Genomic DNA, 72,089 nt, shown 5'->3' on the forward strand with positions numbered 1-72,089 from the left:
GCCTCTTCGCCTTGCGCTTCTTCATAGGGACCGTCATAGTACTCAAGACTGCAGGATAGTCTAACAACATTGTACAATAAAGGAATGAGTTTCAAAGAAACTCGGTAAAGCGATTAAAAATCCATAATAACATAAATGGCAGGATTCCAGAACAAACATAAATGCAATATGATATGAGACAAACAATGAATGGATGAATCTAACTCTATGTATGCTGGTCTCTATTGGTAGACATGCTTTAAGTCATAACACCGTACTTCTTTAGGAAAGTCCACTCACATCCTCAACCATTTAAGATATCTTGGATTCTCTCACGGATCATTTCACCGGTCTCGAGCAGCCGATTGGTAATGGGTCCTTCATCCCTCGGGACAAACCTTGGCGGGGGGTTAAGTCAAAACACTCTCTCACAACCATTTGGTATAAGTCTTGGCGCATGTCGGGGTAAAACCTAGCCAAATGCAAGTCTTCTACTTAGTTACATCAAGTCGGATCCAGATACTTCCATTCCTCGTCCCCGACGATCCTTTCCGGTATCCTTCACACTAGAGTCCTCATAGTCCCTGACTACGGACTCACCAACCCTATTGATCATCCACATATGGTAAACGGGAAGCTCTCACGTCCTCTCACGGGTTGGTTACCGGTCTTAAGCGCCCGTGAGCCCAAGTCTAATCATATGCAACCCTATCAATAAATGGCCCCCACAATGTGATTCCTGTCCTCTCACGGGTTGGTTACCGGTCTTGAGCGCCCATGAATCCCCATTGCTACCACGGGTCGTTCGGTCTCAATACCCCCTCCGATTAGGGTCGACATAACAGGACATCCTAGCCAAACACTACTAGACAAATCCTAGATATGTCATCCAACGATTTAGGAAGGTGTCCAGAGGGCATCTCCGGGAACATCCCATAATATTCCCGTAGTAGTCCAAGGACAGAAGTGTCGAAAGGACACCTCTCCTTTCCAAACCATACTTAAGCATACACATGCATCAATTCATATCATCACATATATGGTAACTTCATATATGGAAAGAAATCAATAAGTACAATCACATGTATATAATTGGTAAGTAAATCATACATGAATCAATTCAACATAAATAAATAATGCTACTGTAATCAAAGTTATGCAACAGTAGTATATCATTGTAAGAATCTAATTTAGGAATCATATCAATGATATTCAAATATAGAAACTAGATTCATGCTATCTATGTAATTAAGGAAATAACCATCCTTACCTTTTATAACTCGCAAAGGAATCCTAAGAAATCAAGTAAGATCTTGGCAAACTTGAGAAGAAGGTCCTAAACAAGTATATACAACATATTAGGAAAGATCCCTAACAGAAAAGATATCAAAACATCCGAAACAGACCAAATCTGGAGTTGCTGTACTCATTGGTCGAGTGGATTGGTCGAGTGGTCCAGTCGACCAATCAGTCGACCAATGCAGACAAGAGCCTAAAAAACAGAGTTTTAAGATATGAAATCCGAATTTGGTGGTTCAAAAGGGTACTAATCAAGGGGTGGACTACATCAGTAGTATTCTAACAACTAGGGGACCTCAAAACACTAATCAAATCAAGGTATCAAGATCCAAATTAGGAAACAAAAAGTTACCATAATTAACTCAATCATGGATCTTGATAAATTTGAAATAGAAAACAAAGACAAGAACAATAGGAGGATGGATCATTGCTTTCGGTAATGAAAACATGAAAACATACATAGATCTTCATGGAATAAGGCTTAGAAGCATAAATCTAAATAAGGAAATAAAACCTACCATATATGTAACTACCATGCATCATGAAGAACACATAGTATGGTAGAAGAGAACAACTAGAGATTTATAGATTATGGATCATGGAAAGAAAACACAGTAATTAACTACTAACATGATCAACATAGAAGATCCAAAGAGATTAGAATTCAGATTAGAAGTTTAACAGAGATTAGATCATGGTTTGATCATGATTCCTTCAAAAGCTTGCAATGATCATGGTTAAGATCATTGTTCTAGCCTCAAATCCTTAGGATGATCATGAGAACATGTTCGAGAGATGTTTGCAACAGAGAATGCAGCATCTCTTCTACTGTCTCAACTCAAAAAGGAAAGAAAAACAAAGATGGAGGAGAAGAAGAGAGAGTAGACATACCTTTTGATGCAAAAAGAAGAGTTTCGACGAAGATCCGTCAAGAAAACACCAAGGATGCAAGAGAGATGACTTGCAGAGGTCTTTGGTTCGTTCCAGAGAGTTTGGAGGCAGCAAATACGAAGTGGACTCGAGATTGGACTTAAATAGAGCAAGAACAACCTAATTGCCAAAGACAGCACTCATTGGTCGAGTGGATTGGTCGACTGGCCCGATCGACCAATCGGTCGACCAATCATGACAAAGAAGACCAAAACAGGGAATTGAAGGCCCAGATCAAATCCAATCCTAAAGGGGTTTTGCACACAAGTCAAGTGACTTACCTAATAGGTAGAAATGCCTTCAAACCAAGATAGAGAGCACTCCAAGTCCATCAACTAATTAGATCTTCATCAGGATTCAGTTTCCATAAATAGAACCTCATCATCAACTTTCATGGATTCAAAGCCAGACACCAAGTCCTCTACTGGGATGGCCCAAAGCTGACTTCTTACTTTACTTCGGGTCATCGGACCTACAAAAACAAGGTTTCCGGGTCAAGGTTAGGGCTGGGTTTTACAGGAGAGGTCTAATGTCTCTTCCTCCGCCCGAACCAAGAGGAGGCATGACACAATTGATGCTCCCTCCAATAAAAAATCCAAAGCTTCAACGGATGGTGAGGAGGTCTTCACCCCCCAGTGGACCCTGAAGCTGACCGACAGGGTGACTCGGGATCCCGAGAAAGCTGCAGAATGGAGCTCCCTCAGTCTTGCTCTTTCTGATCGCCAGGAATTTGAAGCCCTGGATGACACCTCCCTTGTTAGTCAATCTACAAGGTACCGGTCTTCTTGCATAGTTATTTTTTCATAATTTCTTATGACTTCTTCTGATATTTTCCGCCTTCCCAGGAATGCTGTGTTGAGCTTTTATCAACACATGGAAGCATTGAGCCGGGTTGGTCGCACCAGCTCCTTGCTGCAAACCTTTGAAGACAATTTGGCGAAAGCCAATTCTAAAATAGACCAGCTGACTGCAGCTGCCGTGGAGCTGCAGAAAGAGCATGAGGAAGAAGTGATCTCCCACAAGGAGGCCCTCGAAGCGTTGAAGATTCGTGCCGCTGCTGCCGAGCGCGAGGCCAGGAAGCAAAAAGCAGCTGCCACGTTGTTTGGTGACAGGCTTGAATTCAAAAGTAGGGAGCTCGAAGAACATCTGAAGTAGGCGATCCCTAGCAAGCCCGAGCATATAAAGCCAGAGCTTCGGAAGGAGTGTGTTCGGAAATACCTGAACAGCGTACCTTTCTCCGAGCTGCTAGGTATCTACAACCTTCAAGCTTATCGTTTGGGGCAGAATGACGTTTGGGAGCGAATCCTCGGATCAATCCCTGCCTTTGACACTGCTCCCTTTCCTGAGGTGTGCCACAAAGAGGTCTTCGGGAAAGTTGGTATGGATCTCCCAGACTGGGCTCAAGAAGAAGATGATCCTTTTCCAGCTGACCCTCAATATGAGGCATACCTGGCTGACGAGCCGGCACTTCCAGAGGAGAAATCACAAGCCGAGTCTCAAGTTGCTGCTGTAGAGGACTTAGCCGATGCCATTCTTGAGGAAGGCTCTTCTCATGATCCTGAGAAAAGTCCTCCCGACCAGGGTCCCTCAGGCAACAATGAAGAAAAGGCTTAGGGAGTTATCTTTTTGTACAGATTTACCCTCTATTTAATGAATAGACATTTCTTTCTCATGTTGGCCTTTATATTTCCCCGTCTCCTGCCGAAATCTTGCCTTGAATATCAAAGTATTAATGATAAAACTCATCACTTAACTTTACATTCCTCGCCGAATAATAATCTTGTAGAAATATTGTGAAGATGCGTTTCGGGAAGATGCATTAATCTTCTCCACTACTTCATTTATTGCAAAGTCCGCACGTTTCCCTTCTGCGAAGTTCAAACGTTTTATTGCCTTTGTATACCATTCACTGTTTCCAATGAATCGGAAATACATCCATTATTTTAATGGCGGTGCGATGATTGGAGGTATCTCTGCATCAGGTGCTCGCTTCCACATGTTTCCATGTGGCATGCCTCCGACCGTTGATCTTGCTTTCTGTGGATTTCGAAGCGTCATTTCGATCTAGGTCGTCGGTTGTCCTTAGCCTTCAACCGTCGTCTTAATACCTGAGGCTATTTAAAGCCTTCGTGGGTACTCTCCATCTATCCCGCCTTCGCAAGTTAGATTTGCTAAAGTGTTAAAGCGACCTTTCGTCCTTCGGCTCCTTCCGTATTCCTCGTACTCCAACAATAGCTCTATCAACTTCGAACAAGTGAGTTTCTTGATTACTCATCTCTTTCCCCACTTCCCCCCCTGAGTAAACTGTACAGTAGTTATACTTGGGGTTTAGTTATTTGGTTTTGTTGGAAGTGATAAAAAAACTAGGGTTTTCCCTCTTGTTGTTGTCGTTTATTTCTGTACTGATACGGCTTGTTTGTTTGCATAGTGGCTCCCAAGATCAACCCGAACTTTATCAGAGCAAAATCTTGCAAGAAAATCGTTCCGTCGGTGGTGGTTGGGGCCAGTGCGGTGGTTTCAGCTAGTGAATCCTCCAAGCGTAAGGCGGCTCGCTGCCGGTGAATCTTCAAGTCAGATTCCCACAATTTCTATTGATGCCGTCCCTGCGCCTCCTTTGCCCGAAGTGATTGCTCGTCTTGCCTAGGAAGATCTTGATCACTCCATTGCCGATGGTGCTGCCGACGCCCTCTTTGGTGAGATGTTGGTGCACCCCCGAAAGAGACTCTTCGGGCATCTGAGGCAACTATGTTGGCGTCTAATGAAGGTGTGGTCCCAGCAGGTGCTGCTCCTATTTCCAACTCCAGTGCTTGTTTGGCATCCTCCTCCTCTCCTTCCGAGTTGGAGGATTTTGCCACTAGGAAGCGCCGTCGGGTGACAAGTGATGCAGCTCATCCTTCTCTTGGTGTAGCTCATCCTTCGCCTGAATTAGTGTCAAACGAGTTTGACAGAGCGTTGGAATGGTGTCTTGCTGCTCGAATGACTTCCGAGAGCGCAGTTCTTTCCAAACTTCCGGATGAAGTCTTTACGAAGTCACTTGGTGATGTAAGTCTTTCTTCATTATCCTTTGATTCTGAAAAATTACTTTTTCTCGCTCCTCGTTAACTCGGAAGTTGTTTGCGGGAGTCTTCTTTGGTAACTTCCACAACCAAGTGGAAGCGGTTACTAGGCTCGATAGATTGAGCAATGAAGTTTCTAGGCTTCGGGAAATCTCCGAAGCTAAAGATGTTGAGATTGCTCGCCTTCGAATCTAGCTTGGGAGGTGGCGGGGAGAAAAAAATTCGATGATTGGTCGTCTTCGGTCGGACTTGGATGATGCCGGGGAGAAGATTCGGCGGCTGGAGCGAACAGTTGGAAAGTCGGGAGCCAAAGGATTCGAAACGTTACTGAAAGGCAAGCTGTCGTTCCTTTGCCTGAATCCCTTCCAACCGATGTTCGCAGAGGCTGCGTCTTCAAGTATTTACACGGTAAGCCTTTTGTTGATATGCTGAATGCTTATAACTTGCAGGCGTACCGGGATGGTGAGAACGAAGTATGGGGATCAATATTAAGGAAGGATCCTCATTTTGATACGACTCCCTACAGTGTTGTTTGCCATCCTCAAGTATTTACTGACCTGGGTATTCCTCCTCCCGACTGGACCAAGGATAAGATTGATCCTCCACCTTCCGATCCAGATATTATGCATTATCTGGAAGATTCTCCTGTTTATTCTCCCCTGGAAGAAGTCAATTATGACGAGCTTGTCCTGAATGCGAGTTTGGTCGAGGACCATGCTTCTCCTGGACAAGTTGGACAAAGAGTATGAAATTGAGGAGGATTTTATGCATACCGAAATATTTTTGTAATCCTCATTTCTTCTCTTCTTTTCCTTGAATCCCCACCAATGGTTGACTCATATGTTTGTTCTAGCAAAGTCGCGTCGATCTTGTATAACTTCTTAACAGTCACCTATGATGACTTTCTTTTTTGACCGAAGATTGTATCCAGCTCTTGTAATTGTTTTGATACTGGCCTCTTTGGATCTTTTGAAGAAATAAGAAATTAACTTTATCTTGAACTTTGCTAGCCACTTGAATCGCTGTTGCATTAGGTCTTAGTTGTTTGAAACAATGCCTTTACTTAAGGATTTCCGGAGAAATACAATAAGTCTGAGAAGCAACTCACTCGGGTTTTAAACCGATGCCTTTACTTAAGGATTTCCGGAGAAATACAATAAGTCTGAGAAGGAACTCACTCGGGTTTTAAACCGATGCCTTTACTTAAGGATAATTCAAAAATTCAATAAGTCTTGAAGGAACTTACTCGGGTTTTAAACCGACGCCTTGCAAAAGGAACTCACTCGGATTTTCATCCGATGCCTCGACTTAAGAAAGTCCAAAAATTTCCATAAGTGTTGAAGGACCCACACGAATTTTCATCCGATGCCTTATAGTTGGATCTTATTCTTGAATGTGGTGTATGATGCACCTCAATCAAAAGATAGTTTGTTGAAAGCCAAAAATTGCATTGATTGAGTTGAAGATGATTACATCGCGAACAAAATTGAAATCATCCTCAAGGATAAAACTTTTTGAGATGCCTGGCATTCCACGAACGATCCAACTCTTTCAAGGGTGTTGATGTTCTTCAGCCTGTAAGCTCCTGAACCGACCGGTTTCACAACCATATAAGGTCCTTCCCAGGAAGGGTCCAATTTTCTTTGGTGACGCAGGTAGGAAGCTAGGGTGTTTCTCAACACCAAATCTCCGGCTAAGTACCGACAATTCTTCACTCGAGTATTATAATGAGACGCTATCCTTCTTTGATAATGTTGAGTTCGTGCTATTGCCTTTACCCGAACTTCGTCCAACAAATCAAGACTATCAAGCAGCCCTTGTTCATTTGCTTTTTCCTCGAACTCACGATCCCGTAATGTCCCCGCCATTATCTCCACTGGTGCCAATGCTTCGGATCCATATGCCAACCTGAATGGAGTTTCTCCTGTGGGTGTTCGAACCGTAGTTCTATAAGCCCACAGTACATTATGAAGTTCTTCAACCCAAGAAGCTTTGTCAGCTTCGAGTCTTCTCTTTATTCCTTCCAGTAGCGTTCGGTTAGTAACCTCTACTGTCCATTGCTTTGGGGGTATGCCACTGAGGACATACGATGCTCGATCATATATGTTCCACAGAATTGCTCAAATTGTGGACAGTCGAACTGAGTACCATGGTCAGTGACAATAATCTTTGGAATCCCAAAGCGATATATGATTGATTCAAGCACAAATTTCTCCACTTTTTTCTCAGTAATTGCCGCCAGTGCACTAGCTTCTACCCATTTTGTGAAGTAATCAATTGCTACTATCAGATATTCCCGTCCGTCTGACACCTTGGTGAATTTGCCCATGATATCAATTCCCCACATCGCAAAGGGAATGGGATTTAGAATTGAAGTCATAGTTTCCGCCGGGCGCTTCGATACTGTAGCATGAATTTGATAGTTACCACATCGACGAACGTATTCCATAGCAGCCTCTTGGACCTTAGGCCAATATAACCCAAGTCTTAGAATTTTGTGAGCCAGGGCTCGTCCACCCATGTGAGCTCCACAAATTCCTTCATGAACCTCAGCCAAAGCTGATTTTGCTCCTTCGGGGCCTATACATCTCATAAGGGGTCCAGCATAAGATCTTTTGTATAGTCTCTCATTCTGAATGACAAATCTAGCTGATCGAATCTTGATCAACCTTGCCTCTACTGGATCTTCAGGTAATTTGTCATCCCTTAGATACTCGATTATTGGATCCATCCAGCAACGTTCTGCTTCAATATAACAAATTTCTTTCTCGTGATAACTTGGAAATGTTATCTCTTCAATGTAGACCGAAGGGTCTAGATTCTTTTCCTTGGCAATGGCTAGTCGGGATAGCTCATCTGCCACTGAATTTTCATTCCTCGAAATCGAGATATCTTCAAATTCCGAAATTGGTTTTGAAATGCCTGCACTATCTCTTGATATTTACGCAAGCGTGGTTCTTTAATACCATACTCCCCCTGGACTTGGTTGACTATAAGTTGAGAGTCACTATAAATGGTAACATCTGCAATAGATAATGCTTTTGACAACCGAAGTCCTGCTATCAGAGCCTCATATTCTGCTTCGTTTTTACTTGCGTAAATGCGAATCTCAAAGCATATCGAATAATAAATCCTGCTGGACTTTTTAATAGAATTCCAGCTCCTGCTCCATCTTTATTACTCGAACCATCCACATATACCTCCCAAGTGGTTGGTATAATGGGATCCTCAATGGTGGGTTCCTTTGGTGCGGTAGTTTCTACTACAAAGTCGGCTAATGCCTTAGCCTTGATTGCGGTTACGGGCTTAAAGCTCACTTGGAACTCGCTGAGTTCAACCAACCAGGACACCATCCTTCCGGACAAATCAGGTTTGTTAAGAACTTTACTAAGAGGAAAAGTTGTAAATACCTCAATTGGATGAGCACGAAAATATGGCCTTAGCTTCTTGGCGGCCATCATGAGAGCCGAGCACTGCTTCTCAATCTGTGAATATCTTGTCTCCGCATCTAGCAACACGTGGCTTACATAGTAAATCGGCCACTGTTTTTTATCTTTTCCCAAACAAGTACTGCCCTGACCGCCGAAAGGGACGTCGCTAGATATAGCTGTAATATTTCCCCCTTCTCACAGTGCAGGACGGGATCGGTGGTTGTCCAAGTGCTTTTTTTAATTCCTCGAAAGCTTTACGGCACTCTTCAGTCCACTTTGCTTCCTTACTGCCCTTCAGGTCTTTAAGTGCCTTGAAGAAAGACAAACATTTTTCTCCAGACTTGGAGATGAATCGATTTAAAGCAGCAACTCTCCTTGTTAAAACTGCACATCCTGAACAGCTTTGGGAGCCTCCATATCAATCGAGCTTGTATTTTGGCGGGATTAGCCTCAATTCCCCTCTCGTGATACCATGAAGCCCAAAAATTTGCCCGAGGAGACTCCAAAGGCACATTTTTCCGGGTTTAGCTTCATTTGATGTTTCCCGCAGATCTTGAGAATACCTCGGTCAAATCTGCAATATGATTTGCTTTTGTAAAGCTTTTCACTAGCATGTCGTTAACATAAGCTTCAACATTCTTTCCTATCAGCTCTTTGAAAATCTTGTTGACGGCCCTCTGATATGTTGCTCCTGCATTCTTCAGGCCAAAAGGCATGACCTTGTAATAATAGCTCTCACGATCAGTCATAGGCATCCATGAAACTTAAAGTTTCATATTCTGCAGTCGCATCTATCAAGAGGTCAATCCGAGGCAACGGGTAGCAATCTTTTGGGCAAGCTTTGTTAAGATCTGTGTAGTCTGTACACATCCTCCACTTCCCATTCGCCTTTTTTACCATTACCACGTTGGCCAACCAAGTTGGGCACTCAATTGGTTCTATGAAACCAGAATTCTTAAGTTTTTCAACTTCGCTCGAACGGCTTCATACTTTTCAATGGAGAAATTTCTTCTTTTCTCGTATCACTGGTTTCGCCTTAGGGTCTATCCAGAGTTTGTGCTCTGCAATGGCCCGATCGATTCCGGGCATGTCCTCAGCAGACCATGCAAATACATCTTTATTCTGCTGAAGAAATAACTTCAACTCATCTTTAAATTCTTCCAGCTGTTCAGACCCGATATAAGTAATCTTTTTCTCATCCTCGGTACACAGCTGGATTTGTTCCAGCTTCTCCACTGGTTCGGGTCTTTGCATCTCTGACTCTTCCCGATCATCTCGAACTTCTATGGGGAGGGCAGTTACCTTCCTCGGGCCCTTCTTGTCTTTTAAATAGGCAACATAACACTGCCGAGAGATCTTCTGGTCAGAGGAGACTTGACCAATTCCATATCAGTCGGGAATTTTATCTTCAGGTGCTTTGTCAAAACAATAGCACCTATCTTGGATAAAGATGGTCGCCCAAGGATCATATTATAAGCTGGCAGTTCCCGAACCACCAAATTGATTCGAACAGTTGTTTCCTTAGGAAAACTTCCAATGGATAAATCCAACTGGACCGATCCTTCCGCCACTGCAGATGACCCTGCAAAACCATATAGATGTGTGGATGAAGGTTTCATCAAGTCCTGATCCACCTTCAATTTTTGATACACTTCGTAGGAAATTAGGTCAGCTGCAGACCCTGTATCAATCAAAACTCTATGCACTTCCCGTCGTGCAATCTCTACCTTGATGACTATAGCATCATCATGAGGTAAACAAACATCTCTTTCGTCTTCCTTGCTAAAGGTGATAGAATCTTCACCATTCAGCTTCTTCCGCTTCTGCGTCTCTCCGGTTCCAACAAATTTGGATTTTGTTTTCAGACTCCGGAGTGATTCGGGCTCTGGTCCCCCGAAGATGGTAAGGATTGGTGACCGAGTAGCTTCAATCACCTCCTTGCCCTTCTTAGATTTCGGGGCCTCCCTTGATCGTTCCGAACTAACCGAACGATCCCTTTTCGGAGCAGCCGCACGTGGCTCACGTGGCTCCTCCCTTCTTCTGCTAGCGAAACTGGACAGATGTCCCTGAGATATTAATCTCTCAATATCTGCCTTCAGATGACGACAGTCATTAGTATAATGACCATAGTCCTTGTGGAATCGGCAATACTTTTCTCGATCCTGCTGCTCTCCGGGTTTCAAAAGAATTTAGGCGGCCACTTTAAAATATTTTTTCTTTTGAGGATATTTAAAATATCAGCCCCAGGAGCATTCAATGGAGTGTACTCACTTTTACCGGGGGACCTTTGGTGCCAAGGCTGAGATTTTCCAACCCGATCACGAACATTTTTCTTTGGCTTCTGCTTCTGCTCAGGAGCCTTCTGTTCCTTATTGGAGACTTTATTATCTCCTTGGCACGCATCTAGAATCTCCATGACTTCAGCCTGCTTCTGGCATCTCTGTACCAACTCAGCATAAGTCGCGGGCATATCCCCGTAGTAATAACTCCAGGAGTTTCCGATTAGTGAGTCCCGTGAATAGAGCAGTTTTGGCTACTTATTCATCCAAATTTTCTATTTCCATCGTCACTTTGTTGAATCTTTTCAGAAACTCTCTGATTGATTCGCTCTTTCCTTGTTTGATAGTAAACAAGGTTTCTTCCGTTTTCTTGACCTGTATTCCACTCTGGAATCGCCCTATGAATTGGCGCGCCAATTCGTCAAAGTTTACGATCCTTCCAGAGGGGAGGTTCGAAAACCACTTTTGTGCTGCTCCAGTAAGTGATGAACCAAAAACCCTGCATAAAATTTCATCAGAATTACCTGAAACTGCCATGGTCTGTTGGTAATAGCCGATGTGAACTGTTGGATCTCCGGAGCCATCGAATGTTGAAAAGGTAGGCAAACAGAAGTTACAGGGAAACTGATATCCCGCAATTGGCTCGGCAAAGGGAGTCTTCCGAATGACTGAATAAATATCCTCAGTTATTCTTCCCTTAGCCAACTGCCCTAATTTCTCATTGATGTTGCCCAATTCCTGACCAATCTGGGTCGGGTGATCTTCAGCAATATGATCACGACCTCAAGTAACACGATCATCCCGTGCTACTCGATCATCACGAACAGCCCGTCCTTCCTGAGCATTCCGCTCGTCGCGAACTGCTCGATCATCACGAACGGTTCTTCTGACAGTGGGTGAGTGAGTTCTTACCCCTGTATCTAACCTTGTGTTTGAATCAGTTGTACTCTCTTGCGGTCTGTCGAACCGATCGTCTCTCCTCGGTTGATCATCGATCCTCCTAAGTCCTCGGTCTCCTTCACGGAAATTCTGATCGATATTCCGGTCTTCAGCCAATCTCTGGTCACGTGGCAATGCACATCTCCCTGAATCGCGCTGATCAAACTCTTGTGGTAAAACCACTCGTCTGGTGAGCATGCGGAGTGCTTGGCTCACCTCCAAGAGTTGAATCTTTACCTGATCCAATTGATCTTGGATTGTATCAGGAGGAGGATTACGTCCTCCCTGGCCACCATCTACCTCGATAGGATTTTGGCTTTCCTGGGGAATATCTGGATTATTCACTCCAGGGATCTGAACATTGGAATTGCGTTGTGCAGCGGCTGCTGTGGCTGCTGATCTAGTCACCATGGCTTTTCAAGTTGTTTCCCACAGACGGCGCCAATTGATGCATCCAAAATCTGCTCAACCCTTAGATCTACTCGTGATGTCCTGCAAAACGAAAGCGTCAGATGTGGCCCGACCGCTGGGGTCGGGAGTCCACCTCCGAAGGCTAAGTCAGTTGATGAACTTAATCACAAACGGCTCTCGCTAGAAGCGCAAAGCTAAGGAATGAAGAACTGGGAAAGGTGATCTAGATAGCAGATCGCTGATAGTTTAGGTCTATCAGTATGTATCTGAACTTGAGTCTCAGATAGTATTCTTTTTCGATCCCCTCACCTTGTATGGTAGTGAGGTTTATATAGAGTGTACCTTCGAATCTCCTTCGTTGGATGCACTTGAGCCTTCTTCGGGTAGTCGTTGGATCTTAACAGTTAGATCCGTTGAGCAATAGACTTCTACTAGTTTGGACTAGTAGAGGACTCCTGAGATAACCTTTAGGTTATGTGATGATTATCCCTTCGATAATGATTATCCACAGCCGTCAATTCGAGTCTGCCATTATTAGGGTGATTACCCTAATCCATAAGTAAGATTAGGGCGCGCTTGTAGCCAAATAAGCTTTCTTCTTCAGCAAGCCATCTTCCGGATCCGGTTCGCTCGGGAGCGAGTCGGATCTCTCCGTCTCGACCGGGGTCGAGTCGGATCTCTCCGTCTCGACCAGGGTCGAGGGTCGGACCAAGTATGAACCCGGTCTGATCATAATCTCTCCATCCAATCTTAACGATTAGATCCGTTGATAATAGATCTGTTCGTTGATGGGATAATGGATAACTTCTTTGTTAGCATGATCATAACGTGGCAATTATCCAAGTAAGCACGATCATTTGCTCCTATAAGTGTCGTTAACCGTCTCCTTGACGATTCGTCCACTCCGATAATTACGGATTCGGGTGTGTTTGTTGACTGAGTCAAGTTTCTTCCTCAACAAGCTATCTTTAAACCCGACCCACTCGGATGCGAGTCGGTCCATTTCTTCCCGACCGGAGTCGAGGGTCGAACCAAGGGCGGACTCGGTTCGATAATTATTTTTCCCATATCAGGTACTCTTTCTTTTTTTAATTTATTTATCGTTTCTCTTTTTCTCCTTTTTTGGTTATTCTCTTTATTTGATTTTATATTCTATGTTTCTTTATTTCTTCCGCAGTTTTTGTTATTTGATTTTGTATAGTGAATAAAATTTCTATAGTTAGTAAGTAACTAATTGCCATTCGTTTGCATTTCTTACCTAAAAAAAATTGATTTACATCTCCTACCAAAGAAATTTTGGCTTGCATCTAATTTTTTAGGGTTGAAGTCATGTGTACATATTTTTTTTTTATATTGTTGCTTTAATTTTACCTATGTTTTGTTGAAAAAAATATCATTATCAATAATTTACCTTTTTTTCGAATATGTGTGGGCCCCACAAAATATATGTGGGTCTATTCTTTAATATAATAAAATAATTTAGAGGTGGGACCTCAAATGAGTCTTATAAGGGCCCAATATAATATGTGTGACAAAAAAACATTAGTGCTATGCCAATGATAGGTTAGTCAAGCGATTAAAGACCCACCCTCTTACGGGGAGGTCTTGGGTTCGCACCCACTCGGCGGCATATATTAGTAATTTAATTCCCACCCAATAGTAACAAGCTACCTTTCCCAAAAAAAAAAAAAACATTAGTGCTTTCTTAACGGAAAGGTTATCTGACTTTCATTCTTCGACCCCCCCCCCAATATTGCATTCTAAGTCCGCCCCAGGTTATCTGCCTTTCATTCTTCGACCCCCCCCCCCCCCCAATATTGCATTCTAAGTCCGCCCCTGCATGTTTGACCAAAAAGAAATATGTCTCTTAGTTTCGAATCTAGATCAAATTGGCATTGAGAGGTGATACTCGTTTGCTTTTATACCTTGTAGGTCAAATAGAGTTATGAACATCTTCGCGGGTTACCTTCCTTTGGTCATCACTAAATCAATCACTAAGACTATTACTGAAACCTCCTTGATCTTACTGTCTTTATATGAAAGACTGCCACTCCTTTGTTAAAAGCACATTCACAATTGAATGTTTATTATTTCATTTGAACGATAGTATCAAGCTTAAAATATACTCCGATCAACACTTCATTTGTCGACACATTCAACTTGTAACACCAAAATGAAGAAAGCAAAGCAAATTCTATATTAACATTGCTTGTACTACGATGAAAAGGGTATGAATAAAGATCAATTGAGTTTCTACCATGAATCCAACTATTACTCTAATTCCATCATTCTCATTGATGCTTACATAGCCATTAATCCCTGTGTAAGCTTCCCTACATATTTTTCGTTCAAATCATTTTTTTTCCAGGTGTTTATGTGCCCAACAAGCACTGTGGGGTCTTGGATTCAAAAAAAAAATTGAGTGGGTTCTTAGATTCAAAAAAAATTGTCTTACAAATAATAGTCGTAATTTGATCGTAAATGGATTATGAGTTGAAGCAAATGAATCATACCTACTCATAATGGAAATCAGCGATACCCGTCACTTGTATTTCACTTGAACGCAATCTATAACCGTTTGACTTAAAAAAACAGAGAAAATAACAAACAGTTGTTATGTCAGATAAAATTTACTTCATGAAATTGAAATTTATGTTTCAAAAATAAACAACACTCCATGTTTACTTCTTTTGTTAGGTCTTAGCGGAGGTCTCGACTTCGCCGCTATGATCTTTCCAGTAGTTCATATAGAAGCTCATTTCATTCATATCCGTTGTTATGATGTTCCATATTCAAATAGTGTTTATCAAACGGTTTTTGACAACAATTGTGTTTTTCAGAACAGAAAACACTAATTAACAGCTTCTGAATGGGTTATCAGACAGGTTCCAAGTCTTTTTGTTACACCTGACTATCACTAAACCACAAATTTTCTTCAACTTATTTTCGTTTTTTAACCATATACACAAACTGATCCCCTTTTTCTTTTATTCACTTGCTAATTTTCTCACCCGGAAGTCAGTGTCCCTTCTTTAGTACCCTGCAGTATATGACTATATGCAATGAAAGGCAACTTCTCTAGACTATCAAATGTTTCATTTTTCTAGACGATGACCCCCTCCTCAGTTGTTGGCAACTCCATGGATGAATCACAAGAAGATGTCGTTGAAGAAGGTTCTGTGTACCACTGGTTCTCTCCCCGGGTAAGAAAGCATGCCTCTGCAGTAGAAGCCATGAAGATAAAGAATTATGCTAGAGGGGATTATTCTGAGGAAATAGAATACTATAAAGCTCAAACAAATCAGTCAAGCAGTTGTTCCAGGCATGAATATCAATGGGATAGAATATGTTCTTTTTTAGATTTATTCTAAATACTGGTATCGTAAGTTGCAGAATGCTGAGAACCTGAAAATTGGGTTACCCCAATCTAAGGATTGCAATGTGGAGGTTTCACACATACCAGAGCTAGCTGCACCATAAACCTGCACTAAGAAGTATGCATGGGGCCAGTTATTTCACCAGGCAATAGAAGCTGGACCCTCGGTGGTGAGGTCAGATGGGGGATGATGGCAGCCAGAATTTTTCCAGTTTTAAATGCCATACACCCCCAACCCGTTTCTCTTTATAAAAAGAGGGTCATACAATATAGGAACACCTACAACCTGCCTCATTACCATCCCTATGGACCCTATCCCATTGATTTCTATGAACTTCTAACCGATGGTCCCCCAAGGAAACTCCAAAGGCATTCCTCTTCCTAACCTTACAACATGTTGTGAGGCACCAATGGTTGAAGAGCTTCAGGCAGAATGAATGTGAATAGAAAGTCATGTTGGGGCCTTTTCTGTAGGATAAAATTAGGAGAAAGTAAAAAAGTAATAGCATTGGTTCCCTTCTGAAAAAATACCTCTCCCATAACACACCTAAATTTAAACCCAAAATCCCCATGTCAAGAGATGCCAGATGTAAGTATGAAGAAGCCTCATAATTCTACAGATTACATGAATCAACTTTTTTATTCTCATAGATGCTAACGTAACTTGTTTACCTGATAAAAATACATCCCTGTATTCATCATCATCATATAAAAATTGAGGAAGATCTGGAGATCCAACTCCAACAATGGTGCTTCCGCTGCATGAAAAAGAGAGAATCTTAAACTTTGAGGATGTTAGCAAGGAAAGAGGAAAGAAGGCACCAAAGCTCAGCTTTTGACAAAAGCTAAATTGATATTTTGAAATAACACCCAACAGCAAATGCACCACCTACTGCAAGGGGGATGCTGGCAATTCCAACAGTTGGATGGACAGGCATTGACCAAATATCAAAATCAGCCTCCAATTCAATCATTTATCCTCCATGTAATGGTAAATATAACTCTTTACGTCTATACATTCCCCCATAGTATGGTACACCTGTCCTTTGTCCTGAAGTTTTCAATAGTTAGGTTTGCTAAGTGGCCAACTCAGATAGAGTTGAAACTTCACATGGGCAGGGGCCAATCAGTCCACAGAATTTTCTTCAAGTGACACTTAGATATTCTTTGAATCAACATGTTCTATGATTGGCCACAGTGAACAGAATATACATTCTGCAATTTAGAATAAATAGCAGTTGGTACAAGAATGTAGTTCACATCAGTGACGGAAAGAACCATTTCATTTTATTTTTATTTTTAAATTATAATAAGTTGTATCTATATGTGAAATGATGTGCTTAATTTTGACACAAACATTTCTCCAGACATACATACACAACCTGTTTTCTTAGTCCTTACTTTTCAGTGTTCTCATTTACCCTCTCTTTTTTTAAATGAGAAACTGCACCCACTGCCACCTCTATCTTGTTTGCCAATTACCCATTTAGATTTTTGGATCCCTAGAGAATAACTACATCTCTATCAATTTTTAATTCAGTCTGCATGGAAGACAAGTTATATAATCAATGGCAAAACATTGTGCAATCAATTTTTCCTAGGGGATTGACATGGTGAAGCAGGACTCTTAGAACATCAACTCAGAGCTTTGAGGTACTGGAACGCATTTCAAAGGGAAGAAAAACAAAATCCTCTCACATTTCCCAGTCCTCTCATGCTCTTATTATATTTTCAAATCAGAATACTAACATTCTACCAGGGTCTTTCAATTTTAACATAAATAAATGAAAAACAACATAACAAACCATAGATAACCAGCTAGTTTTGTAACACCCAGCATGCATGTCACAGTTATTTATCACATTATAAGTCCTTGAATATTTTATCAATATTGTACCACAATTTTATTTAGGTACTTCAGTAATAGCATAGTTGCAATTTTCAGCATGGTCAGTTAACACAACAGCAGTTGATGTAGATCAAAAGCCCATAGGAACACGCCCCACAATCAGCCAGCAAGCTCGTGGGATGCAATTGCTGTAAAAGGCAGCCTGGTCTGATGATATGGCGAGTTTTAGGTGATTTGATGTAGCATCACATAAGGAAGCCCTACCTCCAAATAGAAACTTGGATGAAGAACTAAAAGGACAAAACACTGTTCACGTGAACAGTGTCACAGCCTGGGACCTATTTAAGTGGAAACATTCTTAGAAGATTTGTGGGTCCAAGATCAGATTACATGAAGATTTTTACTCTTGGGAAACTTAGAAGTTTAGTTTAGTTTAGTTTAGTTTCTGCTGTTGTTTTTTATGCATGTGGCTGAATTATAAAGCCTAATAGTTTCCTTTAATTAGTTTCTATTTTTTGTAAGATTTGTTATAGGAGTTAGAATAAGATTATACTGTTGCTAGGTCAGCCTTTCAACACTGAAGGGGGGAAACCAGGCCTTAGATTAAGGCTCTAATACCATGTTACAATTCCAGAATCTGTGATTAGGTAAGCATAGAGAAGAAGGGAGAAGAGAAAAGATGAAGAGAAGTCGTGATGGAGGGATGAGAGTTGTATGTACTTCTCCCCCCAGTCAAGATAGCTTTATTTATATGAAGAGAATACATAGATATGGACAGAATATTCTGTCCACTTTCCCAAAAAAATAGAAAGACTGAAAAATAGTAACTTCTATAGTTCACTTCAAATCAGATCTAAATCTAAGTTTCCTCAACTAATTACATAGGAAATCTGGAAATAAATCAGTGCCAAATCTAACAAAAAAAATCACATAAGATCTATTAATATCTTGCTGACCAAGCAACAATATAATATTATTCTAACTCCGTCTTTAACAAGATTCTATTGTCAATGGTTACTAAGTTATTAGTTTCTATTTTCAGTCTATTATGTTTCTATTTTTTCATCGAAACAGCTTCCCAACAAAAATTGTTCTGGATAAGGTTGCGTAGGAAAATTGCCCCACCAATCTCTACTTGTGTGGAAGTGTTTGGCATCAGGTTTGCCCTTTTAAGATTCTATTCCTTATAAAGCTTTAGCCAAGCTATAAATGGACCCTTTAACTGCAATATAAGATCAGACTTCAGAGAAATCAAATTTGCAGGCCATGTTTCCATTGTTTATGGAGGAATCCACGTTCAACAGCTGAGATAGCTGGGGGTGAGAGACCTACGGCTGAGATAGCCCATCCCCCTACCCCTTAGCCCCTTCTCCCTATCTTTTCTTTCTTTATGTTCACATTGTGTCTGCAACAATTCATCAAGGTCTCCAACTGAAGATCAGAATCCATCCTCAGTTGATTCTAGAGGCTGCTACTGCTGTTACCACTGTAGCTGAACTTGTGATTTAGGCAGTTGCTGCAGCTTGTGAAGATTTTATGATTCAAAAACCCCAGGTCAAAATTGACTAAGATTTGGAGTTCTTTCTATTGAGAGGATTGCACCTACACTCTATCCCAATCCAGGCCCATTCCATTGGCTGGATCGCTACACAGCCATTACCTTTTATTTCTAGACTAATACTGTGAAACCCGGCCCTAGCCTTAACCCGGATACTCTATTGTTTGTGTCTGAAGACCCGAAGTAGAAGTGGAAGTCAACTATGGGTCATATCAGTAGAAGACATGGTGTTCGACTCCGAACCCCATGGAGATTGACGATGATGCCCCATACTTGAAGACCTTGTTGGATTTGGAAAAGAGACTACACCTTGATGAAGAGAAGATTGGTTGATGACCTTAGAGCTTGGTTAGACATGATTTGAAGGCGTTTCTCCATGCTAGGTAAGTTATAGTTTGTGTTTAAAATCTCGTTTGATTCCGATAAGAGAAAGGCCCTTAATTCCCTGATTCAGGCTTTGCTGACAGCCTGGGTCAACTTGGTCAGTCTACCCAGCCAATCGACCCAAGCAAACAGAATTCGAGTAGAATCTTCTGTTTAGGTTTATATTGCTATATATACCATAGTACTTCGTATTTTTAGTATCCCTAGCCTCCAAAACACTTAGAGAACGAAAGAAACTCCTCTCCAAGCCTCCAAGAGTGTTGAAGAAGATCAAACCTTGCAACATTTAGTAATCACTCTAATATGTTATTGATTCATTCTTACTATGATCATTCTCTTCTATGAACTGAGATTATGAAGAAGATGCTACATCCTTGTAATCATGTCTTCTACAATCTCTATTCATTCACTCATGCTATGATCTTTATATTCATTATCAACCATGATTCTTATGTTTTCTACATGCATCTATGATCATATTCTTATTTTGATTCTTCTAGCATTATAGATGCATCTCCATGATCATTCATACTCTTGATTTACTGTATTAGTCTACTAGAATGAGATCTCATCATCTCTAGTTCATCTCTTTCATTCATAACATGTTTTCAATGAAAACTATGTTTTCTACCAAATTAGAAAGTATGTTTTTAAATTAGTAAGTATTGGTTTTTATCGTCATTTGATGTCTAATACATGTTAGATAGTCTTAGATTACTGTGTTAGACATTCCCTCCAAGTTTCGTAGCATTCTGGATCATGTAGAATAGGTTTCGGACCAAAAATCTGATTTTGGACTCGTACTGTTCACTGGGCAGACTGCTTGGGTCGATTGGACCAATCTTCCCAGCCAATCTACCCGGCATGACAGCAAGGGATTTCTTCTTCGTCCGTTTCGATTCATTTGATGCTTATTCTTTTAGGACTGCTTCTTAATGATTGTATGATGCTTATCTAGGGTTTGTTTGCTAACTTTGGATTCATCCTCTTGTCCGTCCGGAATATCTTCGAATCTATTTAAGGTAAGGACAGTTATTACCATATTTACATAGATTGCATGAATCTTAGTTTCTAAATTGGGAACTACCTAGATTTGTTACTGATATTGTAGTTTCTATTATGATATGACTGTTGTAAGTACAGTAGGTTCGTACTTTCATATTTACCTTATGTACTTGATTATGTATGGACTCTTACTCATATATATTATATGTTCAATTATTATTGTCTATATGTATTCTTTCATATGATGAGATATCTGTCGTGGTTGATATGACTGATTTGGGATTGTGATTGATTAGGTATGATTTGGGATTGGGGAATGTCCTCTTGACATTTCTATCCTTGGATATCAGTGGGAATAGTATGAGATATTTCCGATGGTGCCCTTTGACGCTTTCCCGGATTATTGGTTGTCATACCTAGGACTTGTCTAGCAGTGTTTGGCTAGGATATCCCTGTTATATCAGACCCAATTCGGAAGGGTATTGCAATGGGGATTTATGGGCGCTCAAGACTGGTAATCAACCAGTGAGGGGACATGAATCACATTGTGGGGGCCATTCGTTGGTAGGGTCACATTTGTAGACTTGGGCTCATGAGCGCTCAAGACCGGTAGCCAATCCGTGAGGGGACATGAGAGCTTCCCATCTACTACTTGTGGATGACCAATAGGGTTGATGAGTCCGTAGTCTGGGACTATGCTGACTCTAGTGTGAAGGATACCAGAAAGGATCGCCAGGGGCGAAGAATGGACGTATCTAGATCTGAGTTGATATAACCAAGTAGATGACTTGCATTTGGCTAGGCTTTACCCTGACATGCGCCAATACTTAGACCAATGGTTATGTGAGAGAGAGGTGACCTAAACCCCAGCCATGGAATGTATAAGAGGGATGCAAAACCTAACTACCACCGGCAGACCCAAGATGCCAAGATGGCTGAGGGAGAGTGAATGACTTTCCCAAAGAAATATGGTGCTATGACTTAAAGCATGTCTACCTATAGAGACCAGCATACATAGAGTTAGACTCATACATGCATTGTATGTCTCATATCATATCGCATCATGCTATGTTTCTGTTATCATGTTATTTATATTGTTATGGAATGACTTGCCTTGCTAAGTTCTCTCGAATTCACTCCTTTTGTACAAATTTCTTTTGTTAGATTACTCTACAGGTATAGATGACTATGAAGGCCAATATGAGGAAGCGCAAGCTGAAGAAGCATACTACACGCAAGGTGTTGGCAACTATGAAGATCTCGTTGATGATCCCTCGCGTGATCATGCTTCATACCATGATTAGCCCTACAGTTGAGTTGGAGCGTCCGAGCTTGATTTCCGAAGTCTATACTTACGAAGACGTTCTTTATAAAGTAGAATAGACTCTAGCTTAGTTTGATTACTTCTTTTTTTTCTTTTCTTATGGAACCGGTTGTAATCTTCTTTTAACATTCGAACGACTTTCCGCTGTACTCGTGGAGTGAGATTCCGCCTCACTCTACATTTTGATTATAATATATATATTGGTATCATTTCCGCACTTTGATGATTATTTCGTTACTTTACTTTGATCTATTAATTAACTTTGTTAACATTGATTTAGTCTTGTTCTTGATTATATTATTGTGAATGTGGGAGGTTGATTTCCTCAATACTGATCTTCGAGACTGTGGATCACACACTCGGGTATGCCAGGTAGGGTACCGGCTGGGTGGATATGACAAATACTAGACCAGAACTTGGGTTTCGCTACTTGAGTTATTTGAAGCTTGAACAACATATTAGGATTGTTACCCTTCGGTTTACAATCTCACATTAGCAGTAGACTGATTCCAGCTGGGATCAACACAATAAGAAAACGTTTATTACCTTTTTCTCTTTCCCTCTAGTTCACATATGAAAGAACATAGAGAAGGATAAGAAGAAGAAGGATGATGCTGATCAAAAACCAAAGAGGCCTTTTCTAAAGAAACAACCTAGGTGATGCAGATCCAGCACTGAATTGGTCTATTTTTCTTTGAAATCAACCTAGGGATGATGATAGAGGTGTTAAGCCTTTGATAATAGGTTTATGTAGTCATAGGCCTATTCTATGGGCCCAAAAGTCTAGCATCCAAGTACGAAATTAAGTTAGTTTAATAGTTTTGATTGGTCTAATTATGTAAATTCTGGGCCACTTAAGTTACACTGGCAGAATAACATTTTTCTTGTGTTTTATTTCAGCTTTAAGAGTTTAAATTAATTAGTTTCTATTAGAAGTCTGAATTCTATAACCAGCCAACAGTAGGAAGATCAAAGAAGAGAAAGCAAGAGAGAATAGAAGGAAGAAGTGAAGAGAATTGGGAAGAGGGAGAGTTGTGCAAGAACTACAGCTCTCCCTAAGTTTATTTATAGATCTGGGATGATCTCCCAGAATATTACAAAATAAGGAAGTAACACATTCTCAGCATATTTAAATAATCTGAAACCAAATAAGGACAGCTGTCCTAAGAATCATTCCAATCTAATCTATACTTGCAGCCTAAGTAAACTATAAAAGTAAAAGCACTTAGTAGAAAGACAAATTACCCCTCATGATACATATTTTAACACTCCCTCTCAAGCTAGAGCATACAAGTCAAAGGCTCCAGCTTGGAATAACAAAAACATATATTGAAAACTTCATCACTCTTGAGCACAAGCCAACATTGATAAACACACCGAGAGAACTTCACTAGGAGATGATCAACAACAACTTTAAAAAACAATCTTGATGTCATCAAACAATGAAAAATGTGCAGCTCCAATGTTGCATATAAGCTCTCCACAAGAAGCAAGTAATAGTTAAAAGTATGAGTAAATAAAAGACAGAATGGGTTTCTACAGACCAAGTAGATAAATAAAAGGTTGTATGAGTTGTTGCAAATCAAGTAGGTAGGTTAAAGTAGTATGGGTTACAATGGACCAAATAGGTAGACAAAAGGCAGTATGGATTACTAAAAGCCAAGTAAGTATGTAAAAGGCAATATGGGTTACTACGGACTAAGTAGGAAATGTTGTTGTAGAATACCATCTTAGGAGGATAAAGATCTTCACTAATAATATTCTTCAACAAATCTTGAGTAGATAAAGAATGAGTCTCCAATCTCCCCCTCATGTGTAGCATTACACGTGGATTAGACAAAATAATAACCAAAAATAGGACTACCACCAGATCATCAATGATAATGGCAACAAAAGGAAAGAACCAAACTCTTTCAAGCTTGCTGAGAATAGCATGCTTAGTGGTAATAGAGATCTTGCTCTTTTGGTAACAAATTTGAACAGCTATAACAACTAAGAACTTCTTCAACCTGGTTCGCCAGAAAATAAACCCCCAAAATATCATTAATTGGATCAATGGGGCAAGACATTATCTTTAAAAATTCTGGAGAGCGCTGGCCAGGAAACAAATTGCAGGCAGGATATTCAGGTACATGGAACAGCAGACATTTCTTCATGTAATCAGCTTCAAAACCTTCAAACCTTCATGACTTGTTTAGAAGGTCTAGTTCATACTTGAACAACGAAGAGCATAGAAACATAGCAATACCAGTAGATAGAAATTCTTTCTTCAAATTAGAAGCTTCAAACAACTCTCAAATCGGCAATCACATAGAGAAACAAGTGTTGATTAAACCTACTCTGATACCATGTTAGAAGTCTAAATTCTATAACCAACCAACAGGAGGAAGATCGAAGAAGAGAAAACAAGGAAGAAGTGAAGAGAATTTGGAAGAGGGAGAGTTGCGCAAGATACTAGAACTCTCCCTAAGTTAATTTATTTATAGATCTAGGATGATCTCCCAAAATATTACAAAATAAGGAAAGTTATTTTGATATCTTCTCAAAATAAACTGAAACCAAATAAGGAAAGATGTCTTGAGAATCATTCCAATCTAATCTTACTTGCAGCAAGTAAACTATAAAAGTAAAAACACTTAGTAGAAACACAAATTACCCCTCATGGTACATATTCTAACAGTTTATATTTTCATAGTTAAATCAGTTTCTAAGTCCTAATTTCAGTGGGACTTCTTATGTAAGGCTATAAATAGGCCCCCATTCATCAGATTAGGGATCAGATATGAATGAAAATGACCTTCCCTTTCGAACACTAAGTGTTTTTCCGCCAGTTCTTTCAATTAGTTTGAAGATCCAAGCATTAGGAGTTCTAGCCCTCTCGGTTAGTTTAATGATCCAAAAACCTAGGAAGGTTCTACGTGAATAAAGCATACACCTCCGATTGGTTGAAGATTAGAGTTCAACCTTCATTCTCCATTTGAGTATTCCATCCTCAAGGCTCCATCCAAGTGTCTAGAAGCCTACACTCCATTCCCCTTCTTATGTCACAAATTTTATTTTTTTTTCTATTTTTGTTAATCTTTTTTTTTTTTTTTTTTTTTTTTGTGGAATTTTTAGAGTTTCCAAGACACCAAAAATTCAAGGTCAGATCTACACCAATCTAACTGTTGAATGTGTCCCACACTTTAGGTACATCAACCCTCCAACCTTAGTGACCTTAGATCCCAATTTGACCCCATTTTGACCGTCCGATTTCAAGATATAAATACTTTCTTGAAGTTTAGTACTCCATACTACAACAACAACAATAAGCCTTGTCCCTACTAAATGGGGTTGGCTACATGGATTCTTGCCTTCCAATCAGTTCTATTTGAGTCCCCATGCTAGATACAAAGCCTAAGCTTTGTATTTCCTATCTCACCACTTCTTTAAAGGTTATCTTAGGTCTACCCTTACCTCTTTTAGTCCCTTCAATCTGGATTATATCACTTCTCTGTACAGGGGCATTTATAGGTCTTCATTGAACATGGCCGTGCCACCTCAAACGACTTTCTCGAAGCTTATCACTTATGGGAGCAACTCCCAAACAACTCTAATATGATCATTCCTTTATCTTATCCTTCCTAGTTTTGCCACTCATCCATCTTAGCATCCTCATTTCTGCTACACTTATTTTATCTATATGATTCTTTTTAACAGTCCAACACTCTGCACCGTACATCATAGCTGGTCGAATAACGGTCCTATAAAATTTTCCTTTAAGCTTTAATGGAATACACCGATCACACAAGACCCCGGACGCACCTATTCACTTCACCCACCCTAATTTAATTCTTTAGGAAACATCATCCTCTATATCACTTCTTTTATTTATGATTGAACCTAGGTACCTAAATCAATCACTCTGAGGAATCTCCTTATTGTCAAGTATCACCACCTCATCGTCTGCTCGATCATGACTAAAGCTACAAACTCGATATTCTGTCTTCGTTCTACTAAGTTTAAAGCCTATTGATTCCAAAGCTGCTCTCCATGATTCTAACTTGGTATAATTCCCACTTGAGTCTCATCAATCAACACAATATCATCAACAAAAAACATACACCAAGGGACATCATCTTGAATGTCTTTGGTCAATTCATCCATTACAAGTGCAAATAGATATGGGCTTAAAGTTGATCCTTGATGTAGCCTAACTGTAATTGGGAATTCATTACTTTGTCCCCTCACTGTTCTTACACTTGTCGCCGAACCATCATATATATCTTTAACTATATCTACATATTTACTTGCAACACTTCTTTTCTCTAGTAGTTGCCAAATTAACGCTTTAGGAATTCTATCATAAGCTTTTTCTAGGTCAATAAATACCATATAAAGATCTTTCCTACATTCTCTATACCTTTCCATAAGTCTCCTAATTAGGTAAATAGCCTCCATTGTAGATCTTCCCGACATAAACCTAAATTGGTTGTCCGTAATTGTAGTTAAGTGTCTCAAACGGGTTTCAATTCTCTCTCACATAATTTCCTAATATAGCTCATCAATTTAATGCCCCTATAGTTATTACAATTTTGAATATCTCCTTTATTTTTGTAAATTGGAACCACGATGCTTCTCCTCCATTCATCTGGCATTTTTCTTGTGTTCATAATCTTATTAAACAACTTAGTCAACCAAACTAGTCCATGGGTTCCTAAGTTCTTCCATACTTCTATTAGGATTTCATCAGGACCTTGTGTATTGTTAGTTTCTTCCTCCCTAGTGCTTCTTTTACTTTGGACATTGAAATTCTCCGTATATAAGTTCAAAAATTAGTGCCTTGGTGAATGGTATAATCGTCTGAATCATAAGTGCTTGAAGTATACTCGTTTAGTAGACTAGAGAAATAGATTTCCCATCTTTTCTTAATGTCCTCATCACATACTAGTATTTTACCATCTCCATTTTTAATACATCTAACATGGTCAAGATCTCTACTCTTCCTATCCCTTATCTTAGCTATCTTATAAATAGATTTTTTTCCCTTCCTTCGTGCCCAACTTATTGTATAACTCTTCATACTTCTTTTCCCTTGTTTTTCCCGCAATTTTTTTAGCTTCGTTTCTATCCAACCTATACCTTTAAAGATCCTCAACATCCTTAGTTCTTTGCCATGTCTTAAAACTAGCTTTCTTATTCCTAATGGCAGCTTGAACCTCACTATCCCTCCACCAAGTCTCTCTATAAGAATGAAGCTTTCCTTTTAATTCACCTTGAAAATCTTTAGCCACCTTCTTGATACACAGCCATTCCACATCACATTGGTATCCCCTTTAAAATCCTACTTTCCTTGTTTGACTACTTTATTAGCGAAGGACTTCGAGCACTCTCCTTTGAAGTTCCACCATCTTATCCTGGGATAGTTAACCTTGCGCCTTTTATTAGTTTTTGGGATTAGGCACATACTCAAGACCACAAGTCTATGTTATGCAATTAAGCTTTCCCCAGGTATCACCTTGCAATCCTTGCACAACAATCTATTAGTCCATAATACCCTAAAAACAAGAGCCTTTACATCTCCCAATTTAGCCACCCAAACCCAACCAAACTTGGGGGATCATACACCTATATCTTTACCTCATTCCCTCCCAGGTTTGCCATATTCCCATAACTTTTGATCCGATATCTCAAGAACTTGCCCATACCACAATACATTAAAATTTAACACCCCATCATCCTTTATACTACTTCATTCCAATTAATCCAACCAAGGAATTCAGAGGTCACTAACCAAAATCCATCCTTACTAACAAAATCATTCCATCACAGCCTATAACACAAATAACCCTCATATCCCATGACCAAAATTTCAAGTAGCCATATGTTAGTCCTACATATGTTGGTTCTCTTAAAAGATCTTAGAAGAAGTGTCCCTTATTAAATTGAGCTTGCATCAAGTGGTATCAGAGCATAGAAGAACCAACTACCATTAGAGATGAGAAAGAGGATGAAGAATTTATCCTAAAGCCACTAGATGAATTGATTGATGATGAATCAATGTTGAAGCTAACTGCAGATAAAGCTTCAAATAAAGAACACTACAACTATGAATTTGAGGAGTGCATTTTCTACACCAAGATGAGAACTAATGATCATAGCATATAGGAAATTGTTGTTCTTCTTTTTTCTCTTTTTTTTTTTTTTTTGTTTGGGGGGGGGGGGGGGAGTATGAATAAATAAATTCATTATCAAAGGAGATAAATGTACAAGAGCACAAGGGGCAAAGCCCAAGCAACGAGAGCCACAAGGCTCAAGAAATGAGAAATCAAATAGGCAACAAATTTAGCAACCACCTAAAAGTGCAATTGTAATATGGTATGCAAACACGTCATACAAAGCTACACCAATATAAAGCTTTTATTTTCCTTAAAAACGCGGCAACATAAAATCAACGATGAAGACGTAGCCAATTTGGTATTGTCCATCATTGGCGTGGAAGCTCCTTCAACAACCCTCACAATTGGGGATTGACAAAGGTTTAGGCACGACATCCACGGTTTTGCCAAAAAGGGGGGGGGGGGGAGAGGGGATAGTGGAATGGGCTAGAGAGAAGGGCAGGTGAGAGAAGTGGGATAAGGACTAGAAGAAAAGAGGGCCTAAATGGTTGTGCAAGTAGGGTGGTCAAGGGGTTGGGATAAAAGGGGGGCTGGGCCAAAAGGAACCAAAGGGGGAAGGACAAGGGCATGGGTTGAGCATATGGGCCAAGCCCAGTAGGGGAAGATGCAGGGAGGTGGAGAGAAGAATTTGGGATTAAGAGGGCAATGGGCTGAAGGAGTGGACTTATTAAGAGGGAAAGGTAGAAGTGGGGATCCAAGATGGGGGCCCATAAGGGAGGAAATATAGGGGCAAGAAGGGGAGGACAGAGAAGAGAGAAAGAAGAGTGTTAATTGTAATTCACATTGGTGGAGTAGCGAACGAGGGGGGGACCAGAGGGAGGGTAAACATCGAGGGGGGGGAAGCGTCAGGGGTGTCAGGGCAAGGATGGCAGCAAAGGCAGAGGGATTCCCGGAGAGAGACGCAGCCAGATTCCCAACCTAAGAAGCATAGACAGTGGTGGGACAAGTAAAGTGGTCCAACCAATTTTTAACTTGATTGTTACCTACCAAAGTATGGCAAGCTGCCGCTATAGACGCTGATAAACAGGGGGAGCACCAGTAGCGCATCCATACATCGATTTGGCCGGAGAAGCATCTCCAGACTTCTCAAACTGAGCACCATTTGCAGAACCACTAGCCACGTTAAAGTAACTTATTAGAGCAGCTACCACGACAAACGAGCCAGAGCTTCTGGTAGGCGGAGCTCGCCCCACCAGAGAAATTCGCAACAAAGTAGGAACTTGCACTAGAGCATTTCATAGCAAAGGAGGATTTCGCACTAGAGCTTGCATCAAAGCATTTTGTAGCAGATTCGAAGGCAATACTACAAAAACCCTGGGAGACAGGGATGAAGAGCACTCGTGAAGCACAAAGAGAGAGAGAGAGAGAGAGAGAGAGAGAGAGAGAGAGAGAGAGAGAGAGGAGAAGGATGTGTAGGACTACCAGCGTCTCTCTGCATCCTGCAACTAGTTATCGCTGGGAGGGTGGAGGAAGAAGAAAGTGAGAAAGGAAAAAAAGGTGAAAATGTTGTTAAGACTTTAGAAATGTATAATTCATGAGAACAAAGAACATCATTTGGCCATACAAGAAATTGTTGATAGTGATAGTTGTGTGAGTGTTGCTTCGGAGGCCTCTATTAAGAGGCTAAAGTTAACAACTGACAAACATCCCAAAACCTATAAAGTCTCTCTTATGACTAGTAATAAAACAAAGATAACTGAAGCTAAAATTCTCTTTAAAAGCTAAAATTCCCTTGAAGCTAAAATTCTCTTTAGAAGAAGTATGGTGTGATGTTAACCTCGTGAGAATCACAGATTTACTTTTGGGAAGACCCTAGTTACATGACAATGACGTCAACAATCAAGGAGGACAAATGAGTGCCAATATGTGCACAAGGGACAAAAAAATGTACTCCAGCCCCTAAACTTGCCAGCTGAGATTAAGAAAAAGAAAGTTATTCAAGCAAACTAGAAGGCAAAAAGTGTGAGAAGATGCTAAGTGTCCCAGGTCTAGAGGAAATATTATTAGCTCTTGGGAGAAGTCAGAAACTAACAATAGCGAATCAGATCCAACTTTTCCCCTAAACACAAGAGAAGTGGTTCCTCCCATGGATGCCAAGCTCACACAGCCCAAGGAAGAGCCAATGCCTACAGTTTCAATAAAGGAAATTTTGCACGTAGAAGGCAACACTAGAGGTGCTTACACAAACAATGCTGAAATTGGAAGAGTTACTGCCTAAGGAGATTGAAGTAACACCCAAAGTGCTGCCCGGCTGCCCCAACAATTACCTTCTCTATCTGATATCATCATGTCCTTGACCTAGTTTCAGGTTCTATTATACCTAAAGTAAAAGCGATAATATCTGAACCAAAACAACAGGGATTATACAAGTATAGGAGATTTTTGAAAAATAACAGATTAAAGCAAGCAAGATTTGACATAGCGCAAAAAAAAAGAAATTGAGAATACTCCCCTATAAGCTGTCAAAGTCCGACATGTTGCTCATGAAGAAATAGAGTGTGTGCCACAAATCTACAATATGAAGGACAATAAGGTCAGAGATGGTAATACAGAGGTTCACGAAGACAATGATCCAGACCGCTATACCAATAGAAGTTGTGACATAAGATCACAAGTGCATGGCTACTGATTTTGAGCATGAACATATCGAATTGTCATGCTGCCAAAGTTTTTGTCAAAAGAAATATTCCCAAAGTTGAAGACTTAATTCCTAATTTCCAATGCCAGAGCTTTGGCCAAGAATGGTGAAGGCTGCTAGTTTGTTCTGGAGTTAGTAGTAGTTAGTCTTGAGTCTAATGGGATTTAGTTAGGGGCTGCTATAACCCTTTAATTACAGCCCCTATTGTAAGCTCATGTTGGAAGAGAGGATGCCACGATGGAAGGACATAAGGATCTGCGAACGCCAGCACAGAACTTCCACGTCATTCTCAGAAGGTTGGGCAATACCCTGCTTAGCTGACGGAATATACTCACTAGAGGACAAGAGAATTACAGTCATTAGGTCGTGATAGGTTCACCAATGATTACCAAATTATCCGACTCCCAAGGTGTAATGGCCATTGCCAAATGATGTACAAATCTATGGTTCACAACCATAATGAGGCAATGAGAATTGTTATCCCAATCCCCTACTGTCTTCGTCTCTTCTCCTCTCTGTCCTTCTAAGGATCCTTTACCCTTGTCTGTTAAGATTTTTTGACAAGATCACAAAGTTCACAACAATATGGTCCGACCTGCTGGATTGCGATGGCAAAAGGAACCAGGCATACACACCTTGATGAGGCTGTTAAGCTGCTAGCAGCGACGGCGGCAGTGCAAGGAGAGAGGTTGAGCTCCCTACAGGGGACAGTTACCAAGTAAAGAGAAACATCATCAGAGCTGGTTCTGTGCCTTACAGAAATGGATGGAAGACTCGAGCAGGTGTTGTGACAGGTCCCTGCAACTGAACAACCCGTGAGAGCACTTTCCACTCCTGCAATCCTTGAGTCCTCATCTTCCCAGTCCTTTGGCATGATTCAGATGAGAACGCATAGCATTTTCCTAGGTTTGATGGAACCAACCCTGATGGGTGGTTATTCAAGGCTGAATGCTTCTTTGAATACCATTCCACCCATGACGATCAGAAAATATTGCTGTCCTTTCACATGGAAGGAGCAGTCCTTCATTCATTTAGGTGGATGCAGAACGCTGGGCAATTGCAAATGTGGGCAGCCTTCACCCGAACATTAGGAGTTCATTTTGGACCCTCGCCCTTCGATGACCCATAAGCTGCACTCGCCAAGTTGGTCCAGATGAGTTCTCACATGAAGTACCAAACTCAATTCGAGGAGCTGGCCAATTGAGTTATAGGGCTACCCACAGTGTTCCTAATAAGCTGCTTCACATTCAGCCTCAAACCAGAAATCTGCCACAAGGTGTTGGCATTTCGTCCTTAGGACATGGCAGGTGTGGTAGGTACGGCAAGATTATAGGAGAGTAAATTGCAAGAAGGAAGACAGGATCCTATACAAGATGTGCCGATTTCCAGCTGCCCACCATTGCTGCCCATGCCGGTGACCAAACCATTGGTTTCCACCACCTTTATTCTTGTCTCTTTGCTTGAGTAATAAGAAGGCTGAGGACGTTGCAATTGAGATCTAAACATCTAGGCTGAAAAGCCTTACTGTCAAGAGCTATATCCACCTATACGCAGACTCTATTCTCTTGTTAGAGGCCTGTTGCTACTCCTTCAACTGAACCAGGTGTGTAACTTGAAATTTAGTTGGTTTGAATCCCCATTTATCCCCTACATCTCACAGACCCTGCTGGTTTACAAGCCTCTCAGTCCATCCCGTGTTCCCATTCACAGTCTCATCCATCCATCACTTCGTTCCACCATCCAACGCAAACTTTCTATTTTTTATCCTTTCCCATATCTGAGAATCAAGCCCTAATAGTCAAAATTTGTAAGCATGGCATCCTCTCACTCGGACTACATTCAATCAAGTTTGACAGCCATCTACTGGACAGTTTGCACTACAGCCCAAAAGTTTCTATTTTAGTGACTGGCCATATTTCTCAATCCAACTGTTGGATTTATTCAAAGCTTACTACAGTTGCTTGCTACCAAACAAGTTTCACTTTAACTCAGGTTGACCATATTTCTGAGAACTAGTTTGTTTTAGATCCTAACCTTTTGCATGCTTCAGATCCTTAATCTTAGTGATAGGACCCTTCCTAACCCCCCCCCCCCCCCCATTGATTCTTTACTTCTAACAAACTAATAGGAATTATCACTAGCAAGCTACTGAACTCAGAAACATATAACAGCAGGATAATATTGAACTAACAGTCATCTTCATTAAGCAACACTGATCGGACATAACTCCTGAATACAAACTGTAATTCTACTAACTGATAAGGACTGCTGAGATTAATAAAAACCAAATAAAACTCAGATAAACCAGAAGCAACACTATGGCTAGGCCATTCCCTGAGAGGTCCTCCCTCTCCCACAAGCACAGCTTGCTATTGTTTTTCTCCTCTCCCCTCTCTTCCCCTCCAAATAAAACTCAGATAAACCAGAAGCAACACTATGGCTAGGCCATTCCCCGAGAGGTCCTCCCTCTCCCACAAGCACAGCTTGCTATTGTTTTTCTCCTCTCCCCTCTCTTCCCCTCCTCCCTTCCCTTACATAGCCCCTTCTATTCTAACCAACTCTTACGCATAACAAACTCCTACACATTCACTCAATCAATTCTTGCCACCTAGGCTGTCTCTTCAGCTCCTCTGTTCACAGCAGGGTGTTTGCTGCTGTCCATTGGGAGGCTGCCATCTGTATTCTTTATATTTAGATCCCCTGTAACAGCAGTAGGTAATGTTGCATACTCCCTCTTATCCCTTCGCTTGTATACCTTGGTTATTAGGGGCTTATCACTTAGCTTTACATTATATGCTGAATGAACCATCCATACATCTAGCTAGTAAGGGTAATAATGGTCCCCATAATGCGACAAGATTCATTCAAGAGGTCAATATTGCTGGCCCATACCACCACCTGAGAAGGAAGGTGATACGCTAGATTCTACAGACATCACTATGTATGAGGAGCAATGGGCAGCCATCATCATATGGATCTGGATCATATGGCATGGGGAGCACCAAGTTCAATGATAGTCACTACATTGAATCATCAGTTTGGGCAAGTTGGCTCTTCATCATTACCACCCCTTGTCTCTGAGTATGAGGGTCAGTCATGCATCAGATCAGGTATTATGGATAGCATCTTCAGCTCCCAGCCCCCCAGCCAAACATTTGGCTCCAGTCCCACATCTAACCATCCAGTAGAAGTGGCTCTTGCTCGAGCTCTACATGTTTCTAAGACATCTAGGTTAGGACATCTTGAGTATATTGCCATTTGAATCCAAAAGGCTATTGTGGAGAACTTTGAGCATTTCTTCTTGATGTAACCCAGGTTTTAGGTTTAGCCTCAAGGATTTTCAAAATAGGAACCACCAAACAATTAGATTCTCTTGATGCTTTGGCTAAGGCTTTTAAGGCCTATACGGCTACTGGGTATGGTAATTCAGACCTGAATATTATTAGAATTCAAAATTCAAACTTGAATTTCAAATCATAATGTGACTAGGATCCGGTTAGGACTAGGGTTTGGGGAATCGAATTGCTGTTTCATAGTCCAGATCTGTGATTGACACTGTTTTGCAATTCAGAAGTTAATTTCAGAAGGTAGGGACTGGTTTTTTTAGGTATTGATGATATTTCTGGAATTCTGCAAAATTCTGCAACTTTCTTGGAGAAGACTAAGTGCAGAAAATTTCAAAATTCACGAAAGAAGGCTGGTTTGAGAAAACAAAGATTAGATCTTGGTTTTATAGGGTTTTCCAACTCTTAACTTCTTACTTTAACTCACATTGACTCCTTCTATATTATGGTACCTACAGCTCAAATTTGGTTGTTCTCTAGCGTGACATGCTAAGATCACCATCAAAAAGGTGAGATAATGGGGGTTGAATAGGTCAGAATTGAGTCCTATCTGGTTAGGATCTGAAAACGTGGTAAGGAGCAGAAAGGGAATGGTGTCTGCGGGGCTAGGGCAAGAGGGGAAAGGGTTAGGGAAGGCTGCGGACAAGACAGAGAGGGCTGGGATGGAGTGGGGACGCTTCTCTGACTAACCTGAATGCTTGAAGATGATTGATTAAATGAATTAATGCTGCTGGAATGCTTTGAAGAAGATGGAACTTGCTGCTGGAGTTTCTAAACCTGAGAATTACTCTCCACCCCAGGTAGTAAGGGTTTCCTTCCCCATGGCCCAAGCCTCTGTTTTAGCTCAAATCAACCAATCTATTTTATTCAGAATTAAAGAGGCTATTTATAGCCTAAGTACAAGACCCTTTGACTCAATTTGGGATTCCTTAACCGATAAGGATCCCACTGTTGAACTAACTCTAGAACTTGAGTCTAACTAATAAGGAATTGGACTCAGGGTGGGTTCCTTTATAGTTTAGGATAGCACCACTGTACATGGACTCTTAACTTTTTTAAATCACTTGCTGATTTAAACAAACAGGGACTCAACTAACTGACTTGGACCAAGTCAAACTCAGTTAACTAAATATTACTCAATACAGAAACTCTTCATAACTCACAATTGACTTATCAAAATTTTTAAAAAAAGAAAAAACAACAAAAAAACCCTAACCCTAGGATCATGGGGAGTTAAATAAGACCCATATCGAGCCCCAAGTGCGGCTTGGAAAATGACCAAAATGCCTCTAGGGTATTTGGCCAGCTTTGAATGCTTTGTTGGGTCTGATTTTTTGGGTCCAATTCCAGGGGAGCCCAACCTAGGATACATCAGCACTTCCCTTCTTTAAATCATTCATCGACTGATGAACTACGCTTGTCATGTGCTTTTGGGTCAACTCTCTGGAGGGCTTTCAAGTGGACTCGACCTCTCATCTTGCAGTGAGGAGGAAGTAACAGATGCGTGACTGCTTGCACCTTTACTTGACAATACTTTGGTGGACTTGGCCTTGTAATGTAGTCTTCAATCCTAGGGGCCCAAGTGTTGGGGGCCCTAGGAGGAAGGATGGAGTCGGTGGTCATCCCTTTGGAGCCCTTTTCTGTCTACACTTTGATCATCACTGTTGCTATTGCCCGTAATAGGTTTATACTATTTCCTTCAAGAAGGAGACTCAAGGGAGGTCATACTTCCCCAGGGATGGGTGCTGGAAGGAATTTGATATCTATGGGTAACAATGCTCTTCCTGAACTGTAAAGAACCCCTGGAGGAATGGGTGCCTCAGCTCTTTCCTTAGTTGCTATGACCTTGTCAGGATCTTTTGTTACCTTCTGCTTCTTGATCTTTGCTGGTAGATTCAAGGGTAATACTATAATCTTCTGACCTTTGTGCCTAAATTTACAATTGTTTTCCCTCCCCATGATGGTTACATCGTTATCATACAACCAGGGCCTCCCTAAAGTAATATCAATCAATCCCATAGGTACTACATCACACCATATCTCCTCTAAGTGAGAATGGAACTTGATGGGACCTAGACACCTATGAGTGACTTCTAATTTCTCACTGTTTACAAAGGAAACTTTATGGGATAGGGATGCCTCTCACTTTTAATCAGCCCTCTTTACAAATTCTCCTCACACCACATTTAAGTTACTACCACTGTCAACAGTTGCCAAAGCTTTGTGCGCACCAGATTGGACTCTACTGTAAAAGGGGCAACTCCTCCTCCAATCCTCTTCTCCTTCTAGCTCTGCTAAAAGGATATTACAGTTGACATTGAGGGAGGGGCTGCAATAGAAGTCTTCCATGGTGCAGTCTGCTGCTGGTTCTTGTAGCTCTGATACCATTGATGTAAACCCACGTTTTAGGGTTAGCTTTCAAGATCTTCAAAATAGGAACCAACACACAATTAGGTTCTCTTGATGCTTTGGCTAAGGGTTTTAAGGCCTATATGGCTCCTGGGTATGGTAATTCAGACCTGGATATTATTAGAATTCAAAATTTTAACTTGAATTTCAAATCCTAATGTGACTAGGATTTGGTTAGGACCAGGGTTTGGGGAATCGAATTGTTGTCTCGTAATCCAGATCTATGGTTGACACTATTTGGCAATTCAGAAGTTAATTTTAGAAGGTCAGAAGTTAATTTTAGAAGGTAGGGACTGGTTTTAGGTATTTATGAAATTTCTGGAATTCTGCAAAATTCTGCAACTTTCTTAGAGAAGATGAAGTACAGAAAATTTCAAAACTCAAGAAAGAAGGCTGGTTTGGGAAACAGAGATTAGATCTTGGTTCTATAGGGTTTTGCGACTCTAATGGAGGTTGACTGGGTAAGAATTGAGTAAAGAATGGGGAGTCCTATCTGGGTTAGGATCTGAAAACGTAGGAAGAAGAAGGAGAAAGGGAATGGAATTTGCGGGGATAGGGCAAGAGCAGGAAGCATTAGGGATGGTTGGGGACAAGACAAGGAGGGCTGGGATGGAGTGGTGATTCTTCTCTGTGTTGGTATTTGAAGAAACTATTGCTCAAAAGGTATATTCATTCATAGGCCCCAATGGGGTATTTATAGCTACAATCTGAGTAAATTCTACTCTGAGTAGGATAAGGAAATACAAAGCAAATAGAATAAAAAAAAAAACCAATCCTAGATATTAGGAAACCTAATCTAATACAAAATATGAAACCAATATAAAGAATACAAGAAAACTAAAGATATAACTAAAAGAGGAGTACTCCAATTAGGAAACCTCAATCATACTTCCAACACTCCCCCTCAAGTTGAGGCATGGATATCACACATGCCCAACTTGGCTAAAATAGTATACAACATCTGCAACTTGATCTTCAAACTTCATTAATAGCTTATAGATTATGTTTGCCTTATAGACTTCCACTTGCTTTGTCCTCATCTCAACCGCAACTTTAGGTCTCCAAGAAAGAATGCCCACGAAAAAAGGTAGAATCTTCAAATGTTGAGAAGACCAAATTTCTACACAACTCTAAGGAAAAATATATTTTTTGGGTAACAACTGCTAGGGTATAGTAGGAAAAGTGAAACTTTAGATTTGTAGCAATGTTAGATCTCTAAAGGGAAAAGTTGTCAAAATAAGTGGCAATCTTCAAAGGTAATAGAGATCAAGTTCTACAAAGGTCAAACGCCAAATCTTCAGCAAGGTTAGATCTCCAAAGGGAAGATGTCAAGGTAAGGGGCAGATCTCCAGGGGTAACAGAGATCAGGTTCTGCACAGGTCAAAAAAGTCAAATCTATAGCAATGTTAGATCTCCAAAGTGGAAGATTGCCAAGGTAAGGGACAAATTTTCAAAGGAATAGAGATCAAATTTTTCACAAAGAAGTCTGAAAATGACAGAGATCAAATTCTACACAAGAAAGTCTGAAAGAAAGGCATTCAAACAATGACTTGAAAAATGTATACAATGCTCTTAAAGTAAACATTGAATTGTATACATCTTCAATCTCCCACTCACGTGTAGCTTTACACGTGGGTAAAAACAATGACGAAGGACAAAATTTGAAAGGTCCAACTAACACTTTCTCTCTCTCTCTTTATTTTTTCTTCTTTTTTTTCCGATGAAATTTTTTAAATTTACGAAAGAGACATTTGGATATATGAGAAACACGAAAGGACCCCTGAATATATGAAAATTCACAAAAGGACCCCTAGAAATATTGAAAATCACAAGTAGCCCCCTAGAAATATGGGAATTCTCATTAGACCCCTGTAAATATGGAAATATACATAAAGACCCCTGTAATATGAAAAATCACATATAAGCCCCTGGATTTATGCAAGTTCACAAAAAAAAGACCCTTGGATTTATATGAATTTTCAAAAGAGAACCTGAAATTTATTTTTATTTTTTTTGGGTTGTGGGCTAGAAGGCAGAAAACAGAATTTAATTGGCTAATGTGCTATTGCAGCTTAGATGAAGGGCTTATAAGGCAAAAAAGCAGAAATTAACATCGGCCATATGGGTTGGGTAAAAAATATGGGTTTATTGGATGAGAGATTGCAGCATTTAGAAGAAGAAAAAAAACCAGAAAAGAGGTGGAAGGATGAGTTGCAGGTCTGGGCAATGCTGCTGGAATGGTGCGATGGCTGCTGGAATGGCTAAACGATGGCTAAAGAAGGAAGAATGGTGATGGGTGTCAAGTGTGATGGTTGAAAAAAAGTTGCAGGAGGTTAGGTGATAGGATTGCAGGTTAGGCAATAGGTTGGAGATGGTGATTGCAGGTTAGGGGATAGGATTGTGGAGGCACAGCAAGAGAAAGAGAGAGATCAAGAGATGCAGCGGTGGTTGTGGAGACACATTGGCGATGATGCAGAATTGATTTTTTGAATTTCTTTCTCGGGCGAATCTAGTGTCGGTGGTTTAGAGGAGAACTAAAAAACCAAACCGTAAAAACCCAAACCTGCTGTACACGAGAGGTGATGTGGAAGCATGGTAGAAGAAGAAGAGGAGATGCAGGTTTTTTTTCTTTTTGGGTCGAAAAGGAGAGGCGATGGGGTTTTTTGTGGTTGAAAAGGAGAAGCGATGGGTGCAAAATTGCAGGTTTTCGATGATGATTGCCACGATGGGCTTCGATGGTGATGGCGGTGATTGCAGCGATGGTGGTGTAGCAGAGACAAAGAGGTAGCGACAGCGGCAACGTGAGGGAAAAGAGAGAGACTTGATTCTTTAGTTCCCTCTTTCTTCCCTATACAAAATTAGGCTCTGATACCATGTTGGTATTTGAAGAAACTATTGCTCAAAAGGTATATTCATTCATAGGCCCCAATGGGGTATTTATCCTTACAATCTAAGTAAATCCTACTCTAAGTAGGATAAGGAAATAAAAGCAAATAGAATAGAAAAACCAATCCTAGACATTAGGAAACCTAGTCTAACACAAAATATGAAACCAATATAAAGAACATAAGAAAACTAAATATATAACTAAAAGAGGAGTCTACTCCAATTAGGAAACCTCAATCATACTTCCAACACTCTGACTTACCTAAATGCTTGAAGATGCTTGATTACTTGAATTAATGCTGCTGGAGTTTCTAAACCTGAGAATTACTCTCCATCCCAAGTCGTAAGCGTTTCTTTCCCCATGGCCCAAACCTCTGTTTAACTCAAATCAACCAATCTACTTTATTCAGAATTAAATAAGCTGTTTATACCCTAAGTTCAAGACCCTTTGACTCAATTTGGGATTCCTTAACTGATAAGGATCCCACTGTTGAACTAACTCTTGAACTTGGACTCTTAACTAATAAGGAATTGGACTCAGGGTGGGTTTCCTTTATAGTTTAGGATACCACCACCTTACATGGACTCTTAACTTATTAAAACATTTGTTGATTTAAACAAATAGGGACTCGACTTGGACCAAGTCAAACTCAGCTAACTAAATACTACTCAATACTGAAACTTTTAATAACTCACAATTGACTCATCTCAAAATAAAAAATTTAAAAAAAAAAATTAGATCCCAGACCCTGGGATTGTGGGGAGTAAAATAAGACCCATATTGAGCCCACAAGTGGGGCTTAAAAAATGACCAAAATACCCCTGGGGTATTTGGCCAGCTTTGAAGGCCTTCTTGGGGCTGGTTTTTGGGCCCAATTTTAGGGAAGCCCAACCCACGTACATCACTTCTGCTACATTACAACATGGCCAACTTTGATTCAGTTGGAGGAAAACCTAGTCCAGCATCAAAAGCATTCTAGTGGTTTTGATCCACCTCGACACTTGTTCCAATACTGGTGACTCATTTGTTGCTTGCAGTGTTCTCTCTTAATGATCACTGTAACTAAAATAGATCTATAAACCAGGAACTCAAAGAAGAACGGGTGGGCAAGATCTGCATTAGAAAGACGTAGCCTCTCCCTACATTACTTATCAATAGAGAATGAAAACAAAGCTCAGGGAACTAACCTTCCCAAGCTGATTATAATATAAAAGGAAAGAGGATAAACTAAACTAAGGAAACTAGAACAAGCCTAAGGAAGATAGAACAGAGATTCTAACTAAAAGGACAAAGATGCATATGAATGAATAATATGTGTCCCACAATATCTGTGTCATGTACCCAGCTAGAAACTGTGGTACAATTGTTAATAGTGATTCATATGTCACACTTAGCTCTTTGCAACAAATAATGTTTAATGTATGATTTATTTAATGGCTCAGAATTTCATTCTCATTCCTAATGATTATTTAGGTTTCTTTTACTTGAATTATATGAGTTCTAGCACTAAAGATTGTATGAGAGGTCCTATCATTGTATATTTACAGCATAGACTACCAACCATAGGTCCACAGTCAAAACTACAATATTGAATTAATTATTCTTTAAACTTAAGTCTCCATTATGTTTGTAGAGCCTAAAATAGGTTGTCTGGGAGACCTTCATGGCCTACTTAGCATATGGCAACCAAAACTGGGGGCCTGAAAAACAATATAGCAACTAAGTCAAGTTTTCATACCTCAGCCAACACATTTGGGCCTGACTCATAACTCAAATTTTGCTGAAAAGAATGACATTAATATACCACTTATTGAAATTGGAAGCTTTGAATATTATCCAAAAACCCGCAAATCTGCTGAAAATAGCACACTGGATTTGAAATTTTACCTTCAAGACTGCATCATTATATCACTAGAATATGCATGCATTTCTTAAGTGAATACTGATCTACAATGCACAGCATATAACAAATCCCAGACACCACACCAACCCTTAAGCAGATGTGGCAGTTCAGCCAACAAGTCTAGTGAAATTGTTGCAAAGAAAATAAGTGGGCACAGAACAATCACGATGAAGTCATTAACTAAGAAAGAATTATCAATTTAAAAATTTTTAAATCTATTAATTAATAATACATGTTCATTTATATATCATGGATGTCTAAGTCACTAAAAACATGAAGTAGTAAATCACCTTCCTGACATGAAAACAGCATCATACTGCCCACGACCGGCTGCAAGGATACGTTGTTTCAGCTTTTTAAGGGATGGAAGCACTTCAAAGGCAGGCAGCTCTGTAGAGTAGATACCAACATAGAACCAATTAATTTTTGAAACTCATCAGCAGAGGAGGAAATATCAGGGGAAAAAGCATGATTACAACTTCCCAGAAGTACTCATACCTAGATCATTGACGCAAATATCTTGAGATATCCCCTTCTCTGAGATCTTCTCCAGCAAAACTAATGGGTCAACCTTGCTCGTTTGATCAATCCGAAGGCGCTACACAAATCAAATCTCAACTTGTAAAGATGGCACAGAACTAAAATAACAAAAAATGCGTTAACTTATTTGCTGAGTTTAAATTTGCAGTGCCTTGTAAACTTCGGCTGTGGAGCATGCTGCTTGTGGCTTAACAAGAACCATTGGCATGTCCAAGGGTATGAGGGAAGGAAAATCTTGAACCACCTGGCAAAACGGATACATATATCATTGTAACATACAGATGCATAAAAAAAATTACAAGGATTTCTTATCATGTTTAACTTTTAACAACCAAAGGTTCTAAGTAAATGATTCTCAATTATCCTTTGCTCCCAGCAATGATTCATAACATGTTTAGTAATGACAGGTAGCGGAGATGGTTCTGGATGTAGGTTTTCTGGTTAAGTTTAACCAAAAGTTCTGTAATATGTCTGGCAGCGACTTGTTCAGGTAGTCCTCCTTGGGTACTTTAACGGTTTTGGGGGAGGCTAGGGGACGCCGAAGAAACTCATGCCTATAGAAAAATATCAAGTCCCATCGAAGTGTTTTGGTTATTTAGCAAGAACTGATGTTTTCCTTTTTTTCCTTTGTTCGGTTTGGTATGTCCATCATATGCAAAATTCATTATTGTTTAATAGTGGTTACTACAGATCCAATTTTGTCAGATGGGTATCTCTGTCCTAGTACAAAGTCTACAATAGTTTTGTTTGGCCACAACCCAAAAGGGAAATTAGGATGAGAAAAGGAAAATGTGAATATTCATCATTTAAAACTATTTAATAAGTTAGAACAACCTTATGTAAATTGTGTACTCTGTTGGTGTTCCATCATAAGGAGAAAGATGGAAATTGTATCAGTTTTGGTGAAGTGTTGACTTCACATGAATCTAAAGGACCTTTGTGTCAGAATTTGGCAAAGACCAAAGCACAAAAAACATAGGTAATCAAGTTATCACTTCATCACCTAAGTATATGGTCAAACGGACCTGTGATAACAGAAATATGGCTGGAAACCACCTGATGGTCAATGAGATCAATGAGAGTTGACGAAAAGCCTTCCAATGGCGTCACAGTATCAACCATTAGACTGTGATGGCCAACCAGATAAAGTCATATCCTTAGACCTAAACTTTTAATTAACAATGGTCCATGATGGCCAGCAAAATCTCTTTAACTGTAGAATACGAAACATAGAAACTCTAGATAAAAATCATGATACTTTAACTTGACAAGAAAAAGACTGTAGTTCTTTTTATTCTATAGTAGTTGGGAAATGAAATGCTGAACCCAGGGAATTTGATATATGTATATAATACTGAAACCAGAGAACAAATTCTCTGTTGCAAGCAGAGAAAACACAATTGTTCTAAGTATGGAACAAATATAAACTTTATGCCAAAATTGTTTCAGAGGTTTAATAGCTTTAACTATAACAACACAAATTCAAGTGAAGCTAGGTTGTAGACAAAGAAAGCATGACTAGCTCCCCCTCTCTCCCCTTATTCAGAAAAAGAAAACAAAAGTATGACAGCACTTGCTATGGTTTCCAAAAAAAAACGAAGAAAAAGAAGAAGGGGAGAGAGAGAATGGAGCCCTCGCTATTTGGAATAGTATATTCTCTCTTTTATCATACAAGAGAATGAAGTGTTTTTGGCAGAAAATTCTTCATAACAGACAGTTGTATCAATTATATATATACCAATTAAGATTCAAACAGAACACAAGAAGTCCTATCCAATGTTATCCCCAGACAAACTGAAAAACGATAATTCTCAGAGGTAATCAAAATATTTTACCAGCAGAGTGCCTGAATTGGCTGACCATGTAGGCCCCCACTTCTGGAATTAACTGTCAGCTACCTTGTTTAATCATGCATTTGAAACTTAAAAAGCGGACTACAACATTGTGCATTTATATCTGGTGCAACAGAGCATGTTAAGAAACTGAAGAGCAAACAATTTTCTACTAACAGATGGTTATTACCTCCCCTCTACCTGTACAATAGGCTGCTCCATGGGAGAAAAAGAAAGGGACATCTGACCCAATTTCACTTGACCATTCTTGGAGTTCCTTCTCAGTGGCAACACAACCACTCATCTGATTCGCTGCCCACAGTGCAGTTGCAGCATTGCTACTCCCACCACCTAGTCCAGCTCCCATGGGCACTCTTTTATCCAAGTGGATCTGCATAGTTTTGAAATGGTGAATAACTCAAAAAATAGCTAGTAACTTCACCTATATTAGAGAGTTATTGCCCAAGAGGATATTAAACAACTCATGTGAAACCACCATATGTTGCATTTACCCAAAAAAAGTTGTCACTACCAGTCTTTTTCCTGTACAGATTAAGGGCTTTAATGATCTGCAAGATAGTTGCCAGATGCATTAGCTACAAAAAGTAAGAGAATATAAAGGAGAGGAAGGACTAGGGAAAGGAATCATTTGCAGAGATTCAGTTATAACTTACCAAATTCCGATCATCAAGGGGGACTCCAGTCACATTTGTTGAAAGACGATCTTTTCCTTTTGCTGGGGATAATGAGAACTTAATTCTATCTCCTAGACTAATTACCTAGAGATGTAAAAAAGAAAAAGTTTGAAATTAGCCTGAAAAGAAAGGAGACGAGAATGGAGGAAGGACGAAACAAGAAGTCAAGTAAAACAAACTTGGAATCTAGTAAACCCTATATCTGCACCATATTTATGTAAATTATGTATTACAAGTCTCAAGCAAAGATTCTCAGTCACAAGAAAAGACAAGCCCTTACATGAAATAGGGATGCCAAATCATGATATCCATCTTCTCTCTTTCCCGTAATTCTCAAAAATACATTAATCTGAAACCGAAATATTACATGTTCAACTTAAGTATCAAAAAAGAAAATTAAGCTCAAAAAAAAAAAAAAAAAAAAAAAAAAAAAATAACTACCTTGCAAGGTGAAAAAAGAGAGAGCCTCGAAAGGCCAGTGATCTTGTCCACTTCATCTGCAAAACTGTTTATCCTTTCTTCAGGATCATACACTATCTAAAATCAGCCAAGCCCAAAAGAGTTATGTTAACAATTCGAATCAAAAGCAGAAGAGGACTCGGATTCAGGAAACTGCAACTCGTATCCAGACAGTTGGGGGAACATACCTCCAACTGTTTTCTGCTCGTTTCTGAGTCAGAAGCCTTGGACTTGACAGATGGTCTTCTCTGAAGTCCACCTAAGCTAAGGAATCCACGTTCCTGAAATGCGGGAAGACTGATTTTCCTTGTGAAAATACTGCTATTTCTTCCCTTAAGAGAAGGATGAGCACAAAGGAATTGGGTGGCAGCCATTGAGTGTTACTATCTCTTGCAGTTCATGAACATGAGTAATTTGTCTGACCGGAATTCCCCTGCGTTTCCCATTTTTATAGGCGAAATTTATATCATGGGTGTCCGTTGTCGTGACTCGTGGGCCTCGTGCGTTTTCTTTTCTTTCTTTTCTTTTTCTTTTTTTCATTTTTTTCATTTTCTTCTTTTCTTCTTTTCTTTCTTTTACTGAGTCAAAGGTGTTATGAGTCGTGTGACATTGACTAGGGGCTTACCGGTTCTCCGATTCGAGCTGGGATCCTCTGCTCCCGGGCAGTACCTAGGCCCTACTCTCGCCCTTTTCTCTCACAAGAGGGTGGGGCCCGCATAGTGTACAACCGGAGTTAAGTAGGCACAGCCGGGCCCACCCTCTTGTTAGGGTGGAAGGGAGACTAATATCAGGTCTATTTTCTTGTAAATATGTGACAAAGTGTCTTAGCATTACATCAAATGGTAAAAATTCATTTACAGATCACATCAATCAACTGACTGATGTGACCTGTAAATGAATTTTCACCATTTGATGTGATGTTGGGACTCTTGTCATACATCTGCAAGAAAATAAATGGTCCATTTCTGACAAAGAAATGAACCTGATAAATTTCCGGTGGAAGGGTGGGAGAAAGTGACTATTCCAAAAGCAAAGGATCCAAATTCTCCCTATTCTATATTGATTTTGTTTAATTTACACACAAAAAAAATACAATTTTGTTTAAATGACCGATCTAGATCCTCTCCACCCATCCTACTCGTGCCCCATCCACCCACACTTATATAATAAGGCTTAACATAAGAATTGCTTGTGTCAGCCAAAGCCTACACGTGGCAGGTCTTTGTGAGTGTGGGAGGATGAGGGCACGAGACATGTTGGGCGGAGAAGATTTTCTATAGATATCATGTATCTATATATTTTTTTAGATTTGGATCTAACACTTGTCTTCTTTTGGTAAGGATTTATGACTTTTTAGAGTAGATTATTACCTTTCTTTTATCTCTCATTTTTTAAGGATTACCTTTCTTACAAGGGATATAGATTCATTAGGCCTGTTTGGTTACATGAATCCAGAGATTTCAAATCTCTGGATTCATGAATCTGAGAATTATACCCGTTTGGTTGTAAAAATCTCTAGATTCATGAAATCTAGAGATTCACCTTTTTACACTAAAAACGTGAATCTGTAGATTTATGGGTAAGAGGTGAAATCCAGAGATTTCAAAAAAGCTATACATTTGCACATTCACAAAAATCACGTCGATCAAATAGTTTTTTAGGATGAATATCCAGATTTTATTCCACAACCAAACATCTAATTTTATAAATTATAACTCCATAGATTTGAAATCTCTAGATATTTAAAATCTTCAGACTCATGTAACCAAACAGGCCCTAAGGATCTATTTGGTTGCATGAATCCAGAGATCTCAAATCTCTGGATTCATGAATGCGAGATTTATACCCATTTGGTTATGAAAATCTCTAGATTCATGAAATCTAGAGATTCATCTTTCTACACTAAAAACATAAATCTATAGATTTATGGGTATAGGGTGAAATCCAGAGATTTTATCCCTATTATAAAAATGTTAAATATTTGTGCATTCACAAAACTCATAGATGAATCCACAGATTTCATTCCATATATTTGGTTAACCAAACATTTAATTTTATAAATTATGACTCCATAAATTTAAAATCTATAGATTTGAAATCTTTAGATGTTTGAAATCTTTAGATTCATGTAACCAAACAGGCCCTAAAAGAGAATTTTTTAAAGAAATCCCAAAATTAATAGTAAAAAGCACAAATACCTTGAGAATATGTCAAATTGGCAAATACACTCTCTAAATATCTTTTAGTGTTGCACAATAATACACTATGTTCGCAAATTTTGTTAATTCATTGTTAGATAATCTCATAATTCTTAAATTATCCTTAATAATATTTTGGAGTTTTATAATATTGCCCTTAACCCCTTGCCTATACTTTAGAAAATTTTCCTTCATACACTATGTTCAAAGAATATTTACTTCATAAAGTTGTTTTAAAAAAGTTTTACCTTAGATGAGTTTTAATTTTTGAAAATATTTACTTAATACCTTTTAATGATTTCCATTCCTTCCTAATAAAATTTTGACCTTAACTATCCAAAATATCCTTTTAAAAAAATTTTCAATAATTTACTCCTCAAAATAGTAACCACCACTCCTATAGTTTTATTCTTTATGCTTTATTTTTAATTCCTATAATTTTGTTGCCAATCCAAGTGTTTTTTTGTTTTTTTTATTTTTTTATTTTACTGATAAGAATATAATGGATACAAAAGCATTGTCAAAATTCAAATTAATTTTTTTTAAAAATGTGATTAGTGTTGAGGCTACGTACCCAGAGGTCGACAAACAAGCCCTTACTCTAGTAACAGCTACTCGAAAACTCCGACAATACTTCCAGTCGATCCTATTGCTATATTGACCAATTTCCCACTAAAAAAATTACATTGACCAAACCTGGCTAGTCAACTAGTCACTTGGGTGATTGAGCTTAGTGAACATCAGATCGAGTTATGATCCGGTAGGTCATTAAAGACCAGGCCCTAACAGATTTTATTATAGAGACTCAACATCCCAGGATGAGCAAGAAGAAACTAAGGCCGTTCTCGAGCAGGTACAAAGGTGGGTCCTATTGGTAGATAGCTCTAGCAATGCACAAAGCAGTGGTGCAGGATTAGTCCTCCAGAGTCCAAGCGAGTTTTGTGATTAAATACATCCTGCAACAAGTTCAAAGCATCTAACAATAAGGCCAAGTATGAAGCACTGTTGGCCGGACTTCAACTTGCTACAGCATTGGGCATTCAGAACTTGGAAGTTAAAAGTGATTCTCAAATAGTTGTGAATCAAGTGAATGGGGCATATGAGGCAAAAGAAAAAGGGATGGGAAAGTACCTCACATTGGTCAGCCCATATAGGCATCAATTTTCAGATTTATTGGCGAGGAAGGTTCCTAGGGCAAAGAATGATCAGGGAGATGCATTGTCTCGCTTGGTTATGGAAGAGTTGGACATCTCAGAACCGGTGGTCTATCTGGAAGTATTAAAGAGTCCTAACATTTATGTGGTCAACCAAATGCAGATAGATGCCGAACAAGGATGGAAGAAACCGATCATTCACTTTTTAGAGCATAATCAACTCCCTAAGGACAAGAAGTAAGCTCGAACTGTTCAACAATGAGCTACTTAGTATATGATCAGAGATGTCCTAGTTTACAAGAAGTCACTCGCCTGACCACTACTCTAGTGTATGGGTGCCCTTGAAGCCAAAAAGGTTCTCCGAGAGATACACGAAGGAATATGCGGTGCACATATTATTGCTAGAGCTTTAGCAGACAACGCACTAAGGCAAGGTTATTTCTAAACAACATTGCAAAAGGATGCCATAGACTACGTCAAGAGATGTGACAAGTGCTAGGCGCACGCCACAGTACCTCATAGTCTAGTAGTGCCACTCACATCCATTCTATATCCCACAACTTTTGCAATGTGGAGAATAGACTTGGTAGGGAAGCTATTAAAAGCCTCAGAAGAAAGAGAATACCTGGTAGTCACAATTGATTATTCAAAAAATGGGTTAAATCAAAGCCTCTGGCAAAAATAACTGGTAAAACCCCTAAAATCCTAACCCGATAACCCACCGTTTTAAGTCTATGAACCCCAAGGGCAAGTAGAAGGCAACTTTGAACCATTTGAGTTGAGACCGAAGGTTCAGGAATTGAACCTATGGACTTGGATGAACTAGGAAATGACCCGACTACTTTAATTGATTCCAAGAGGAGAAAGAAAGTCAATCTAAAAGGTTTAAAAAGAATATTTTGACATGCACGAAAACCTATGCTTGAGGATTCCAATGCCAAGATAAAGTATGCCATCGATTCAAGAATGTTTTGGAGGAGTCTACCCTCTGAAGCTCGTCAAAAATAGGTTTTGCAAGTGAAAGTTATAAGGGCAGTTGATAGGGGTGGGTGACCAATTTGACTGACTACCCCCCTAACTAGAAAAAGGCCGTTTTAAGAATTTAAGTCAAGAAACCCTATTTTATTGCTTTCTAACCTCATAAACGAATTGTTAATGCTACTTGAAGGCTAAGAGCTTGGGAGATGAAAAGAGGCCGGAGTTTGGTGAGATTCTTGCACGTGACAGCACCGAAGTGCAAATTGCAAGGCTAATTGTGTATTGAGGTAAGAAGATCCTAAAACCCCTATTTTCAACCTTTCCTTCATGGTATTTATGGTGGTTGTTTGCAATAATGATGAAAGTAGTGGAAATTGATATGAATTGAATGCTTATTCTTATTCCCCGTTATGTTTTCCAACCCCTTTGAGCAATGAATCATGCCATCCTTTCATTTTGAGACCAATTCATCCTCTTTGAGATGCACGTGAACGGCTCTCTAAGAAACAATGGGACTTTTTGATTTAGGACTAGTTGGGATGTTTGGAAGGTGTTTTAGGACAATACTACAACCCCCCCCCCCCCCCCAATCATTATTTTGAAATGGACTCGAGAATGGAAATTTTTGTTGCAGCCAAGGGTGGGGCAATTTCTAGGGTTCTTGTGGATTGTTTGCACTCATAAATTTGTGGATTTCTTGGACATTGGAGATCATTCTTGTCATTGATAGGTGAGGAATACATTATCATGTATTTGTGCATTTGATTTGATTTATTTATATATATATATATATATATATATATATATATATATATATATATATATATATATATATATATATATATGTTACATGTTGATATATGTGTGTTGGATGCATGATGTATGATTATGTTGAACTCACTGAGTACTTTGGAACTCACTATTCTATCTATATATATGAGGACACTATTTTCTTGGAGTGTTCACTGCTGGCGAAGTCCTATGAGGGACCAACAGGCGAGGACACAGAGTTACACGGAGAGACATGTCCCTGCTCAGACTGCACTTATGGAGTCCAACCGTTTTGAGACCTTGGAGATTTCATTTGACAAAGTAGTTGCCACAATTGCGATTAGTTATAGTGTATATTTATTTGTTAGCAATGATGCTACTTAAACTCCTAAACTTTGAAAACAATACTTAGACTTCTACTATTAAACTTTAACCTTCTTTGCTTTTCTTTTAAACTCTTATTATGATTTTGATTAACTTTGATTAATACTTTGAGGATGACTGTAATAACAATCACTCTTTTGATACATTTATTTCCCTTGCTTTTAGATTATGCTATATTATGTTATATGGTTATGGATTGGCCGTGAACCTAGATCATATAGTGTATCACCACCGAGGGTATTCGAGTATGTCCAGAACTGGCTGGTGGGGTCTGACAATAAGCACTGCACAAATGGAATGCTTCATAACACACAACATCATATACAGGTATGAGGTTCCTAAAATTATTGTGACCAACCATAGAAAGCAATTTGAGAGCCTGTCATTTGAAAGGTTCTGTAAAGACCAAGGCATTGAGCATCAAATATCTTCTATGGCCTACCCTCAATGTAATGGCATGTCAAGGTAACAAATCACACCATGCTCAATGGGTTGAAGAAGAGGCTTGATCAGCTAAAAGGAATATGGGTTGATGAGCTCCCAAGTGCACTATGGTCATACCGAACAACACAACAGATGACCACTAGAGAAACTCCCTTTCAACTTTCTTATGGAGCATAAACACGAGTTTCAGTTGAAGTGCAGGTCGGTTCACTCAGAGAAACAGAGTTTAATGAAGAAGAAAATATTGAAGGTTTAAAGGAAAGCATAGATCCGATTGATAAAGTCAGGGACAAAGCATAATACTGCCTAGAGGAGTATCAATGACGCATTGCTACTTGTTACAATGCTAAAGTATGGGTAAGACAATCTTCTCCAAGCGACCTGGTTTAGTGCTAAACAACAGCCTCAAATCGGACCAACCAAAGGAAATTAGCACCAAGTTGGGAAGGGTTATGTATAGTCATTCAGCAAGTCGGACAAGGCGCATATCACCTACATGACCCGAAGACCGGGCATGAAATTCCTCGATCATGGAATTCAAGCAACCTCAGAAAGTATTATCAGTAACGTGAATGCCATCCGATTTTTCTCCTTCCAGTTTTTGTTCTTTTTCCTTACTTGAGCAATTTCATATGAAAGCTTTATAAAGGGCTAAACCTAGTTTTGATATTTTCTATTCATCCTTTGGTAGTGTGGATTGATAAAACTTACAAGCATTAATACAAATGACTCAAAGTATTAATTTCTCATTTTTTAGCAATTAGATGAGAAAGATACTCATCTATAAAATACGAACGGCTTTTATGAAAGATACCTAGAATTGCTTAACTCCTAAGTCACCATGCTCGGAGGGGAGTAGTCATACAGAGCTCTCAACCATGGCAACTTGGAAGGAGAAATCACAAAGCACGAGCCACTATAAGGTCAACCAATGACTTGATCAACCAAGTCTCTAGGAAAGGTCCCTGGAAGAACAAGTGCAAAACAAATTGCAAACAAAACAAGCTTATGGAGCATTCAAAAAGGGATATGTATATTTATGAGTATTCACAATGAGAAACATATATGTGTTTCCACATTACAAAAGTGTAATGTTATGAAAGGGTGCTCAAACCATGTCCAAGCATAAAAAGTTGCATATAAAGATATAAAAAAGGCTACACCGGCAAGTGCCAAATTGCAAAGAACAAATGTTAAGCTTGTTGTTGTGCATCTTCACCAACATCATCATCCTCCCTTGAGCTCCCTTTGTTGCCTTGGTCTTCTCTATCTTGGTTAGCATCACCTGCAATGACCTTTGTCCCTTCCTCTGGGGCCGGCTCTCAATTGGAATCCAAAAAATCCCCAGTATGAAAGGATCTTTCTTGACCATCCAAGATGGTCTAGTGATATGCAGCTTATCATAAATCCATGGATCAACAACCCCTTCAAACCCTATGAGGTCCAGATCTGGGTACTTTTGCAATATGGCCTTGTAAGCATATCGCCTATCACAGTTGAAGCCAGGACTAGCGACCTCTACCATGAAGTCCTGATACTTGGAAGTCCGAAACCAAAGCCTTATCACTTCTGGCAAAGTTTTGTTGGACAAATCATCAAAAGAAGCTAGAGTAGTCCGAGCAAGTTGAGCTCGCAATCCTTCAACTTCTTCCTAAGCAACATCTCTATCCTTAGATAGGATGTCGAGCTCACTCTTTCTCTCCACTAGCTCTTTATCCTTTTGCTCCAACTATAGCTCAAGGGACATGATGTGTTCAGCCAAAGCTTGTGTCAACCCCTCTAGCTCAACAACTTTTGTAATGAGCTCTGCTTCCTTGGCTAGGTTCTCGCTCCTTGATCAAAGGTCAAACACTTCAACCTCTTTCTTCTTAATATTCTCCTAAAGGTTGTGCACAATGAGGTGGTCCATTCATGAAGCCTCTTGGCAGGGCCCAAGTGCCTGTGTCAAGTTGCAGAGCAGCCTATAAAAACATAAGGGCACGTTAGTCGAGGAATTATGAAGCAAAAAAAAAAAGGCAAAAGGTTGGAGTGATTTACTTGGTTGCAACGTCGTATCGCCGCAAAGGGTTCAAACCTTCCATGAACTTCTAGCCGATAGGAAGGAGGACATTTGGAAGCCACTCCTTGGCAATGGTCATCCCACTTTGATTATTGTAGAGTGCACTAGACTCTATCCTTAATGACTAGGGGGGAGAGCACCGCTACACAAAAAGTGGAGATACTAGCTAGGCCTAAGCTGCTCGACGCCATTAGAACTGTGGAATGGATCTTGGTGTGGAGGGAGTTGAGGCTTGGATGGAACCTCCTCAACTCGATCTTCCACTGAGGGTCTCTTTGTGAAATCCAGCCCAAACCCTAATCCAAAAATCTAATTGTTTGTAGGTCCGAAGACCGAAGCGAAGGTAGAAGACAATTGTGGGCCATCTCAGTGGAAACCATGGTGTTTGACTCTGAACCCAGAGAGATTGATGATGGAGTCCCCTATATGGAAGCCTTACTTGACTTGGAAAAGAAACTGCAACTTGTTGGGGAAGAGCTTGGTTGATGGACTTGGACCCTAGTTTGACACATTTGGAAGGTCCCTCAATGCTAGGTAAGACTCTTGGTTAAGTTGGGAAAAGCCCCCTTTGAAATTTTGGTTTTTGGACTTCCAAAACCTGATTTTTGGCCTCTTTAGGTCTGCTGGTTGATCAGATCGACCAACCCTGACCGACCAAAGGTGCGAGGGACTGTTTTGTTAATCCCTGTGTTTTTAGGTTTTTGAAGCTCTATATATTATAACTTCGTGTTAAACTGCCCCATAATGTTCTAAAGCCTCTAGAGAATGTGGGAACCCTCTCTTAGCACTCTTTTTGGAGCTTTGGAAGATGCTCAACCATTCACCAAAGTTCTTTGACGAATCTTCTTCCTTAAGGTTGGTAATCACTCTTACTCTCTCATTGATCTACTCTCTTATTGATTTATTCTTGTCTCTGTGATTAAGAGGAAGGTCTTATGTCATTATCATGACCTCTTCTTTAATCTCTGTGGTTTTAAAGTGAATCTCATTTCACTCTATTACTTTGTGAATCAACACATGATGATCTCAAAGGGAAATCAAGTGTGATCTTCATGAATGAATATTCATTCTAAGTTTTTAATTACTAAAGCATGTTAGCTTCATTCTTATGATAGTTTTTTACTATGATCTACTGTTCTTTCTTTCCTAGAGTGAATTCTCATTGGTCTTTTCGTAGAATTCATGGATTGATTTCGATAGAAGCCTAGTTTATGATTAAATTAAAATTCTACTGCTTTGACCATTGTTGATGCTTAAACTATGCTAGATAATCTTAGTTAACTATTTTAGAATTTCCCTTGAAATTTCAGAGTGTTTTGAATCCCGAAAGTTGAGTTTCGGATAAAAAATCTAGAGGCTCTATCCATACAGAACTACCTTGATCGATCACCCTTGGTCGATTAGAGCGACCAAGCATGACCGACCAACAGAGTCAGTGACAGCAAGGTTGCGCTATTTTGATTCGTTTCACTTCCAAGCTTTGAGGGTTTGTTCCTAATGCCTAACCTATGCTTGTTTAGGGTTTCTTTGGTAACTTTGGACCTATCCTCATTCTTTTCTCTGGAGTTTTACGAAGTTAACTAAGGTAAGGACGTTTGTTCTCAAATAATCTAAATTACATGATTGCTTATGTTGGAATTGAATTTGCATGATCATACTACTGTTTTTAAGACTTGCTTATAATTATATTGCTACTGTAACTACTGTAACTATAGTAGGATAATGCTCATGTGATCCATTTACTTATATTGACTATGAATGCCTATTTATTACTCATGTAAATGATTTATTAGTTATGATTCTGAATTACTGAATTAGGGATGTGTTTGCCTAAGTTGTAATTGGGGAATGGGGAATGTCCTTTTGATATTTCTGTCTTTGGACTCCAGTCCTATGGTGCCCATTGGCGCTTTCCTTGATTACTGGTTGACATACCTAGGGCTTGTCTAGTAGTGTTTGGCTAGGTTACCTTGTTATATCAGACCCGATTCGGAAGGGAATTGAGACTGAGTGACCCGTGGCAGCAATGGGGATTTGTGGGCGCTCAAGACCGGTACCAACCCTTAAGAAGACATGGATCACATTGTGAGGGGCCATTCATTGGTAGGGTTGCATTTAGTAGACTTGGGTTCATGGGCACTCAAGACCAGTAACCAACCTGTGAGAGGACATGAGAGCTTACGTCTATTATTTTTGGATGACCAATAGGGCTAATGAGTCAGTTATCCAAGTTGGTCCGTGCCCTAGGATACAATGACTCTAGCGGGAAGGATACCGGAAAGGATCGTGAGAGGCGAGGAATGGAAGTATCTAACCTTGACTTGATATAACTAAGTAGATGACTTGCATTGGGCTAAGATTTAACCTTGACATGCGCCAATACTCAGACCAATGGTGGTGAGCGATAGTGTTGACCTAAACCCCAGCCATGGAATGTCCGAAAGGGATGCAGGACCCAATTACCATCGAAGAACCCAAGATACCGAGATGGTTGAGCGAGAGTGATCTGAGACCTACCTAGAGGAGTATGGTGCTATGACTTGCATGTCTGCCACTAGAGACCAGCATACATAGAGTTAGAAGCATACTTGCATGACTGTCTCATATCATAATGCATCTTGTATGTTTTGCGATCATGTTATATGTGTTATATTGGAAATGAACTGCCTTACTAAGTTCTTTTGAAACTCATTCCTTTTTGGACAACTTTGTTAGATATTTCTGTAAGTACTGATGACTATGAGAACCAGTACTACGAAGCCCCGACGGATAACACATATTGTTCCCAAAGCGCTGGCTATTATGACTACGACTGTGAAGACTATCAGTGTGAAGTTGGAACTTATCAAGATTAGTCATACTCTATTGCTTGTCTGTCAACGTCGGGATATTGAAGCCTTTACCTTTAGACATACCATTTATAGATTTGAGGAGACTTATGTTTAGGACTTAGTTTATTTCTTTTCTTATACTTTTGAGACGGCTATAATTTCATTTACGTTTGGATCTACTTTTCTCCTACTGTTATAGAGTGATTTTCCACTACATTCTATAATTGATTTATTCTTTTGGTATCTTTTTCCACACTCTGATTGGAATGTAATCTTTCTATGAATCTTTCCTTGATTATTCTTTTATAATATTACACATTGATTTAGTCTTGTTCTCAATTATATTATTGTGAATGTGGAAGGATGATTGCCTTGAACTGATCTTTCGGGCTGTGGATCACATACCCTGGTATCGCAGTTAGGGTACTGGTTGGGTGGATGTGAGGTCTAAAGCCTCTTCTTGAGGTGTGAAGGTTGCTCGGATGATTCTCTACTTGAGCTAACCTTCTTTGGAGCTCTGAGAGGAGGGGTGGAAGACAAACCAGCTTTGCCCTTGGATGCCCTCTTCAGGCTTGGTGCTTCTCCTCGTTCTCCTTTATTTTTCAGTAGTAGCCTTTACACAAGCTATCGAGCTCAAGAACGCTGCAACAAAAAAAGACTGAAAGATTAGTCCCGACCAATAATAGTTGTTCAAATAAAAATAAGTCCAAAACAGGCGCCAACTTACCAGGTAGGAACCCCAGAATTTGAGGATCTATGGGTACTCCGGGCAATAGACGTTCACTACATGAAGACTCTTATCCTCAGTTGGAATCTGAAGGATTTTCCCTTACGTCTTATCCTCTGGGGGGCTAAGTGTAGGAGGTTCGTTTGACCCCCGTGCAGGACCTCGACTCCATAAGGTCGAAAAATGTGGGGTGGTCGGCGGACTTATGAAGAAAAGCTTGGACGTCATCCCTTGGTGTTCGATGGGATGGTCCCATTTCCCACAAAATTACCATCCCACCTGGAATGACCAGACGGTCTCTTAGATAGGTAGAACCATCCATCCTGCTTCATCTTCTTGGCCACGAAGAAATGAAGGAATAAGATCAGAGATGGTTGGACATCTACATTCTCTTGCTGACAGAACCCCTAGAAATAGATCAAGTTGCGCTGGCTGTTTGGGACCAACATGCTCGGACACATTCCTAGGTAACACAAGATCTCGGCAAACAGTGGGTGGATGCGAAGCCAAAGCCCACTCTTGAGAGCATCCTCTTGAGAGCATCCTCATACATGACAAACTCCTAACCGGGAAGTATTTGCTCGTTCAGGTTTGTCTGGGACTCGAAGGATAAAATCTTGGGGAATGTCTTACTTTGTAAGGAGATACTCTATCAGTATAAAACCAATACACTACCATAATCAGGTATGCACACTTTAGTACTAAAATTGACTATTGAGAGCTCAACTACTTGTGTCCAAAGCTGTGAGCGTTCATTGACTTGGTCGTCAGAGGCATTCCTTGGCTACCCCAGTCAAGCACGTTGTTTTGCAGGTTAGATTGGCTTGTGATGCGTCCAAAATCTGCTCAGCCTTTAGATCTCCTCGTGATGACCTGCAAAACGAAAGTGTCAGATGTGGCCCGACCGCTGGGGTCGGGAGTCCACCTCCGAAGGCTAAGTCGATTGATGAACTTAATCACAAACGGCTCGCTAGAAGCACGAGCTAAGGAATGAAGAACTGGGAAAGGTGATCTAGATAGCAGATCTCGGATAGTTTAGGTCTATCAGTATGTATCTGAACTTGAGTCTCAGATAGTATTCTTTTCGATCGATTGATCCGTCCCTCACCTTGTATGGTAGTGAGGTTTATATAGAGTGTACCTTCGAATCTCCTTCGTTGGATGCACTTGAGCCTTCTTCGGGTAGTCGTTGGATCTTATCAGTGAGATCCGTTGAGCGATAGACTTCTACTAGTTTGGGCTAGTAGAGGACTCCTGAGATAACCTTTATGTTATGCGATGGTTATCCCTTCGATAATGATTATCCGCAGCCGTCAGTTTGAGTCTGCCATCATTAGGGTGATTACCCTAATCCATAAGTAAGATTAGAACACGCTTGCAGCCGAATAAGCTTTCTTCTTCAGCAAGCCATCTACCGGATCCGGTTCGCTCGAGAGCGATTCGGTTTTCTCCGTCTCGACCGGGGTCGAGGGTCGGACCAGGTATGAACCCGGTCTGATCATAAACTCTCCATATCAGCTTGCACTAATGAACAGGCTTTCGGAGCAACAACAAGCAATTGATTATCACAGACGATCTCTTCTGAGATATAAAATATTGCCAAAATTCCTATACGAACGCTCAAATCGAATTTTTTAATAACAGAATCGTAGAAGAAAACTGAAATTTCTTTGGAAGAAAATGGTCAACGAGAAAGATCTACAAAACGCAAGACACTTGCATCAATTGTAATAGAAAGAAAGCAACCTACGGGTTCAAGATTGTTGAAGAGAGCCATTCCAATGATTCCTTCAAGCTTTAACCATTCATTCATCCATCCAAAAGAAAACGTTCGAATCGAATAGAATCGAATAGGGATGGCAGCTGCTAGTTCTTGAGAGTGTATGTCAATGAGGCAATGACCAATTATTCATTCATAATAAAACCCAAATCTTTGTTACAAAGGACATCAAGATTTGACAACGTGGTGTTATTTGATCATATTTTGAAACCACGGGAGTCTTTTGTAAGATGTAATTCTTTTAGCTGAATCTCACTTCGACCGAACTTTAGGGCGTCCAACTGAAAAGTATCCGAAAAAGGTGCAAGATCGAGGTTTTAATTATAAAAGACATCCCTCCAACAATTGCACGTGTTAAATCATAATTCCATTTTAGTGATTTATTCAGAGGAAGGTAGAGAACTAATTTTAATGGAAGACAGCGAGATTTTCCTGCTTTCTATTATTCCTCGGTTTCTACAATACAAAATTAGTGGTTTCAGAAAACCATTTGCACTGTCTACCAAAAAAAAAAAAAAAAAAACCATTTGCACTGAAAACAAAATGATAGATCTGTCACCTTTGGCACAAAATAAAATAAAAATTAAAAAAAAAAAACCCTGTGGGTGAGTATGCTAATAAATTATTAACCAAAAAAAGTAAACTAATAATATTGCATTTATATATTCACACATTTTCCTCACCCTCTATTTTAAATTCACCAGCTCAACTCGCGCTCTTTATTTCTCTATCCGTCCATGCAACTTGTTAATGACTAAAATAGTCATTCTACCCTGACCGGTCCGACCAACGGGTTCAATACAGCTGTCTCGACCATAGTGTTAATGGACGGTCTGACCATCGTGTCAAGAGTACCCAATCAGGATAAACTTCTATCATCTGCCAACTTCCTAGAAAGGATCAGTCAGGTAAAAGACTCTTTCTAGAGTTACTTTCCTAAGACAACTCTTCTTAGAGTTATATTCGGAGTCTAACTCTGATATCAAAAACTATATAAGCACCTCAGGCAGGCTTTATGTAGTAAGTATTCATATTCTGTGTGATCAATTACTTGAATTCACTATTGAGTAGTTGAAATCATATGATTGGTACTGACTTGCTTGTCGGAGACGTACCTCGACCACACAAGGTCGAGCACGTATTTTGCAGGTTCGTGACAGGGAAGGACGAGCGGGATTTCACCTCATACCCATAAATCTACAGATTCACGTTTTTAGTGTAAAAATGTGAATCTCTAGATTTCATGAATCTAGGGATTCACACAACCAAACAAGTAAAAATCTCCCATTTGTGAATCCAGAGAAATCTCTGGATTCGCTTAACCAAACAGGCCCTTAAGATATTTTACCTTACATTGATGAGGTGATAGATTAGTCAAGTTCAGCAACTACAGCACCATGATTGAGTTCATTTTATGAGATTTTGTGGTTCCTCAATAGAGTTACAAAAATGGCCACCGTGCTTTTGGAATGACTCTAAAAAGACCATAAAGTATGCTAAGAATCCAATCTTGTTGACAAATGTCATGGTACATCCATGCTTTCATTATCTTTTTTCAATGCTACATACATAGTTACACTGCTGGCATTGTTCGTCATATAAATAATGAAATTGCTATTATTTATGCTCCATCAATTCTGTCCCAAAAATCAAATCACATGGCTCCGGTGATTATTTATTGGGTTTTATGGAGATTAAGGGAATAGACACTTTGCTTGAGAAATTACAGATGTATTTTTCAATTTCAAAATGTGGCTCCTACAATGAACAAGCGGTGGTCATGCATGACTTCCAAAGCATGGAGATTTGTCAGTAGTAAATTCTTCACTAAGAAAGAGACAAAATTGCCTATCAATACTTGAAGTAGTTTACTTCAGCGTTGTGTTTATGGATTCCTAAATGAAAGAAATGGCTGGCAAAGGTGAAGGTTAAGCTACTGGAATCAGAACAACCTGCTCATGTCGATCGTGTTAATATCATCGCTAATGATCAAGGCGATAGAACTACACCGTCTTAATCAAAGATGCGGCCAAGAACCAGGTGCTGATATTTTATATAGCCTTGAAGACTTGCAGCCAGGGTTATAAATGATTTGAAGGAGTTTTTACTTGGTTGAAGGTTCTAGCCTACTTTGGGTGAAGCCGGAGTTGCTTCTTTCTGTTACACAGCTATCTTTCTAGATGCTCAACAACTACCTGAACCATTGATTCTACTCAACATACATGCCAACCTGATTGATATCAAGGAGCTGTCGCCATAGGTGTCACCACCCCTATGCTCATAGAGGAGCAACCTCTTATTCGCAACAGATCGGCAGCAGTTCTCTCTAATAGTTCCTCTGTTCAACAACATATCTTTTTGCACTATTAAGGATGTTGAAGAACAACATCTGAAGATTATCTAATGCCAAGATCGGCTCCTCTTATATATCGCCCACAAAATCTGCAATGATGTTGAAGAACAAAAATGACAGTCCTATCAAACTTCACCAAATTGGTATGGGGCTATTATTAATCCCATCGTAGCCCACCTGATTCATCGCTCTATAAAGCTTAGCAGAGAGCAAATCCATTCAAACACTTTAGCTATGGAGCTTTGCTTCAAGAAGAAATGATTCAGAATTTGAAGAGGCTTCATTCCCTTTTGTGGCGTATTGATATCGCTCGCGGAGATTCTTCTAATCATCAATTTATGACTTTTTGGGCTTCCTCGACTCACAAACTCACACCTGGAACATGGTGATGATATATTAAAGTGGCAACAACAGTTGTGGGGCCTCCCCAATCCCAAATAAAATATGGCATCTATTTTTCTCTATGGATTTCCCGGAAGATCTATTTATCTATATGATTGTTACTATTCTTCTAATGGTGCATGATCGGGATTATTCACTATATATAATATTTTCAAAGTGGAGTTCTCGTTCTAACAGCAAAGATCCTTCAAGAGATGTTATCACCTTCTTCAGAGAAGATGACTCTATATCAGAGATTTCTTATCATTATTTCTTTTTCTGATCTTCAATTTGCAGAAATTCTTTTTGCATTTGATGCATGATTGAATATTTAGCTTCAACAACAAAAGCCTCATATATAGTATTTTCAAAGCTTTTGAGAGCAAAATATCATCAAAGTTACAAGTATGGGAGCTCGAGATAGTCGACCATACTTGATCGGAAGAAAGGAATTCTACATACAAGCAAGAGTTCTTAGCTGGATGAAGCATAATAGCTCAAAAAATACTTGACCTATCATGCTCAGGGGAGTAAAGAGAGATAAACATCTCACATCTCGACTTTCTTGTACACAGAGCATAAAAGGTTTGAAAAGTGACAAGTAGCCATGCTCGGCGAAAGAGGTCTAGATATACAAGTCTAAAAGACTACTATACTAGAAACCTAAGAGTCGACCACAATCAACCTACTCGACTAACATTGGAAGGACGCTGCTCGACCAGATCAATAACTCTACTCGACCAGCATCAGGGAAAAAACCCTAAGTTCCTTAGGCAGAAAAAAGCCCTAAGTCCGTTAGGCATAAAAAAGAGTAAGACCTATGAAATTAGGCTTTACAAACAAGTAAGCCCTATGAAATTAGGCTTCACAAAGGAGCTCCCATTGCTCATTCTTAGAAAAAGCAGGGCAGTATCCTAAAGGAGCTCCCATTGCTCATTCTTAGAAAAAGAAGGGCAGTATCCTAAAGGAGCTCCCATTGCTCATTCTTAGAAAAAGCAGGGCAGTATCCTAAAGGAGCTCCCGTTGCTCATTCTTAGAGAAAGCAAAGCAGTATCCTAAAGGAACTCCCCTTGCTCAAGAAAGAAAAAGCAGGGCAGTATCCTAAAGGAGCTCCCATTGCTCATTCTTAGACAAAGAAGAGCAGTATCCTAAAGGAACTCCCCTTGCTCAAGAAAGAAAAAGCAGGGCAGTATCCTAAAGGAGCTCCCATTGCTCATTCTTAGAAAAAGCAGAGCAGTATCCTAAAGGAACTCCCCTTGCTCAAGAAAGAAAAAGCAGGGCAGTATCCTAAAGGAGCTCCCATTGCTCATTCTTAGAAAAAGCAGAGCAGTATCCTAAAGGAACTCCCCTTGCTCAAGAAAGAAAAAGCAGGGCAGTATCCTAAAGGAGCTCCCATTGCTCATTCTTAGAAAAAGCAGGGCAGTATCCTAAAGGAATTCCCCTTGCTCAAGAAAGAAAAAATAGGGCAGTATCCTAAAGGAACTCCCGTTGCTCGAGAAAGAAAAAGGAGGCTAGTATCCTAAGGGAACTCCCCCTGCTCGAGAAAGAAAGAGCAGGGCAATATCCTGAGGAAACTCCCCGTGCTAAAGACCTGAAACTCTCATACAGAAAAGACCTGAAACTCTCAGGCAGAAAAGACCTGAAACTCTCAGGCAGAAAAGACCTGAAACTCTCAGGCAGAAAAGACCTGAAACTCTTAGGCAGAAAAGACTTGAAACTCTCAAGCAGAAAAGACCTGAAATTCTCAGGCAGAAAAGACCTAAGATACTACTTAGGCAGAAAAGACCTAAAATCAATAGGCAAGAAAGACCTAACATTCCTTAGGCACGAGCAGTTCAAAATCATGATCGAAGTTACCATGCCCGGGAGGTAGGGGTTATGGACGACTAGTTGTTGACGAACAGCTACTCAGTTCATGACCGAACAAACCCTACTATACCGAACAGCATGGCTTCGCATGATAAAGAAACACGCCATGAGCGAACAGACCTTGCCTTACCGAGCAACATGGCTTCAATGATAAAAATACATGCCAAGAACGACCAGCATCCCCCACTTGTTCAGTATCAAGGAGCAAAGGTTGTAAGTAAAGCAAAGTACCAGCCACATACTCATTTATTTGGGATATTTACCCAATCAAAATTACTTGTGAAGCACAAGCAATCTATCCTTGTACGGGACTTTCTACGAATAAACAAGTGGCATTATTTCGACACACCGAACAAGCATTAGGTACCGACGAAGTGTCAAAAACCATATCATTAAACTACCGAACAAAGGCAGTAGATGGTTCAAAATAAAAGACCGGTGAAAGCAACTATTTGGTTGCCACGTTAACCAAAGACTTCTGTCCGATTCCATCAGTGTTCGTCGAAGGACCGGCATTATCTTCCTCCTCAGGAGCCGGCTCCCAATCGGAGTCAAGAGAATCCTGTACCTCAAATGCTAAAGCTTTTTTACCCACCGCCCAAGCTGGCTGGGGAATTTTGAGATCATCAAAGATGCTTGGATCAATATATTTTTCCAGCTTTTGAAGATCAAGACCACGGAACTCACCGATGATACTCGCGAAGGCTGCACGGCAACCATACCTAAAACCGGGCACAACAACCTTTGACACAAACTTCTGGCATCCTTTTGTTCGGACCCACCTTCGAATCACTTCGTGACGTGAATCGTTAAAAGACAATCCAAGATAAAACTACTCGAGTGAAAAGAGGACCAACCAGGGTCAAGAAGACAAAGCAAAGGAGTCTCCGATAAAGTTGCAAAAAATGTGAAAACCATGATCAAGGTTAATTAAGGAATTTTACAACAAATAAAGCGAAGCAGAAACCTCAAAATAAGAGGCAAGAAAGAGCTTCCGTAGCGGCAATAGCAAATTCTGTTTTCTCAAGAAATGCAAAAATGAAAAAGCAGAGAAGAAGAAATGTAGAAGAAGAAATAAAGGAGGTACCTGTTCGGACCGATCAAGGACACCCTGCACGGGAGTAATGTAATCCCTTGGGTTGAACACACTGTCCTCGACTCCAATGGACTGGGGGGCTTCTGTTAATGACTAAAATAGTCATTCTACCCTGACCGGTCCGACCAACGGGTTCAATACAGTTGTCTCGACCATAGTGTTAATGGACGGTCTGACCATCGTGTCAAGAGTACCCGATCAGGATAAACTTCTATCATCTGCCAACTTCCTAGAAAGGATCAGTCAGGTAAAAGACTCTTTCTAGAGTTACTTTCCTAAGACAACTCTTCTTAGAGTTATATTCGGAGTCTAACTCTGATATCAAAAACTATATAAGCACCTCAGGCAGGCTTTATGTAGTAAGTATTCATATTCTGTGTGATCAATTACTTGAATTCTCTATTGAGTAGTTGAAATCATATGATTGGTACTGACTTGCTTGTCGGAGACGTACCTCGACCACACAAGGTCGAGCACGTATTTTGCAGGTTCGTGACAGGGAAGGACGAGCGGGATTTCGTATCAACACAACTCACATTATTAATGGGTGTTTTCTTAATTTTTAATAGCATGTCTGAGAGTATCTTTTAGCTTGTGTTTGGTTTTTGTAATTTTCTGGAATCAGATTCCAGAGAATCATGATTCAAAGAAGAAAAAAAAAAAACTGTTTGGTTCTATATTGACTCGGAATCAATGTGATTCCATGGAATACAATAGATTCCACAACTTAGTGTAAAAAACGTGATTCCATGAAAGAAGTGGTTTTCCAATAGAATCATGAAAATTCAAGCATGGTATAAATATGGGTGATTCTATGGAATCACCCTGTATTGTGAGAAAGACAAACTCCGACTCTCAACCCTAGTCTCTGTCTCGCAAGAAAGGCAAATTCCATCGATGGACTCTTGAGCTGTATCTCTGCAACTCTCGCTGCAAGTCTCTCAGATCTTCTTCTTCTTCTGCAAAATCTTGAGAAAGGCGATGTCCATTGACTCATAACCCTAGTCTCTTGTCTCACGAGAAAGACGAACACCATCGATTGACTCTTGAGTTGTCTCTCTGCAACTCTCGCTGCAAGTCTCTCGGATCTTCTTCTTCGTTGGCTTCTGCCAAATCAAGTTGGTCTTGCATCTTCTTCTTATTTGGCTTCCACCAAATCAAAGGCAAGCATCAACGATTTGTTTGAAATATTCTCTGTTTCATGGTTTTATTTGGAGTTGCTTTTGTTATTTTTTGAGCTTTTCGCCTTCTTTGGACCCAATGAATTAGATGGAAGTTGGTGATGTTGTAGATACCTATTTAATGTATATCTAATCTTGTGTTAGAAGTGGAACTTGAACCTATATTTAATCTACGTTTGTCCTTTGTTTTGTGAAGTTATGGTTTGATAATGAATGTCTAATACTAATATATATTGAATGTTCATGTATTGACTTGATATCCAAATCTATCTATCAATTGAATTTGTCTCTCTCTTAGAAAAACCATTTTCATGTTATGTGGAATGGTTTTTTTTTTTTTTTTGGTAAACCAGACGAATTTATTAAGGCAAAGCCGAGGAAACAGAGTTACAAATATTCTGTAGCCAAGGAGTGGATAAAGGCCAACTAGTCATGCCTGAAAGTGACTTGGCCCTCCTTGCTAGGTGATCCGATACATGATTGAATCTCCTAGAAACGAAAGAAAAACGGCATTCTTCGAAAGCAGAGCTTAAGTGTCGAATGTCTTCTATGAATGCATGGATCGAAATAGGCGCCAGCTTCTGATATTGTAGGATTGAGATTAACACTTCACAATCTGATTCAAAAATAACATGGTCAATACCTTCAGCTAACGAGTGAAGTGCTGCCTCTCTCATAGCTTCCGCCTCTGCCATTAAAACTGATGATGCAGAGCCGGGTTGAGATACTGCAAAAATTGGTACACCTTGCCAATCACGCATGATGAAACCCAGGCCCACTTTTCTATTATTATGGTCAAAAGTGGCATCCGAATTGACTTTGTAAAAAGGCCTTGCTGGGGGGGGGCATCCATCTGGAGGCAGACATAGGAAAAGATTGGAAAGGAGTATTAAGACATGTTGAATAGGCTTGTAAATACTCGTGGGCCTTACTCCATGCAATAGATCCAATTTGTTGAGGAGCCCACAAGTTATTTTCAAAAACCATGTCATTTCTAGCCTTCCAGAGAAACCAACACATATAAAAAACCGTGGCCAATCCTTGTTTCGAGTCGTGACCTGATCCAAAGTTTGTTTGCTGGAGTAGTTGTAACCAATCTTTGATATCATCAATGCCATTTTCATGGACCCTGTATCCCAATGGGCTAACCAGCCATGCAATCTTTGCAAATGGGCATTGAAATAAGAAATGTAGAGTAGACTCATCTTCCTCACCACACCGACGACAATCTGTATCAATCATGAAATGTCTATGCTTCATTGCCGCACCTGTAGGTAGTCCACCTGCCACCAAACGCCATATAAAGAAACGGATTTTTGGAGCCACCGGAGCTTTCCATATAAATTTCCAAGCCGACTTTGATATGGTTCTCCAACTAGGGAGATGGGAAGAGGATGCCGCAGCCACCTGTAGGTCGTCTTTCTCTTGAATAAGATTGTGGTAAATCGCTTTAACCGTGATATTTCCTGATTGCGAACCCATCCAAAACAAATGGTCTTCACCTGGGAAGATTCGAAGTGAAATAGACAAGATGGCCGAAGCATCATTGGGTTGGAAGGTTGTATTGATCAACTCTGAATTCCAGCTTCTTGTTATAGGGTCAATGAGTTCAGAAACCTTCTGAAGTAAGCATCCTACTGGTGGAGGAAAGTGGAGCTTAAAATTAGTATTTGTAGGAACCCATTTGCTATGCCAAATGTCCACTTCATCACCTGTTTCCACACGCCAAAGTATGTGTTTGCACAAATTTTTTTTTCCTTTGAAAAGACTTGGCCAAGCCCATGAATCACCTTGCTTGACACTTGCAGATAAGAAATCAGATCGTGGGAAATATATAGCCTTAAGAAAGCGTGCCCAGAGGGAAGATGGTTTCTTCCAAATTCTAGCTGCAGCTTTAGTAAGTAATGCTAAATTCTGCAACGCCAGAGTCTTTGTAGCCCAATCCTCCAGATTGTTTGGATCTACATAGACGATCCCATGAAATCCAATGGGTTTTATGCTTCTCAATTGTGCTTCCCCAGAAAAAGTTGGCTGATAATTTTTTTATTTGATTGTGAATTGATTTGGGAAGCTTGAAATGTGCACCTGCATATTGTGGTAAGGCAAAAACTACAGATCTTAGAAGTGTATCCTTACCGGCATGGGAGAGGAGCCGAACCTTCCAGCCTTCAAGTTTAGAAGTAACCCTTGCAAGAACCTCTTTAAATGCTTGTGCTTTAGATGTACCAATCTCTGATGGGAGACCCAAATATCAAGTAGGACCTTTAGCATATGTAATCTTCAACACCCTAGAGAACCATCTGCAGAATTTCATATGTGTATTTGGGCTAAAGAAGAGATTGGATTTTTGAAGATTAATGGCCTGGCCACTCGCCTTACAATAGAGATCCAAACATGCTTTAAGATTACAAACTGCATCAAGATTGACCTCCGAAAACAATAAACAATCATCAGCGAACAAAAGGTGGGATAAAGGGGGTGCTCGATTCTTTACCCGAATGCCTCTAATAAGGCTGGCATCTTCTGCATCTTTGATAATGGCACTAAGTCCTTGTGCACATAGGATAAACAAAGCTGGTGATAATGGGTCTCCTTGCCGAATACCCCTGGTTGGAGTAATATCCTGACTAATATGACCATTAATCAACAACCGATATGATACCGATGTAACACAACTCATAACCATAGAGACCCATCGAGGTGAGAAACCAAGCTTCAACAACATAGCTTCCAAGAACGACCACTCCACACGATCGTAGGCCTTCTTCATATCAAGTTTGAGAGCAAGAAATTTTTTTTTTGCCTTTTTTCCGCCTTTTGATGTAATGAAACACCTCGTGTGCTAAGAAGATATTATCCGAAATCAAACGGGATGGGATAAAAGCCGATTGAAATGGTGACACCACTTGATCCAAAAATTTCTGTAACCTAATAGCAAAGATCTTAGAAATCAATTTAGTCAAGACACCCCCAAGACTAATTGGTCGAAACTGTTCGGGGGTTTTGGGATTATCAACTTTAGGCAACAAACAAATGTAAGAAACATTCAATAGTGCATTCATGCATCCAGTCATAAAAAATTCATGAACAAAATTAAGAATATCACCATGAATGGAGTCCCACATTTTCTGGGAAAAAATGGGAGGCAAACCATCGGGGCCAGGGGCCTTCAACGGACCCATTGCAAATAAAGCGATTCTGACTTCTTCCACAGATGGCATGGCACACATAGAAGCATTCATATCTGTAGATATAACTGGTTGCACCGATTGTAGAAGTTGTTGCAAGGCATTTTGGTCAATGGGTTCGGACGTAAAAGCTTCACAGAAATGATCATGAAGGAGATCCTCGATACCAGCAGTAGAAGAAATCCAAGTACCTTCTTTTGTACGAAGATGTAGAATTCTATTGAACTGTCTACGCTGAATTGTACATGCATGAAAATACGCGGTATTGGCATCTCCACCCCTGAGCCACTCTATGCGAGATTTTTGTAGCCATAACTCTTCTTCTCTTCTTAATTCTTCATCAAGCAATTCGATGATTCGGTCAACCTCCTCTTCCGAATAATTTATCATTAGATTGAAGGAAGTTTTTCCAACTGTTGTTGCAATTTCCGAATATTGGTCTGAATATGGCCAAAAGTTTGTTTGTTCCATATTTTGAACTCAGCTTGACAATTTTCCATTTTCTGAGATACTTGTATGGCCACTCGAACCTGGGACCTGTTTGTGCCATGCATAATGTGCCAAATCCTTACATTGTGGATGCCGAAACCAAGTGTTCTCAAAACGAAAAGGACGCTTGTCATGACAACTACCGCCTATCGTATCAAGGAGAATGGGATTGTGATCCGAACCGTAACATGGTTTCACAAACACACTTGCATCTGGGTATAAAGATTGCCATGAATAATTAGCTAGAGCTCTATCCAGCCGAACTCTAATGTTGGCACAACCTGCTCTTTTATTTGTCCAGGTAAAGGAGGGCCCTTTGTAACCAAGGTCAAGTAAACCACAATTATTTAATAATTCAAGAAATGAAGTGCAATCATAAGAGAGACCCATTTTACCTCCTTGCTTTTCTTGCCAGAGTAGATGAGAATTAAAATCTCCAATTAACATCCAAGGGTCTTTTTGAGCTTCTCCCATCTTAGTGATTTGCTCCCATATGAACTTGCGATTGGTCTGGACAGAATGGCCATATATGAAAGATAAGAAAGAAGGCTCTTCTCTAAGAACTGAGACAGATGTGTCAATCACATGGGGGTCTGCTGAAAGGATTTGAACATTCAGATGTTTCTGCCAGAGAAGACATAAGCCACCTTTTTTGTGCATTGGTGAGATGTGAAAATGTGAATATAGCCTCAAAGATTGTAACCACTTCTTCCATTTGTTTGTTGCAGTTTTTGTTTCCATAAGAAAGATAATATCTAGTTGTTCAATTCTGATCAAACTCTTCAAAGCCCGACGTGTCAAAGGGTTCCCAATCCCTTGAACGTTCCAACTGAGAATCTTTAATGCTGCCCGTGGGGTACGTCCATTCGTACTTCCACGGAGCCTTCGGTTAAAAAATGTTGTCCAGTGGTATGTGCATTGGGATCATAGGCCATAAGAGATGAGTCAGAGGGAGGCTTTTCATTGGGATGACTTGTACGTGGACGCTTGGCTTTAGAAGATGTAGGGTTGTGAGGGTTCTGGTTCACATAGTTGCTCTCAGAAGGTATGGAAGGTGAGTTGGGTTTGGGAATATTTAACTGTTGAAGAGTGGATGGATCAGATTGAGGTGGGTACTGTAGTTGGGCTTGAGAAGAGACAAGCCTCACAATTTACTAAAGGGTAGTGTTGGGGATGGGCTTGAGAATGGGCCAGAGCAGATGGGCCAACACTACAGATTGGAGAGGGTTGGGGTAGGTATAGAGTTGGTGGGGGGACTGGGCAAGATGGGTTATTCGGGTCAGAAATGGATACTCCAGTTAATTGGGGAAGTAGTTGGAGAATGGCATGGGTCAAATCTGGCCGTTGGGCCAGCTAGGTCTGAAGGAAGGACAGGGATGGATCTAAAAGATGGTTGTACTGGCTGTTGAAAAGGTAAAGACGTGTTCTGAGAGAAAATGGGATGAATGTGAGGAGAAGAAGTACATGCCATGTGGGGTGAGAGGGCTGATGGGATTGTGGAAGCATTGGGATTGATGTGGAGACTAGGTTGTTGCATATGAGGAGATTTGGGTGGGGTGGGGATGCCATGTTGCTGATTGTTGTGAACGTTAATGGGGATAGAAGGATTGGGAATATTAGGGATGGATGGGTTGAAAGGCTGCATGGCAGGAGACGTGGTGGCAGAGATAATGGTGGCAGGGGACAGAGCGGGTAGTTGTTGTACCTGTGTGTACAGATCCGTACTGCAGGTATTGTTGGGGCCTGTCGGATAGGTGTTTGATGCATAGCAGCGATCACTTCCGGCTCCGGAAGGTATTATCTTCGCTCTTTCCAGCAACCGAGCGTTAGGGACCGAAGCTCACAGAGAAGATTCAAAGTATATGTGTTGAAACTCCTCGGAAAAATCCTCCACTGAGCAGTGGTGTTCCTCAGTATGTTTCTTTTCTGCTTCTTCATGAGCTAAACAGCGGTTAACTTCGTGGCCCAAGTAACCACAAAAATTGCAAAAGTTTGGTAAACGTTCATATCGGAAACTCACAAGTTGATGCTCACCAAACCGACGGAGCAAAGGAATGGATGATTTCAACTGTGCATTTATATCAACAGAAGTTCTCACTCTAATGAAGTTCACCTGTTCACCGAACTGGCTACCATGAAGAACCATTCCTTTCAGCGGTTTCCCTATTTTTCTGGCCAGCTGAAAACCCAGTGATACCACCTGAAGTTCGGTTGGAACCCCATGGATTTGAATCCACAAATCAATATGGGAAAAATTCCAGATGCTATGGACATTCCAGCGTTCTATTACGATGAGATTGCCATTAACAGACCAGGGGCCTTCTTCTAATACATTTCGAGCATCAAGAGCCAGTTCGAAATGAAATAGGAATACATTCTCACCTTTAGGTAGCACCAGTGCTTTGCCTCGCAGGTTCTAGCCGTTTAGCAAACCTTCAGTAACCGCCTGAATGCGGTATCTCTTAGATTCAATGACTTTTCCTACCAAAGTTACTGCCTGAGAGTATAGAACCTGAGCTTCAAGATCATCGTCGACGTAAACGCCTTCTTGAGGGTCAGGTGGCATATGTTCTGGAGGCGGTGGGCATGAGCAGCTCGCCATATATGAAATGGATTCCAGAAATAAGGCGAGAGTTACAGGCTATTAGAGCGAGTAAGATGCCAGTGCCGACAATGAAACCGATTTTGTATCAAGAATAATCACGCCAGGGGCGGAGCAGAACACTCAAAAGAGGAGAGAGAATTGAACTATAAATACATGTCATATAAAGGACGCGACCGTTATGTGGAATGGTTTGAGTCATGGGACTTATGGCATTGTTCCATTCATATTATATTTTCTTTGTTATCCATTCCCCCCCCCCCCCCCCCCTTTTTTTTAAGCTTTTTGAAAAGAAAATGGAGACTAACAACTTTGACTGAACTGTTGTCTTTGATTGCTTTCCTAATTTTTGGGTTTGTCTTCCTCTTCAATCCTTAGATTTTGATAGAATTGAACAACTGCTCAACTACTTCTTGAATCAACGATGTTTTTGTTATAGCCACCTGGAAATTGTTTCACCAGCAGAGGACTGAAATTTGAAGAGGTCATTTGGGTCCATGCAAAGTGTAAGTTGGTATGACCCTGAGGTTTAAATTTGACTTTAGAACTGAAATTGTGATTCTGTTTGGTACTTATTCTGTAATATATGCATATCATTTAATTTTTTTTTGGCTTCAGGTGTGTTTCTTTTGTTGCTTAACGTATCCATCAGCATGTACTAAATGCAAGGGAGATCACCTTAAATGTGCCACTCTACCCTTGAATTTTTGCAGCCCTTTTAAGAGACATGATAATTAGGACCTAAATGATTAAGCTTAATTATCCCACTTGGTTAAGCTCATAGTTGCATTAGATAACAGTTAGTGGAGACATAATTCAGGTTCATGCTTGCAAGGTAAACTACATGCTCTACTGTTCATGCTAACTGGGTATTAACAACTGCAATAGAATTTACTACTTCATTTGTTTTCATGGCCTA

At 40.1% G+C, this 72,089-nt stretch overlaps 1 protein-coding gene across 1 annotated transcript; it reads right to left on the minus strand.

Annotated features, from left to right (window-relative positions):
• Window positions 1-15,063: 15,063 nt before the first annotated feature.
• Window positions 15,064-45,096, minus strand: LOC148999049 (4-diphosphocytidyl-2-C-methyl-D-erythritol kinase, chloroplastic-like). Its single transcript, XM_089141505.1, has 11 exons — window positions 44,874-45,096; window positions 44,668-44,763; window positions 44,507-44,575; window positions 44,206-44,310; window positions 44,044-44,100; window positions 43,722-43,922; window positions 41,851-41,943; window positions 41,658-41,757; window positions 41,450-41,549; window positions 16,373-16,458; window positions 15,064-15,543 (listed from the first exon to the last, which is right to left on the minus strand). Exons 1-11 carry the CDS (start codon window positions 45,057-45,059, stop codon window positions 15,428-15,430), a joined length of 1,209 nt encoding a protein of 402 aa, XP_088997631.1. The 5' UTR covers window positions 45,060-45,096; the 3' UTR covers window positions 15,064-15,427.
• Window positions 45,097-72,089: the final 26,993 nt, after the last annotated feature.

The sequence above is a fragment of the Hakea prostrata genome, unplaced genomic scaffold (assembly GCF_041222555.1).
Source record: "Hakea prostrata isolate BN-2017 unplaced genomic scaffold, UWA_Hpros_2 contig_59, whole genome shotgun sequence".
NCBI classification, from domain to species: Eukaryota; Viridiplantae; Streptophyta; class Magnoliopsida; order Proteales; family Proteaceae; genus Hakea; species Hakea prostrata.

Coding starts and splice junctions, on each gene's coding strand:
- LOC148999049 (XM_089141505.1), bottom strand. CDS start 45,059: ATGGCTGCCACCCAATTCCTTTGTGCTCATCCTTCTCTTAAGGGAAGA. Junction 43,923..44,043: donor GTAGTGACAACTTTTTTTGG/GTAAATGCAACA, acceptor AAAACTATGCAG/ATCCACTTGGATAAAAGAGT. Junction 41,758..41,850: donor CCACAGCCGAAGTTTACAAG/GCACTGCAAATT, acceptor TGATTTGTGTAG/CGCCTTCGGATTGATCAAAC.